Here is a 63,724-nt window from a genome sequence, read left to right on the forward strand (position 1 = left end):
TAACAAAAGCACAACTTATAAAAAATCGTTTGTTATCGATATTAACTGCATATGCGTTATAAACTAATAAACCGTATGGTTACGTTTTATTTCAATAATACGCATATTCGCAGTGAGTCAGGTAAAACTGTAGAATGTCAAAAATGTTGTTCAAATGTTATGAACACGTCCGCCATTATGGCTCGTAAAAAGCTGGATACAGTAAAGATTCGTTAATTGGTGGTTCGTTAATTGGGCGGTTCGTTAGTTGAGTGTTCGCTAATTGGGCTATGTGGCAGCTTGAATGTCAAAATTGTATGGAATTTTCAAGTTTAGAAATTTCTAACAACTGTCAGTCGGCCCAATTAGCGAATTCCGGCTGTATTTATTTTAGTTTTAGGATCGTAGCCCGGTGTCCCTACGCACGTGAATGCAGCGATGACCACGCGCACGTGGTGACAGCGGTGTTGCAACGACACGACCAAGCCTTAGCCGTTCCGGTCGTTCAGTCGGTGGCTAAGTGAAAGATATTTTCCCTTGCGATTGACGTATGTAATAAACATAAACCTGCACAGTTTGAAAAATCAAATGGAAATGCTTATTTGTTAGTGAATGATAAGTGAAATAAAGTTTTTCATTTATCAAAATGGCGTCCAAGTAAAAGGAGTAGAGTATCAAAATTTTGCTCGCGCAGCACCAAACTCCGAACTACTACTGTGTTACCTGACTCACTGCGAATATGCGTTGTGTTCGCGGGATCGTGTTTGTTCGAAAGGTTTCGAAAAATATCGCCCTTGTATCGAAAATATCGATAATTTTGATCACTAAAAATAACGTTCTTAAACGTTATATTTCATGTGCCAGTAGTACGCAATAATTGTATTGTGAAACTGAATTGTTATTTATGCAACTTTTTGCAAATTAAATGCAATAACAAAAGCACAACTTGTAAAAAGTCGTTTGTTATCTATATTAACTGCATATGCGTTAAAAACGAATAAAACGTATGGTTACGTTTTATTTCAATAATACGCATATTCGCGGTGAGTCAGGTAAAACCACCCCATTGGCAGGCAACCATGTTTTCGCCGCCAACATCTCGCGTGTGCGAAAATGAGGCAGCATGTCAGCACTGCGTTTCACTCAACTGCTAGCAGTCTGATTTGAGCCCGCTGTCAAATTTTGAGCCCAGGACATGCTGTCGCTGACGTTCACTGCAGCTCGATATACAGATGTCGATGGGGTGGGTAAAACAGTAGCACGTAAAGCAAAGCAAAGCCTGGGTGCTAATCGCGTTATCGAAATTTAACCTTCTGTTTTCACATGACAGACTTCGCAACCAGCTGTTAGAATTCAGGACAATGCGGGGTCAGTGTTACGATCCTATTGACTCTAACAGCCTCTCCAAGCCGAGATTCGAGCATACGACGACTAGCTTATTAGAACTACTAGCATATCGAGCTAGTGAAATCGTTAAAAGAGGTCCAATCAACTGTCAATAACCTAATAGAAGTGTTCCAAAACGTTTGTTGACAGCCGAAAGCCTGGATGAGGGGGGGACGCACACGACGCCAAAAAGAGTCAGCAGCGTTTTCAGGTTTAACCCCAACAACTGCATCCGCGGTGTCGCAAACAAGTACGGAGTGTTATCTACAACCGTACATCAAGCTTAAAAACAAACCAGACTATCGACCTATCCAGTTTTCTACGAGCCAGAATGGCGAAAGGCATAATCCGTGTTCGTATTATTTTAACAGCCTTTTTGACATTTCTGTTTACATTTTTTTCTTTCCGCTCGTTCCTTTAGTTTTGCCATGAGAACGAGGGGAAGGAAATGTGCGATATATACCAATATGTCAAAAATGCTGTTCAAATATCCAGCTTTTTACGAGCCATAATGGCGAACATGTTCGTAATATTTGAACGGCATTTTTGACATTTCCTTAATACATCGCACGTATTCTTTCCGATCAATTTCACTAGCTCGATGTGCTAGTAGTTCTAATAAGCTAGTCGTCGTATGTTCGAATCTCGGCTGGGAGAGGCTGTTAGAGTCAATAGGATCGTAACACTGACCCCGCATTGTCCTGAATTCTAACAGCTGGTTGCGAAGTCTGTCATGTGAAAACAGAAGGTTAAATTTCGATAACGCGATTACTGTTTTACCTGACTCACTGCGAATATGCGTGTTATTGAAATAAAACGTCACCATGCGTTTTATTCGTTTATAACGCATATGCAGCTAATATCGATAACAACCGATTTTTTATAAGTTGTGCTTTTGTTATTGCATTTAACTTGTAAAAAATTGCATAAATAACAATTCAGTTTCACAATACAATTATTGCGTACTACTAGCACTTGCAATATTACGTTTAAGTACGTTATTTTTAGTGATCAAAATCAACGATATTTTCGATACAAGGGCGATATTTTTCGAAACCTTTCGAACCAACTCGATACCGCGAATACAACGCTATGCGCAGTGAGTCAGGTAACACAGTAGCACCCAGGCTTTGCTTTACTAACTGGATTACGAACACGGATTACTGTCCGCCATTATGGCTCGTAAAAAACTGGATGCATCGCACATTTCCTTTCCCCAATTTCTCAAGAAAAATCTAACAAGACGTGTGGAAAGAAAATATGCCATGTTAACAGAACTGTCCAAAAGGCTGTCAAAATCTGAGAGACAGGAGCCAGCTGGGATTGTTTTTGTGCATCGAACTGCCTGGTGAAACCGAGTAAAAACTGTCAGTGTGAACCGGGCTATTGATTGAATAAAACAAGGGAAGTATTTATTTGCAATAAAATTAGCTCGTAGAAAACGAGCTAATATATACGAGTGAATAAAAGGCTACTGTTTTACCTGACTCACTGCGAATATGCGTATTATTGAAATAAAACGTATCCATACGCTTTATTCGTTTATAACGCATATGCAGTTAATATCGATAACAAACGAATTTTTATAAGTTGCGCTTTTGTTATTGCATTTAATTTGTAAAAACTTGCATAAATAACAATTCAGTTTCACAATCCAGCTTTTTACGAGCCATAATGGCGAACGTGTTCGTAATATTTAAACAGCATTTTTGACATTTCCTTAATAAATCGCACGTGTTCTTTCCGCACGTTCACGGTAAAACTAGAGTGACTATATACAGAGTGGCGACAATGTCAAAATTGGAATGATAATTATCTGTCAGTGTCATTCCAATCGAGCAGACGACCTATCCAACGCGTATGCAGGAAAGAGAAAGAAAAACCTTGGAAAAGCCGCATTGCATACATTTGGGATGACTTGTCGCCACTCTGTATATAGTCACTCTAGGTAAAACTAAAGGAATGTACGGAAAGAAGGCGTGCGATGTATTAGGGAAATGTCAAAAATGCTGTTCAAATATTACGAACACGTCCGCCATTATGGTTCGTAAAAAGCTGTATACAATTATTGCGTACTACTGGCACATGAAATATAACGCTTAAGTACGTTATTTTTAGTGATCAAAACTAACGATATTTTCAATAAAAGGGTGATATTTTTCGAAACCTTTCAAACCAACACGATCCCGCGAACACAACGCATATTCACAGTGAGTCAGGTAACACAGTAGTAACTCCAAATCATGACGACAAACAAAGCCAAATGGACAAAATAGTATCCCGGAAGTTTTACATGATGATTCTGACGAATTTCGAGTGCATCGTCAAGACAGACTTCAAACATTTTACTCAGTTGGAGTTCTATCCAGCTTTTTACTACCCAAAATAGCCGACGGCCTAATCCGTATTTGTTATAATTCCGCCATTATGGCTTGTCAAAAGCGAAAAGAAAATATGACAGATTTTTTCAAGCATTTGAAACTGTCGAAAGTCGCTTGAAAATATCTGGTTTAACTAGAAATACTCACAGTAAGAGATACGCGGAAACTAAAGCCAACGATTTGGCATCAGTGTACAAAAACTTGCCAGCACTTGCTGCGGAGCAAAATGCTGTAGCAGTGTGATTTGATTATTTTCAACATGGTCCGCTTCTGTTTTGTTTACATCAATTTTGCACAATTGACCGATATATCTTTCAACTTAATTAGTGTAAAATGCATTGCAAAGTTTTATATACACTATGTCCGAGCATAATATTCAAGGTGCGTGACAATAGCTTAAGTAGATTTCACTAATTGTTAATCAAACATTTAAGCAAAGAGTATGCGTGTTCGATTGGCTCCCTTTTGACAACTCTCGCTGATCGATTGGCTCCCAAGAAGGCTGCTTCCGCGCATCTCTCACCTCTGAGTAAATATTTCTAGTTTAACAGGGTGTCTATAGGGGAAGGGCGGTAAAGACGGACACTGCGGGAAAGACGGACACTTGTCATATTTCATAAACAATAATTTTTTGAAGCAAATCAATGATGGGAAATGTTTCAATCTATAGAAATTAACACTTTTGAACTAAACTGCCGATTTTCAGCAGTGTAGCTGACAAATTTATAAGCAAAACAAAGAAAAAATGCGTATATACGCTAACCGATGTAATTTTGTGCGTGAAGAAAATAGCTGGTAAATCGTTAAAAAACAACATATTCATGCTTGCTAAACCGACGACATTGCGTTAGTTTGATCTTTCACTGAATATCCATTGGAAACCTAGTGAATTTTTGAATATTCAGTAAAAAGTTATTGAAGTTTGAAAAAATGGTATCCAAGTCGGGAAAGACGGACACCCAACGGTAGGGTAAGACGGACACACAGATTTTGAACCCATTTTGCCCAACAACGATTTAACATTGCAAATACTTACATATTATATATGTAAAAGTAACCAGAAGTCATATAGCAGTTGCAATGAGTCAACTTTTAGAAACGATTAATTCGTCACCAATTAAAATATTGAAGGGAACCATACTATTTTCTCGCTCAAAGGGGGGATCGGGAAGGGGGTTTTCCCAGACCAATTCTTTCCTAAATACATGATGAAATATATTAATTTTTCTTAATACTGTTAATTCAATGACGCGTGACACCTTTTTGCGAGTGTCCGTCTTTCCCATATCAAGTGTCCGTCTTTCCCGCCCATGCACAGAAACTCTGATTTATACATGATGTTTATAATATTAAAAAAACCATAAATTTTGGAAGAAATTTTCCAGCACACGTTGTAACTTTATTAGACAGAGACTTAAAGGTTCAGTTTATACGAAAATTGGGATCAATACAGTTATATTTGAGTAGATATTGAGTCTTTACCTTAAGGTGTCCGTCTTTACCGCCCTTCCCCTATCTGTAGCTTGAAAAGCGACATCTTCTTCGTAGCCGGGATCGTAAATCAGGGGATTTAGGTGAATCTGTAAAAATGTCTGCTGCCGTTTTTGAAGCCACACAATTGTTCCGTGCTGTTTTAGTCAGATTTGAAACAAATGAAATGGAGAAATATGCCTTACTGAAATGTCAAAAATACCGGTCAAATATTACGAACACGTCTGCCATTATGGCTCGTAAAAAGCTGGATAGACCTATTTGAATTGGGATTGCTTTAGTAGTATTTTATCGAAATTACCAAGGTGTAAAACTAAACCTATTCGTAGGTATATGATTATGTGGTCGAACATAATTATAACTCACCTAAATTGTTGCAGAAGTCCATATTGCTGAACCACTGTACGCCATTTAGTTTGCTTCGAAATGACAGTTCACTATTGCCACTACGTCACCACGAATAACCACACCACTATACTACCGCTCGGCGGTTCATCACAAGGGCACTGAATTGACAGGTACCGCAATGTCAGAAGCAACACCTCGCGGGAGTCACGCGCGCTTAACCAGTTGCCAGTTGCTTACTGTAGTAACCATTTTTCCAACAGCGACTCGCAAGCTTCACAATTTGTTCTTCTACAGTTCTAGATATTATTTTTCCCCCGTGAAGGGCTGTTCGAACCATCCGGAGCTACCTGCATAATTAAACCGAACGTAATCATAAGCACAATAATCCGTCCATGCGAAGGTTGTGATTATTATTATTCAGAGGGTATTGTGTATTTATATTTAAGTAGGAACAGGGTTATACACCCTCGGCAAAATATATTGCCAAGCCAGACGAAACCGCCACAGGGATGCCATAAAGACGCTATTTGCCTGCTACTTTGCCGCTCAAGGTCAAGAGGCAGCATAAGTATGTATGTAAATATGAAACTTGACCCAAATTTGGTACAGGTTTTTGGCCGCTTACCAGGTACCTATTGATTAAATCAACGGATGTTTCTGATTTTCCATCAGTTAGAACTAATAGTACAGTGCGAAAACTTGTTTCAACGATGTTATTGATGTTATGCGTAAATAGGTACATAAAGTAATATATCAATAAGCGAATTAATATTGACCAAATCGCTTCGAGTAGGAAACAAAATGTCAAATTTACCTGCTGAAGGCCCGCAATAAGAGTTGGATATTGATATTTGGTAAAATAAGAAACCCTTCCAACCCAAGGCAAAAGAAAAGCAGCTTGTTAGTAGCTAACAATGTTGAGAGCTGCCGAGCAACATAAATAAAATAAGTAGTAAAATTCATTAAATCCAGCTTTTTACGAGCCATAATGGCGGATGGCATTATCTGTGTTCGTAATATTTGAACAGCATTTTTGACATTTGAGTAATACATCGCACGTTTTCTTTCCGCATGTTCACAGCAAAACTAAAGGAACGTGCAGGAAGAGAATGTGCAATGTACAGAGGCTGCTGACATTTACCGCACGCACACTTCACACCGTGTCCGGCTTTTTACGAGCCATCATTTTTGACATTTTAGTAATACATCGCACGTTTTGTTTCCGCACGTTCACCGTAAAACCAAAAGAACGTACGGAAAGAAAACGGGTGAAGTATCCAGCTTTTTTCGAGCCATAATGGCGGACGTCTTCGTAATATTTGAACATCATTTTCGACATTGCAGTAATACATCCCATGTTTGCTTTCTGCAAGTTACTTTGGTTTTGACGTGAACGTGCGGAAACAAAACGCGCGTTGTATTAGGGAAATGTCAGAAATGCTGTTCAAATATTACGAATATGTCCGCCATTATGGCTCGTAAAAAGCTGAATTGCGAAAATGTCAAATATTATGACTCGTAAAAAGTTGGATATAGAAAATTTCAAAAATGCTGTTCAAAAATCAGGAACACGGATTATGCTGTCCGCCATTATGACTTCTAAAAAGCTGGATAAAGGATTATTTGTCTGTGATATAATCCTTAGGAGTGTAATGTTGAGATTTGTCGACCAACATTTGAAAAGGGCGCATAAGCCCAATGTAAAACAGAACGAGTGAGAGCTCATTTTCCTATGCTGCTCCAGCAAAAAATAACTCTCACACGGTCTGTTTGACGTGTAGCATAATCGCCCCTTTTCTAATGTTGGTCGACATTTGACTAAATAAACCGGGACAATTTCGATTTTTACAATCAATCCACAAACAAAAGAGAGTGAAATAAGTAAGCCGCCAACGCTGCGAAAATATTTAACTGCTATTTTTAGGGATGCTAGGAACCGACAGGTTAAAGCCAGCTTCACTTAAAAATGTTTTAATACAACCTAAAGAATATTAAATCGTTATCTTAATTCGAAGAAAGAAGTTTGAAGGAGGAAATTCAATGCTATTCCCAGTTGTGAGCAACGTCGAATATTGCGTGCCACCTACCCGTTCGGAATGTTGTACTAAATCAAGGCTCTGATGTCAGAACAAGGCAAAACTCCAGCTGAGCGTGGAACCGGTAAGCAGAATCGATTGGGGTAGTGTGTCCAATAATTAAATGCATTAATTAGAGGATTTTTTGTCGCTTTCACACGTTTTCATTTCGTTGGTCCGACCGAGAGTACCCAGTGAAGCGGTTTAGAGCGCAGGACTAGTGTTTGGTACAGTTCGCAACATTTATTGCAAAAATTTCGTTACTATATTGCTTTTTTGAGAATCTGTTGAGAGGAGTGTAGTAAAAATATTCAAAGATTTTTTTCCTTTAGCCAAATAAATGATTTATTTCTAAGATTTATTGATCTGTATCCAGCTTTTTACGAGCGTGTTCGTATTATTTTAACAACCTTTTTGACATTTCTGAATACATCACACATTTTCTTTCCGTGCGTTCCTTTAGTTTTGCCGTGTGAACGTGGGAAAAGGAAATGTGCGATGTATGCAGAAATGCCAAAAAGGCCGTTAAAATACTCAAGTAACCATAAGCATTAACCCAAAACCGTATATTGGAAATAATTCTGCATCCCTAGTGCCAAACTTTTGTATATCAGTAATCTTAATGCTTATAAAACGTGTATTAACATTGTTGATGCATAGAAGAATTAACGTAAATCAGTATCCAGCTTTTTATGAGCCGTAATGGCGGACAGCATAGTCCGTATTCGTAATACAGCCTGAATTCGTTAATTGGGTCACGACTGCACTTCAGCTGATATGCTAATTGGGCCGACTAACAATTGTTAGAAATGTCCAAACGCGGAAATTCCATACAATTCTGGCTTTAGTTTTTAGAAGGTCGCATAATGCATGCAAAAGGGTTGATTATGCGACGTTTTGAAAACGCCCAATTAGCGAACACCCAATTAACGAACCGCCCAATTAACGAACCACCAATTAACGAATCTTTGCTGTATTTGAACAGTATTTTAAACATCGCACGTTTTCTTTCCTCACGTGCACGGTAAAACTCACCCCATCGACATCTCTATATCGAGCTGCAGTAAACGTCAGCGACAGCATGTCCGGGGCTCAAAATTTGACAGCGGGCCCAAATCAGACTGCTGGCAGTTGAGTGAAACGCAGTGCTGAATTGCTATCTCATTTTCGCACACACGAGATGTTGGCGGCGAGAACATGGTTGTCTGCCATGGGCTTGGTAAAACTAAAGAAACGTGCGATGTATTTGGATAATATCTAATAGCGAATTTGTTTACACAATCCGGGTTGGAACTGAATAAATTTTTTGTGTTCATTTGCTCCTACTTGACTAAATTTTACGAACACCGTCCGCCATTATGGCTCGTAAAAAGCTGGAAAGAAACGCAAGTTTTGGATTCGCAACAGCTTGCTTCTGGTGCTACTGTATGCAGCCTTTTACGTGCCATAATGCGAACCGCATGATCCGTGTTCGTATAATACTTGAACAGCAGGTGTAACATTACTGTTTATGTCAACGTGTCCTTTAATTTTCCCCTGAAAACGAGCAGGAAGAAAAAGATTGACATTAATAAAAATGTCAGAAATACTGTGAAACGGGATTGGGATGCAACTAATTAGTCCTTGAATGTGCAGATTGAGAATCGAAAGCCGATTCTTTATTATAAACATTATCATTCAGGATGCTAACAAATATGAACTGCACGCGCAGTTGGACCGTGAAATCGGTTAGTATACCAACAGAAATCGGTCTATCCAGCTTTTACGCGCCATAATGGCAAAAAGCATTCAGTTTTTTACGAGCCATAATAGCGGATGTGTTCGTAATATTTAAACAGAATTTTGACATTTCCCTAATACATCGCACGTTTTCTTTCCGCACGTTCACGGTAAAACTAAAGGAATGTACGGAAAGAAAACGTGCGATGTATTACTGAAATGTCAAAAATACTGTTAAAATATTACGAACACGTCCGCCATTATGGCTCGAAAAAAGCTGGATACTTCACACGTTTTCTTTCCGTACGTTCCTCTGGTATGTATTAGGTAATTGGCAGAAATGCTGTTCAAATATTACGAACACGTTCGCCATTATAACGCATAAAAAACTGAATAGTCTTTGTACGAACGCCGTCCCCAGTATGACTCGTAAAAAGCTGTATTTTTCGGGTTGTTCCTCCAGAATCAGCTGTTCTCCAACATGAGGCAAACATCATGTATATACACGCGTGTTTCGTGTTCGCTAGTGTGGGTGCTTGAGTTGTCAGAAACACCCCATCGGCAGGCAACCATGTTTTCGCTGCCAACATCTCGTGTGTGCGAAAATGAGATAGCATGTCAGCACTGCGTTCCACTCAACTGCCAGCAGTCTGATTTGGGCCCGCTGTCAAATTTTGAGCCCAGACATGCTGTCGCTGACGTTCACTGCAGCTCGTTATCCAGCTTTTAACGAGCCATTATGGCGGACGGCGTTCGTAATATTTGAACAGCATTTTTGACATTTCCTAAACACATCGCACGTTTTCTTTCGTTCACGGTTAAACTAAAGGAACGTGCGGAAAGCAAACGTGCGATGTATTTAGGATATGTCAAAAATGCTGTTTAAATATTACGAATGCCGTCCACCATTATGGCTCGTAAAAAGCTGGATAGAGATGTCGATGGGGTGGTCAGAAAGCTTTATGTGAATAACACGTTTGCTTACAACATTCTGGCAGCAGTTCTAGTGCGGTGTTTGCTTCAAGCACGGTGTTTCCTTTAGACCGCTTTTAACTTTTGGCAAAGTTCCCGTTTAAGTTTTGGCAAGGTTTTACCGTGAACGTGCGGAAACACGACATGCGATGTATTACTGAAATGTCCAAATTGCCATTCAAATATTACGAACACATCCGCCATTATGGCTCGTAAAAAGCTGGATAATCCGTGTCGTATGGTATGGGTATTCAGGTATGGAATCCCAAATCCCAAAACGATCATTGGCTTTACAAACCATGTAGTACCGAATTGGGGCACAGGATTACAACTATCCCGTTCAACTCCATCAATGGGTATGAGCGGTGCGTAAACTGTGTACAGCAATCGGGGCCTGCCACAAAAGACGATCATTAAGACTGTCGCAGCAGCCTTTTAACCCAATACCCTTCTGGCATACAAAAAATCCATGTAGTAATGTTTGAGCAGCATTTCTGGCATTTCTGTTTTCATCGCACATTTTCTTTTCGCACGTTCCTTTAGTTTTGCCACGAGAACTGTCCGCCATTATGGCTCGTAAAAAGCTGGATAGGAGAGTTCATCCCCTTGCCGCAACCCCCTACGCGATTCGAAGGGACTCGAGAGCGCTCCCAAAATACGCACGTAGCACAACACTCGCTCCAGGGCCGCGTCAATTTATCCGGAAAATAGTTCTCGTGCATTATCTACCATCAGTAGTGGGCACCGCTAATTGAAAATTTAGTAGTGACGCTAATCCGCTAACCGAAAAAGATAGCTCGATGATCGCTAAACGCTAATCTATAATTTCAGTTTAGTTGAACTTTCCCTTAGAGTGACTATATACAGAGTGGCGACAAGTCATCCCGAATGTACACTCTTAAATGATTCTACCTGTAAATAGGTCGGATTTAGTTAAAGCCAGGTTGAAACTACTCAAAATGCCCTTAAAGTGTACAAACTCAAACTTTGGGTAAAAATTTCAACCAATTTTGGCTACTTGCTACCGATAATTGAATTATTCTCTATGACAAATAACGCAATTTTAAGTTCCTACTACCAATTTTTTGGTTGAAAAACTACTCAAAATCTGAGTTTGTACACTTTAAGGGCATTTTGAGTAGTTTCAACCTAACTTTAACTAAATCCGACCAATTTACAGGTAGAATTATTTAAGAGTGTATGCAATGCGGGTTTTCCAAGGTTTTTCTTTCTCTTTCCTGCATGCGCGTTGGATAGGTCGTCTGCTCGATTGGAATGACACTGACAGATAATTATCATTCCAATTTTGACATTGTCGCCACTCTGTATATAGTCACTCTACTTTCCCTAATCGCCAATAGCTAAATATAAATTACACAAATATTATTACATTTTTGATTGAACATATACCACAGACAAACAGACATAACACTCGTTTTCCATTCTTCGTACCGATTAAACCGTCATCTCAAATTTGGGCTTAGTTGGGAATTTCTCCGTTTTGGTCAAATTGGCGCTTTTTGACGGAAGAAGGGGAATTCCCCATAAAAAATACTTGCTACTTCGAGGAATACCCGTGTTGCCTTTTGATATTTGGGAATGTCGATCATAGATGGTGCTAGTGTTCAGGCTAAATGTGAGGTACGATAATTTTTGTTGATTTTTCTTCCAAGAGTTATGTCTGTTTGTCTGTGCATATACCATATAGCGCAAAAACTGATTTCCCACACAAAGTCCTTCTATAACTGACGATCGAGAAGGGAATGTCCAAACCGCTGTTCTTTCCGTTGGGACGGTGAACGGGGAGATATGCAGATGCTGCATGAAGGGCTTGCTGGAAATTGCCGCCTAAAGGATATGGTTTTTTGGCCGTCCTGGCCTCGGCCCTAACGGTTTGGCTAACGAACTCCAAATTTAGCGAAAACGCTAACTCGCTAATCAGAATTTAGCGTCGCTAATTAGCGAATTAGCGAAATTGTGCCCAACACTGTCTACCATTATCGTCCATGCTCGACTATATCATACACTGCCCTGAAATCCACGATAATTCGGTGGGCGCACGTTGTTTTTCCGACATTTCTGGAGGATTTGTCGGAGAGTGAAAATGGATCCATAGTAGCACGGGCCCCCATAAAGCCTGTCTAATACCGATCTATGAATTCTCTTGATATTGAGGATAGACTTTTTCCTCCTCAGGATCGTGGTCAACTCATTCCACGCTCGTCGATACTTGACGAAATTCATCCTCCCGACAATGTTTAGATAGTTTTTCTCCCTATCGGTTGATTACATTCCCCGTCAAACCAATAATTTCGTGCACTCGAGGTTTCTTCACCTAGCATCGCGGGCAAAAGCGAATATTTGATTCTATCAGTGCAAACCTCACCTTACATTTAAATTTATTGCAGCCTGTTCTTGTTACTTTGGATGAATAACCGTATCATGTCTTCGAAATGGGAAAATTAATAAATTGGTCAATGTTTTTTTCATTTATTATACCTGGTAAAACCCAGCGTAGAATGAATTCATAATAAAAGCTAACTGAGCTTCAATTTACTTAGATTAAATCATCATCCGGTTTCATTTTCACCGTGTCATTACCGATGTAACAATATCATACGATATGAATCACTGTCATAAGAGTTGATCGTTGAACAGCAAAAAATGCTCTATATTTCAATTGCATATTCATGCTTCATACATCATTGATACTGCGACGAATATGGCAGAAAAGATTTTGTTGGGATTACTCTCGATCCTAATATATTTTTTCAATTTTTGCTTCTCAGTAGTAACCGTTGGCAACATTAACAGGGAAAATCTCGATTTTCTGAAGAAAGAATGTGATGCCAATGCACCGATGGCAGTTCCAAACTTTAAGGTAGGATATTTTATTTCTCGTTAACAAATTCTCAGACTCTTTGGTTTGAAAACGAGCAGGCCAACTGGTTCAAAGCAACCGAGTACTGTCACTATTTGGGACGAAACCTGGTGACTGTCACGTCTGCCGAGAAGCAGGCGATTGTGAATAAAATATTGGAAGAGACGGACAAGTACGGAGATAATTCCTTTTGGATCGGTGGTAGCGATCTGGCCGACCTGGGCAATTTTCACTGGCATTCGACTGGCACTCGGATCGTTTGGCACAACTGGAATGAGTTGCTGGCTCTACCAACAGCCGAAGATGCCCGGAAAGATGATCGATGCGTGCTGCTAGCCAATCAGACCGATAAGCGTGGCTTTAAATGGGTGGTAGCTAACTGTTGGGATGAATACTATTTTGTATGCGAACAAAAAATAGGAGTAGGTTCTCCAATAACGTTTCCGAGTTGAAATTAAATGGTTTACACAAATTTTCCTTGATTCCCCTTTCCTTGAGTACGTACAAAGTCAATTTAGCAGCCCATATATTATTGATTTAGTTACTATTGGTTAGAAGCTTAAAAAAATACTGGATTAAACATACATGTACTCTGTAAGGTAATTCTCAACCGGATCCAGGAGAAGATCGACGCTACTCTCCGGCAGCAGCAACCTGGATTCCGTGCTGGCCGATCATGTGTAGACCATATCATAACGCCCCGCATTATATAGGAGCAAATCAACGAATTCCAGGACTCTCTTCTGCTGGTCCCAAGTAACCAAAAGTTCCGATAAAAGGGGATTTTTTGGCTTAATCAGCCAACGAAATGATCATGAATAGAACTCTATTCAACTTCATTTTTAAGTAATTAACCGTACTTTCAAGTTCGTATTTAATGTTTAAACTTCGAAGGGAATACAAAGTAACTTCTACCAGAACTAGAAAGTTCGCAAAAAGTTCACTTAAGTCACTATATAGAACACTGTTCAGCCCAAAAAGAAACTTAAATAATTTTCAAAATAAAAAAAATTGGGGGAATATTTTCCCACTTCTTCCTGTTTTGCAGATTCATGACATTTCTCATTAACTAAGGTATTTAATTTCGGTTAATTATCGACTGTTTTTTTATAAATATTAATTTATTGTAACTTACCACACACCTCCAACATAAACCTCGGGGATTTGAACTCGAGTACTTCTTTTCGGTGACTTAGACGCATACCACTGCTCCGCTGCTGGAATATGCGATTTGCATCGTTTTTACTCGATGTGCTAATTTCTCATTTATCACAGCCCCGAAACGAACTTACACTTAAGAACAACTCATCGGCAAAATTCATGTCACTAGCGGCGTCAGAGATGGCGCAATGCATCAGGATAGGCATGCAACGAGGAACGCTCGGGTTCAAATCCAGTAGCGGTCGGTGTTAGTTAGGCTTTTTTTAAATGGTCTATCTTAATCGCATGAACCGACTTTACAAAAGTTAGGAAGGAGGCAGAGGTAGAAAATGGAAAAGTATAAGAATAGAACAACAAGTGCTGTTTTATAAACTTTTGCCAAAGTTTCTTCAGAAGCTGCTTAGCGCTCTACGCAGCGAACTCAATGCAACTTTGAAGTTCGGTCAATTACAGGTAAAGCTGCTTAGCAAGCTATAGCTTCATAGACATAAAGCTTGTTAACCTTCCTTAGACACCATTATCCGAACTCTAAGTTACTTTCAAGTTGTATGTTGAACTTTCAAGCTGCATGTTGGACTTTCAAGTTGCTACAGATATTAACGGTATTTTAATGAGAATGAAGTTCGGTTTACAAATGTAGTGTCTGGTTGTTCAGCAAGAAAGTTCTGCGGAACTAGATTTGAACCAAATATGAACTTTCAAGTTTGTTCCTTAAGCGAAATTCGAACTTTTGGTTGCTTGGGGTGTTCGTTGACTTCGAAAAGGCGTTCGACCGACTCAACCACGAAAACATCTTGTTACGGTTCGCGTTCGGAGGTGACCGATAAGAATATAGAACACGACCCGTTCATTAACAAATTATTTATATATCTATACCTATAAAGAAGGATTTCTGTCTGTCTGTCTGTCTGTCCGTATGTTCCTTATAGAATCGAAAACTACTGAAACTCATACAAATGAAACACAAATTTCTGCATAACTCGACAACTAATCAAGCAAATAGAACAAAATTTGGCATGTGGGTGTTTTCGGTGACAAGAATTCATTCTATGGTAAATTGAGACCCATCCCCTCTTTATAAGGGGAATTATAACTCCTCTTCTCTTTAAAAGGGGGGGCTTCCATACAAATTTCCTCATAACTCGAGAACTAATCAAGCAAATGGAATTAAATTTGGCATGTGAAGGTTTTCGAGGGCAAGAATATTTCCTATAGTAAATTAGGACCCCTCCCCACGTTCAGAGGGGGGGCTCCTGTACCGAAGAAACACAATTTTCCTCATAACTCGAGAAGTAATTAAGCAAATGGAACCAAATTTGGCATGTGGGTGTTTTTGGAGACAAAAATTTTTTCTATGATGAATTGGGACCCCAAGCAACCAAAAGTTCGAATTTCGCTTAAGGAACAAACTTGAAAGTTCATATTTGGTTCAAATCTAGTTCCGCAGAACTTTCTTGCTGAACAACCAGACACTACATTTGTAAACCGAACTTCATTCTCATTAAAATACCGTTAATATCTGTAGCAACTTGAAAGTCCAACATGCAGCTTGAAAGTTCAACATACAACTTGAAAGTAACTTAGAGTTCGGATAATGGTGTCTAAGGAAGGTTAACAAGCTTTATGTCTATGAAGCTATAGCTTGCTAAGCAGCTTTACCTGTAATTAACCGAACTTCAAAGTTGCATTGAGTTTGCTGCGTAGAGCGCTAAGCAGCTTCTGAAGAAACTTTGGCAAAAGTCTATAAAACAGCACTTGTTGTTCTATTTTTATACTTTTCCATTTTCTACCTCCGCCTCCTTCCTAACTTTTGTAAAGTCGGTTCATGCGATTAAGATAGACCATTTAAAAAAAGCCTAACTAACACCGACCGCTACTGGATTTGAACCCGAGCGTTCCTCGTTGCATGCCTATCCTGATGCATTGCGCCATCTCTGACGCCGCTAGTGACATGAATTTTGCCGATGAGTTGTTCTTAAGTGTAAGTTCGTTTCGGGGCTGTGATAAATGAGAAATTAGCACATCGAGTAAAAACGATGCAAATCGCATATTCCAGCAGCGGAGCAGTGGTATGCGTCTAAGTCACCGAAAAGAAGTACTCGAGTTCAAATCCCCGAGGTTTATGTTGGAGGTGTGTGGTAAGTTACAATAAATTAATATTTATAAAAAAACAGTCGATAATTAACCGAAATTAAATACCTTAGTTAATGAGAAATGTCATGAATCTGCAAAACAGGAAGAAGTGGGAAAATATTCCCCCAATTTTTTTTATTTTGAAAATTATTTAAGTTTCTTTTTGGGCTGAACAGTGTTCTATATAGTGACTTAAGTGAACTTTTTGCGAACCTTCTAGTTCTGGTAGAAGTTACTTTGTATTCCCTTCGAAGTTTAAACATTAAATACGAACTTGAAAGTACGGTTAATTACTTAAAAATGAAGTTGAATAGAGTTCTATTCATGATCATTTCGTTGGCTGATTAAGCCAAAAAATCCCCTTTTATCGGAACTTTTGGTTACTTGGGACCCCTCACCGTTTTAGGAGGGGGGATCCTATACACATGAAATACAAATTTCCTCATAACTGAAGAACTAATCAAGCAAATGGAACAAAATTTGGCATGTGAAAGTTTTAGAGGGCAAGAATATTTTCTATGGTGAATAAGGACCCCTCCCCACTTTAAGAGGGGGGGGGCATCTAAACAAACGAAATACAACTTTCCTCATAACTCGAGAACTAATCAAGCAAATGGAACAAAATTTGGCACGTGGGTGTTTTCGGAGACAAAATTTTTTTCTATGATGAATTGGGACCCCTCCCCACTTTAAGAGGGGGGCTCCTATACAAATGAAATGCAAATTTCCTCATAACTCAAGAATTAATCAAGCAAATGGAACCAAATTTGGCATGTGAAAGTTTTCTAGGGCATGAATATTTACTATGGTGAATTAAAACCCCTCCCCACTTTCAGAGGGGGGGCTCCTATACAAACGAAATACAAATTTCCTCATAACTCGAGAACTAATCAAGCAAATGGAACCAAATTTGGCACGTGGGTGTTTTTTGAGACAAAATTTTTTTCTATGACGAATTGGGACCCCTACCCACTTTAGGAGGGGGGGCTCCTATACAAATGAAATTCAAATTTCCTCATAGCTCGAGAACTTATCAAGCAAATAGAACCAAATTTGGCATGTGGAGGTTTCTGGAGGCAAAAATATTTTCTATGGTGAATTAGGACCCCTCCCAACTTTAAGAGGGGGTGCTTCTACACAAATGAAATACAAATTTCCTCATAATTCGAGAACTAATCAAGCAAATGGAACCAAATTTGGCATGTGGGAGTTTTAGATGGCAGAAATTTTTTCTATGGTGAATTACGACCCCTTCCCCTTTTAAGAGGGGAGCTCCCATACAAATGAAATTCAAATTTCCTTATAACTTGAGAACTAATCAAACAAATGGAACCAAATTTGGCATGTGGGAGATTTTGGAGTCTTGAATTTATTTTACGATAGTTAGAGACCTCTCACCCCTGCACGCTATGTTCGAAGGTACTCATTATTTAACTTACATGCACCTCAGATTTCTATTCACAGGATGTTAGTATTGGTCAAAACAAATAATTTAAAGAAGGTCTTAAAATATTCTATCTTGGGTTTTTTACGAAATTCAATTTTCAAGGTTATTTAGGGGTGAACCCCTCTCAAGTGATCATATCCGTTGTAATCGACCATCTCCGATTTCAACCAAATTTGGTATAATTGCTCATTCCGACCCCACATTCAATGTCCCAAAGTTTTGTACGGATTGATCAATCCCCCTTGCAGTGACTTGCAGTGAAAAACGAGTTTTTTCCCAAATTTGAGAAAAATGTTGAAGTGTCACTGCTAGGGGGATTGATCAATCCATACAAAACTTTGGGAAATACATATACATATACAGTGGAACCCCGTTCGTTTGAACGATTCCTCATGCAAACTAACGGGGTTACTTTTTAATTTGAATAACTGGTAACCCGAAATATGCTGAAACCTGTGTGAACTGGCCGCCCTGCTCTTTGTTATTGTTTTAGTGGTTTGTTTTAGTTGGCAGTTGCAAGTGCGAATATTGCATTTTCTGATCGGATTTCTATCTTAACCGTTAGGAAAACGAAATGTGAAACCGAATAAACACGCTAGGTCAGTACAAACAAATCGTGTTTATGTGCATTGTCTGCATAAACAAATGATGTCATGTTGAGAATGACGTTTGAACCATTTTTAATTTGCACGTCGTGCAAACCAACGGGGTTCAAATTAAAAAGTGTTCAGATTAAAAATGGTCAAACGGACGGGGGTCCACGGTATATAAATATAGAAACAAATGACATCCACATCGTGCTTGGCGATTATAATCAATCAAATTTATCTTGGATCAGATGCCCGAGTGGATTTGCTTTCCCAGATCCCGCTTCGTCTGCATTTTCCCCTGCAAGTGCAGCCCTCATCGATGGGTTTGCCTTAATTGGTATGAAACAAATGAACACGGTTGTCAATAGCAGTAATCGTACGCTGGATTTGGTGTTTATGAACGATGAAGCTAAAGACGTGTGTAGCTTATCCGAGGCAGTCGAACCGATAATTACAGCTGATCGATTCCACCCCCCGCTTCTCGTTACGTTGCGCATTACGCTCCCCGTATCACTCGAACCGGTTGCGGGTACGAGTGTATTCAATTTTCGCAAGGCTGATTACGTCGCATTGAACTGTTCATTACAGAATGCGAATTGGGCAGAATTTTACGACATTGAAAACGTGGACCATGCCGTCGACCATTTTAACGATATGTTAAAAAGCTTGTTTTATCTTCATGTTCCTGCACCTCGGCCGTGTATGAAGCCACCGTGGTTCAACCGCAGACTGCGGTTTTTAAAATGGCAAAGATCGATTGCTTTGAGAAGGTATACTAACAAGCGTAATCCCGTGACGAAGCGCGCTTTCAACCTGGTAAGCAGTGAGTATAGGGCTTATAACCGACATCGGTATTCATGCTTTGTAAAGCGTACCCAGGACGACTTAAGAAAAAATCCAAAGCGATTCTGGTCGTTTGTCAATGATAAGCAAAAACAAAATGGACTCCCATCTAGTATGTTCCTCGGGGATTCGGTGTCTGATAACCTTCAAACCACATGCGACATGTTTGCTAGACACTTATCCAGCGTGTTTTGCTCAACTTCAGCTCCTTTTTCTCAAATTGACGAAGCAATGTGTAATGTTCCGGAAAATATTTTAGATTTTGGACCTCTCCAGTTTTATATAGGTGACATAGAGGCTGGCCTTTCGAAACTGAAAACAGGTTTTAGCGTCGGTCCTGATGGAATTCCATCAGCTGTTCTCAAAAAATGCGCTGAAGCACTATGCAAACCACTGCAGAAGATTCGCAATATGTCACTTGAACAAAACAAGTTTCCGGAGTCCTGGAAAAGGTCCTATATTTTTCCAATATATAAAAAAGGGGATAAGCGCAACATAGCAAACTACCGAGGTATCATTTCTTTATGTGCAGGATCGAAACTGTTGGAAATCATCGTTGGTGAGATGCTGTTCAGCAAAGTCAAATTCTATATCTCAACGGAGCAACATGGCTTTTTTCCCAAAAGGTCAATTATTACAAACCTGCTGCAGTTTTGTTCGTTCTGCATTCGCCAGATAGAAGACGCAGCGCAAGTAGACACAGTATATACTGATCTTAAAGCTGCTTTTGACCGCATTGACCACCAAGTTTTGCTTCGGAAACTGAAACGTTTAGGAGCTTCCAATGACTTTGTCTGCTGGCTTCAGACGTACCTAACAAATCGACAAGTCTCAGTTAAATTAGGTTCTAATTTATTTCCTACTTTGTAATCAATCCGGAGTGCCACAAGGAAGCAACCTAGGACCATTGCTATTTACTATATTTTTTAATGACGTTTGCTCTGTGATCCCTCCGGGTTGCAAGCTACTGTACGCTGATGATCTAAAGATATTGCTCTCTGTACGGTCTGTTGAGGACTGTAAGCTACTGCAGTGCTATATTGACCAATTTACAAAGTGGTGTTGCCTAAATAACCTGACCATCAGTATTTCCAAGTACACTGTCATCACCTTCACTCGAAGCAAAACACCTATTGTATATAATTATAAAATCGACGAGTCTAGTCTTGAACGGGTCAGCGTTGTTAAGGACCTAGGAGTCGACCTGGATACTAAAATGACTTTCAACAACCATTACTCAAACATCATTTCAAAAGCGAATCGCAATCTGGGTTTTATCATGCGCATGGCCAAGGACTTCCGTGATCCATATTGTTTGCGAACTCTCTACTTTTCGTTGGTGCGCTCTATTCTCGAGACGGCTTCCGTGGTATGGAGTCTATTCACTCATATTTGGTCAGCAAGAATCGAAGCCGTGCAACGGAGATTTATTAGACACGCGTTAAGACATCTCCCGTGGTCCGACTATCAAAATTTCCCACCTTATGAGAACCGCTGTAAACTGCTAAATATGGAAACCCTACGTAAAAGGAGGAACGTATCCAGAGCCGTTTTTGTAGCTCAACTTCTGAAATGGGAGATAGATGCACCTGAACCAATTCAGGCAATGTGCTGTTTATTTAATGGCGCATATGATCAATTTGACTTTCCAATATCGACGAGTACATTTAAGAATAGGATAAGGGCTAATGCATTTTAATGTGAAATTTATGTTTTATGTTTATTTAAGTTTGTGCTTATGTATGTTACTATTTTAACCTAAAAGATAATGGGTAAAATCTCAACTCAAATCGGCTTTTCCCATTCATATTTGAAATCTTCATTTAGACTCTAGATCCGATGGAGAAAACAATAAATAAACAACAATATATATATATATATATATATATATATATATATATATATATATATATATATATATATATATATATATATATATATATATATATATATATTCAACACTAGCGAGCATCAACTAGTGACAACTGTCACTGTGACCAGAGAGCTTCAGCGGCCGTAACGATGTTAGGGTTGTCCACGTCTCCAACACAGGGAAAATTAATAATGAGACCGTACCAGTTTGCGATGGTTTGTCCTAACATTGTACATTACGCCACCGATGCGTTCCAAAATTTTACCTGGGGCCCAGTGCCATTGGTTTTTAATAAAGATTTTGGTGTACACATAATCACCTCTGCTAAACTGACGTTACTGGTTCTGATTGGACGACCAAGCATCATTTCTGCAGGTGATCGTTTTTCTGGAGTGGAACTGTTAGGCGTGCTACGGTAGGTTAACAGGAAAGTACTGAGTGCATCACACATTGTTTCTCTCCCCGCTTTGATTTTTCTTACCGAGCGCTTGAATGTATCCACAAAACACTCAGCTTGCCCATTGCCATTGGATTGTGGATGGAATGGTGCTATTGTAAGATGTTCTATACCATTATCCACGCAAAAATCCTTGAACTGTGCACTGGTAAACTTGGGACCATTATCACTCACCAGTGTTTCGGGCATACCAAACCGGGAAAATAAATCTTTAAGAATTCTCAATGTGGCAGTAGTGGTAATACTACGGGTTGGTACAATTTCTGGCCACTTTGAGCATGCATCTATCACAAGCAAATAATATTCACCATCAATTGACCCGGTGTAATCAACATGGACTCGTTGCCATGGTCTATCTGACTTAGGCTACGGTTCGCATTCGGAGGTGACCGATAAGAATATAAAACACGACCCGTACATAAACAAATTAAAACCTAATTTTATTAGACGTTGACGTGGTACAAATGTGTCTCATTATTCGTAAAACGGAACTGGAATACTATCAGAGATGCCATATTTTCTTAAAAAATGTCTGCAACTGCTCGAAAGCCGAAAAAATCGAGCAGTTTTCCGACTACTCGAATTTTCTGGTTTAAAAATAATCTGCGAAAATCTGCACACTTGTTTAGGAAGTCTGTGAAAGTTTAAAGAGCTTCGAACAAAAATCTGCACCAAAACAATAAAAGTCAGAAAAACTGCAAATATCTGCAAATTTATAATGATCTGCAAGACCGTTCCAAAAATCTGGAATTTGCAGACAAATCTGCAAGTCTGGTATCCCTGAATACTATATATATTCAGCACTAGCGAGCATCAACTAGTGACAGCTGTCACTGTGATCAGAGAGCTTCAGCGGCCGTAACGATGTTAGGGTTGTCCAGGTCTCCAACACAGGGAAAATTAATAAAATTGAAAGAGTGCAACGTTGTTTCATACGTTTTGCCCTGCGTCGTTTGCCTTGGCAGGACCCTATACGCCTTCCGGCTTACGAAAATCGTTGTCAGTTGAAAAAACTTAGTACGCTTGCCCAAAGAAGACGAACGTCTCAGAGATTGCTTGTTTACGATCTGCTAATGGGAATTATCGATAATAGTTATCTCTTAGAAGAAATAAATATGCACGTGCCTCGTCGAATTCTTCCAAATCGAACGTTTCTCTGGACTCCAGCTCATCGAACCCAATATGGCCAGAAAAATCCTTTACATTATTGCTGTAAATTATTTAACGAGGTAAATCATGTGTTCGATTTTAATGTTAGCAAAACTAGATTTAAAAGTTTGACTGAAAATGTAAATTAGTTTTAAGATATAATTAGTCTGTACTGCCTTGTGCCGAAGACAATATTTATTGTAGAACAATAAATTAAAAATATCCAGGTCATACCAACGGGGGTACACGGTAGTTTAGGCCGACCTCATAACTGAGTTAAATTTACTCGTAATTTGTGTAAGTACCGTGGACACCCGTTCGTTTGACCGTTTTTAATCTGAACACTTTTTTAATTTGAACCCCGCTGGTTTGCACGACGTGCAAATTAAAAATGGTTTAAATGTCATTGTCAACATGGCATCATTTGCTTTTGCAGACAATGCACATAAACACGATTTGTTTGTACTGATCTAGCGTGTTTAATCAGTTCCACAGTTCGTTTCCCAACGATTACGATAGAAATCCGATCGGAGAATAAAATATTCGCTGCTTGCAACTGCCAACTAAATCAAACCACCAAAACAATAACAAAGAGCAGAGCGGGCAGTTCATGCAAATTCCAGTATATTTAGGGTTGCTAGTTGTTCAAATCAAAAAACTAACCCCGTGAGTTTGCATGAGGAATCGTTCAAGCGAACGGGGGTCCTCTGTACTACTCAATTTTGCGTGAAATGGCACGCATTTTTGAGTAAATCTGGCTTTAGTTTTCAAAAGGTCGCATAATCAACCCTTTTGCATGCATTATGCGACCTTCTGAAAACTAAAGCCAGAAATATTGCTCATTAATGAGCTTCTGCGTTGAACTCATACAAGGAGTAAGAGTTACTCAAAATAGTATGTAATAAACACGCATGTTTTGAGCTGTTCCACTTTTTCTGAAAGCGGTTCAAATTTTTTAAGCGTGCAGGTTTTAATCCCTGTCAAATAAATAATCTAAAAAAATGATCCTTTTTATTTATGTGAGCTTAAAAATATTGCTGATTACATGAAAAATTCTGTACAATCGAAGTGCGCAATCACTCATAAAAGTGCTATTTTACATTGCATCATTCCGGTATCTTCACACTTAATTTTTTTCGCCGAAATCGGCAAAAAAAATGCCGAGAATTCAACAGCTGAGCTCTCGGTAACCTTCTCGGCAAAAGTTACGTTTACTGATCACTCGGTAAACGCAAATGATATCGAATTGTCAAAATATACTGAGAACTTCGGCAAAATATGCTGACTCATTCGGCAGTTTTTCAACGAGATCTGGCAAACTTTACCTACGCGTTCGGTAGTTTTTTGACGAGATCTGGTAAAACATGCCGACACACTCGGTAGCTTTTTACCGAGATCCGTTGTATTTTTAAATTGAGTTTGCCGATTTTGTCAGTTAATTTTGCTGAATGATCAGTATTATTTACTGCCGATATTCGGAAAAAACTAAAACCCAAGGGGTCGGTCACTCGGCACAACCGTTTTTATGTTAGGCGACTTGAAACGAACCGAACTGTGCCGATGCTGTACCGAAAGTGCCGAACTGCAAGATTTGTTAAATTCGTTTAAATCTGATAGATATGGCAACCGTGCGAGATGATTTTGACAACTGGCAGTGCTCCCATTTCATATGTAAAATTGAACCGGGGGTGTGTAAAGCCCTATAAATGTTATTTTTATAAGGCTTTAGAGGTGTGCCGTTTGATATCTCAGCAGTGCCAGGGCACTATGTGCTGAGTGCCCGACCCCTTGCTAAAACCACTTTTTTGAAAATAGCAAAAAACCTCAACGCATGTAATAATAACGGAATAAATATTATCGCTTAGCCGCTAACCTCGAACGATGCGACCGATGTCTTCGACGCCAGCTCCGGATCGGTGTCCTCTCGCTTCATTTGCGAGTGCAGCTCGGCCTGCCGCATGGCATCCGTTTCCGACAGGATGTCGAACCCGTTCAACCGGACCGGCTTGAAAACGAACTTTTTCGCCCGAATATCCGAGATGGTACGAAGCAGGGTATCGAAACAGCGCGGCATTATGCCGCGGTACTGAATAACCCCGGTCATGGTATACGTTTTCCCATTGCCTGTTACTCCATAGGTGAAGACTTCATACGGATCAGCGCTTCAATCAACGGTTGAGCCACCGTCGAGTACAGTTCGTGCTGCGTTGCGCCCGATTCGAATGCGTTGCCGGAACAGGTACATATTAGGGTGGGTATGAAATCTTATAGTTGATCACAATTTCGGGCGGTGTTAAGACAACCATATTGTGAGCGGCCTCCCGCAGATAGAAAAGATCAGATTCGCACGGTAATGGAAATAGATCAGATTCACACGGTGCTGGTTTTCAAATATTCTGAAAAAAGTCTATTACAATAAGTACAAAAAACTTAATATACTTCCAAATTTCTTACGCACCTTCACACGGCGAAATCGCTAGCGAAATGCCAAACAAAAATATTGAAATGCGCTGGCTGACGAAGTGACGAACGAAAAAAACGTTTGACATTTCTCGCTGTCATGTTGCCGCCAAAAAAACTGGTGGAACAAAAAAATATCCCATGCATTTGCCGATTTATGGTTAAGCAAGATGCTGTTTTACCGAGAAATGGTATTTGATATTGTTGATTCCGGTAAAATAAAGTAAACCGCAATATTCGTCACATTTTATTAACGATTATCGGCATTTTGAAAATAATTACTGAAGTACGTGAAACCAAATTGCCGCGATGATGTAAAATGTTATTTTTTTTAACAAGATATCGTTAAAAATAATTTTTACCGTTGAATTCGGCATGAAATTTTACCGAGAGCAAAAATCAAAATTAAGTGTGTTTGCCGCACTTTTTCATTATAGACCTTTCCAGTTATGTGTATATTGGTGCTTGAAAATGAGGCAAACAACAACAGTAAACAAAAGAGATGCATTCCTTTGTCACCAAGGTACAGAATGAATTTCGTCTTCCGCTGGCTTAAATACCAGCAAATTTTCAAAATATGTGCTTGAATTTAGAACAGGATGAAAGATTTGAGCGAAATATGTGCTCTGCAGTGTGGCAAACGGAGTAACACAACTATACGTATACGCGGTTTGTTTGCATCTTCAAATTTTTTTTCGCTGCGAAAAATTTTTTACGATGCACACAAATCACTAATACAGTTGAACATTAGCAAGCCTTATATTCCAAGCAATAAGGGCGTTAAAAAGACATCGAAGCATTTTAACACACAGTCAAATTTTCCTTGCAATCAGCAATATTTAAAAAGTTTTTGAAAATAAAAGCTGAAATACAACAATCTGGCATCCCTGGGCAAGAGGTGTGAAGCTTGGTGTGAAGCGCAAAGCGAAGATATTTTCATATTCTTCGCAGTGGGGCACACGAGAAAGAAAAATGTCAAAACTATCAAATTGGAATTGCGAAACAGCCGAATCCGCAGCAGCATCGCGACAATAAATTTTTTATATATTTTCCAAACTTGACAGCATAAACTTCGATGATCCTGTCGCTGTCGCAGACGTCGCTTGTTTATCGGGAAATACGCGAGTTCACAGTCGGTGTGTTGTGGTTGTGGCAATTGTTTTTCCTCTCCCCAGCCTCGTCCTAAACCGTCGTGTACAGTGTAGTTCTTATACAGCAGTGACAAGTTTACTGTACTGTGTGTGATGTGATGTGTCTGTGAGAATTTTTCTCGGAGTGATAGCAGTGATAAGAAATTTCTACTTCCGTTCCGTGGAAAGGATTTGTCCGCTTCGAAAATAGTTTCAACCACGCGCTGAAATGCAGCCGCAAATTGGCCGTACCAATCTGGGCCCAAGCTTACGTTGACGGTAAGTTTTTCACGGTGTTCCACTTTCATTTTGTCGGTTGAGTCAGGTCGCCAGCCGTTCGGCTGCGGAGAGGATGATAAATTATTGATTTTTCCTCAAGACTTTTAGAAAGATGGAAAATATCGTTCCAAATATAGAAATTACTTTTTACGCTATTTAGGGAAGGTCGCTGCAGTATAGTGTTAAGAGGCCAAGCTCGTCGTGGCGTATGACCGCAGACCAGAAAAGTTGTTTCAGCCAGCAGGAATCAGGAAAGTTACAATTGCGATTGAACTTTGGGGAGGGAAGGTTGAATCATTGAATCATCAACCTCTATGCTGGTCAGAGATTGTCATAGCTGTAGTGAGTGAAGATTTAATAGATTTGTAATTATTTAAATTAGCTACACCTGGCATTAGATCATATGGGGCAAGTTGTTCTATCGCAGTTGTTTGACTAATCATTCCAAAGTGTTTATCTTTTTATGTGCCTCCAGATAGACGTGCAGAATAATCGATTTCCGAGCGGAATACCGCTCATGAATTCTGATCACGTTTTATTCAATTCGTAGTTATGTCTCCTTTTTATCTGCTTTCGGGCATATTTTAAGAGCGAATGTTAAGTATTTTATGTTGACCACAAAAAATCAGTCAGACCAAAATATCTACATCCATTTTTGATTCATTTAAAAAAATTTAGTTTCCTTAAATCATTGAAATTTTATTTATTTGCATTTGCAATTGCACTATTATTTTAAATCATTGGGAGTTTTTATCCCCTGCCGTCAACACGGCACTTTGTTAGAGATAATATGAATATATAATGGATTTGTATGTTCACAAATTTTCTGTTAGCTATTTATTTTGCTCGAATGCAGTGGTCAATTGAACGACTGACCAATAAAAATTTGATAAAAGAATTTAACGTTTTGCTCACACAAAAACTTATTGAAAGTTGTTAGTTTTGTCAGAAAAGAACTTGCAGTTGCTTCGGAATTAATTCAAGAATCTAGGTACAGTCATAGGTATCCTGAACTAGTGTACATTATGAATAAATAATTATATGGGTGCCGTTCGGATGAATGCGTAACCAGTTCAGTGGTTAAGTTTCTTGTGATGCCGTGATTCATCTAATTACGACCTTTGTTTTGAAACACAATTTGAGAAATATTTGTAATGGTTCTATTTCACGTTACATATAGGTAATGTCAAATGCCAATCAATAATGCTATATCAGAAAATAGCGTCGCTGATGCTAGTTTGAAGGTGGGTTTATTAGGCATTTCGATTCGCCGAACTTCAGTGGTTAGTATGTTTCTAATTATTTTCGCTCGTTATTTTCGTTTACGATCATCGAGCCAAATTCTAGTCGAACTATCGAAAATGATACTAGGAAATTTCTGACTATCAGATTTTAACACAAATTCAAGGTACGATGCTGGCCTAACAAGCCAGTGTTCGTATGTTCGATTCTCGGCTAGGTTTTGCTAGAGTCACTAGTTAGTAGTCAGTAGGATTCTGGCACTAGTCCTGTAACTGTCCTGTACTCTAATTAACCGGTTGTGAAGTCTGTCGATAATTTGGAAAGGGTCAAGTCTAAGAAAGACGTCTAAGCCCAAGACTTTGCTTTAATTCCAAAGCATCGACTTTTTTTGCAAAAAGGTTGGAGTATCGTCAGCCACAGCCTTTATGTTCTTCTGTAGTAGCTTAGAGCCTGGGTGCCGTATCAAGAACTCGCTTCCATTTCACTCTGTCCTGGGTTATTCATCACTAATTTTTTGAGCCTGGTTGTGCCATCCCGCATATCGCGCACCGAATACCTAGTAACTGGTGGATTAATTGAACTGCACTGGGCGGGAAAGCACTTCGTAGTAATTCTATGGGCGGCCATTGTTGTTTGGGGTCCTGATTGGCTGCAGCATCGAGAGGCCCATCACTGTGGGGATACTGTCATATCATATAGGAGACACAGAGCTGGTAATGATTAGGTAAACTTCTGCACGCGACATTCCACAGGAGCCAGATGGCTCGTTTCTATCATTTGCTCGTTAACGGTTTCATCTGCCTTCTCTGAATTAGTTGTTATCAGGACAACGTTGACTCTTTCAGATCGTTATAGATCGAATCTACAATCACTGTTAGCTCATGTCCTACTAGGAAATGCCCTGAACTCAAGGTTTGATTGTCCTCGCTGTGCTGAATTATTGGGTGCAAATTGGAAATTACCTCAATTTGGTATAATGACGTACATATTTTTTCATTCATCAGATACGATTTATTGAGAACCTTACCCAAGTGATTCTTCACGGACTCAACTCCGGCCTCCCAGAGACCTCCTTGATGGGAAGCCCGAGATGATATAAATTTCCAATTGATACTACGACACTGGTAGAAAAATGCACCTTGTTCTCCTTCTTCTGCAATCCAAACAAGCTTCTCAATTCCTTTAATCATCCCCTGCAATCCTGGTGCCGTTGTCTGATTGTTTCTCAGCCACATTACCTCTGCGACTGACAAAACGATGCAACGCTCCTTTAAAAATCCATACTTAGTCAAAGAACCTACCAGCTCAAGGTTGTGACCAGCGATGGTCACAAGCACACAAAAACACATACAAACGCCTTCTTAGGTGCATTGAAGCGGTATTCCTTAAGAAGGATTGTGCGCCTTGTGTTCACAAGCCAAAACTGTTGTCAAACCTTCGCAAACAAACCGTTTAACCCGATACTCTCGATGAATCGTATCAATCTGCAAGTCAGTGAAATGATTCTTCTCTGGCAGGACCAACCTTGTCTCCGCGGATTTCAAAAACATAGGGCACTTTTCATTAATTCTACTAGTTGAAAGCCTGAGGACACAAGGCCTCCGAGATTGTCTTTCGTGCCGATATGCATCCATTTAACGTCCGATTGCGATTTTTAAATCTTCTCAATACGGTTACGCACAAACACCGGTAAATTAGAGTTCGGATTATTCAGCCATAGCGGTCCTTAGCCCCTCGTCCAGCAACTCCTATCCCTACCTCCTCGTGGTGGTGACAGCCGGAATACAAGCAACTTTAGCAAAGGTCGGGTAACCACTCCCGGTGGAAACTAAGTTTGTATAGCGACAGAAAAGGTTGTCTCTGCGCTATAAGATGACAGCCCTATCTCGAGACTCGGCATCGCCCTAGGCGACGAAACAAGGACAAAGAATAGATACTCGGTACTTGAAACTGAGCAGATCGCTAAACTTCGCTAAAGAGATTTGTTCGCACTTATACGAAAACCCATTGTCAAAACTTGCGTGAAAAAAAAGCAAACATACTTCCTTCACTTTTTTCTCACGCAAAAACCAAACAAATATTAGCAACTTCGTAGTCGCAAATGTGGATACAATCTGGCAAAAGGAAAGGATTACTGCTCACTTTTCTGTGACATTTCACCTTCAGGACATCAATTTGGACCAGATTTAGTGTTTAAAAATAAACTAGATTGAAAGGACGGGGTGGTTTTATGCTTTAACAAAATTGTTTACTTTCAGGACTTCACACTGGACTAGGTTTGTCGCAGTCCTAAGAAATTTTGTTAGGACGAGAGGCTTTATCATTCTTTCTGGCATACTTCCCAAGCACAGATATCAAATTGGTATAAGTCTAAGCGTCGCAAACAATCTTCGACCTATTGGGACGAGGGGAAAAAAATAATTTGTAGGATATGAGTTAATTTTTTTTTTTCTTCATAAAATCAATTGTCTGGGTTCTACAGCCTGAAAAACTTGAAAAATGAGTGTACGAGTTGAGTTAATGCCTGTAGCACGAAACAGAAATGAAAATTCGAACAACGAAAATCGCCCGAAAAATTTTTCTTTCGTTTTTGTCTTTTTTCGTAGATTTTTGCATGGAAAATAATAACGTATATATTAAAAGCAAGAATAGATTTGGTTTTCAAGTTTAAAACTTCAAGTAAAAATGCCTCAAATCAATATTTTTTTTGCTCGATTAAAAAAATCTTTGTTTTTTGTTTAACCTCACCCCCCCCCCCCCCCCCCCCCTATCAGTGGCCCAAGCGGAAGGACAAAAACTTTATAAAATATTTGTAATGACCTTAGTGATACATCTTTTATGAGTCGATCGATATCTAAACCATGAAAATCTATTCATAATTGGCAGAGCATTTAGCGTTCAAAATCTTTCATTCTTTCGTGACGCTGGGTTGAATCCAAATTTTAAATTGACACCCTGCGGTCAGACGTAGTTCTACGTCAAAAGCCCTACACCACGTCAAGGTGCAGTTTTACCGTAGGTATTAGTAAAATCAGACATCTCGGTGATAAATTTATCTGTAGAGTGCCCAGTAAACGGTTTCGAAATATATGATATATATCCGTAGAGAGTTATACCTATCATTATTTTGGTGGTGCTCGTAACTATAAGCATTTTAATAACTTTATCTTTGACTCCAGGTTTCTCTGTGAATACTTCAAAACAATCCGGTAAGACAGTAGCAGGATTCGCAAATATAGTGCGATATTTTGTTGTAATATTCGGCTCAAGTATATCTCTTGGTGGAAAACGTATTAATTAACCCTTTCAGTTGCATGCACAGCAAGAAAAGACATGAGTAAAAATATTTACAAACCGTTGCAACACACCGTTGTTCCTTGTTAATAACCTGCGAGTAAGTATAAATTCCATTTTCAACAAAACTATACACGCTAACTCCCAGGTAACCAATAAGCATTAAAAGAAGCAGTAAATCAATCGTTTATTAGCATCCCTGGCGTTTTATACTGCAGGTTGCTTTTTATCAGCCTTTTGACTGCATAACTGTTGTAAATTGGCATCCACAATTCTATTCAAATTCTTCTTGTCGGTAACTAGCTGCTAATAAGCATTGTCAGCACTATAAGGCTAGCAGTAAACTGACCGTCTATTTTGCCAAAATAGCATTTAAGGCAACTTAAATGCTTATTGGCTTGTATTTAAATTGCATTGGAAATGCTTATTGGGCTAATAGTGAATAGAAAGGCAAACCAGTTAATAATTTTACTTTAGTATCATCATGTACGAATGGTTTCAGATCATATCGGAAACCAGTTATCACTTCATCTTGTTGTGACACAAAGTGCTTAAGAAATCTTATTTCCTCTCTGTTGTTATTTAACGACCTTCATAACTTTTCGATAAATTCCTGTTCAGAGTGGTTTGTTCACACCGCTCTGTCATTGCTAGAATGTATATTTTCTTGATCATGTACTTGCTCATTCATTGGTTGGGACGTTGCTTGAGCTGTTGCTTTCATCCTCTTCGAAATGTTCCTCCAACCATTCCTCATCAGTAAATTCAATACTAAATGTCGACGTATTTGTTATGTAATAACTCTAAAATAAACAAAATATATCTCAAAATTAATTGTCGTGTACTGCTACAGTTTTACAACACCAATGAAAATGTCCTTACCGTATCATACTCGATGTTTTCCAAGTTCTTTTTCGCGTTGCTAATTGCTATCGTCCACCAAAGTCGATTGGTTTGGGTGTTCGATAATACCGGTCAAGCCAGTTTTTCGTTTTACACACGACCTTAAATTTTGTTCGACCAAAAAATATAGAAAATTTTATTATTACAGTTTAATAATCGAATAAACTATACTTACCCACGGTTTACGTTTTTTGCTGAAAATGTATGTTCATTTTCCAGTGCAGCTCGGCGTGTTTGAGTCGCTGAAACACTTGCATCATCTGCGTTGTTAAAAAATAATGTAGGTATTCAGTTTATTTGACGGATAGCGCAAGGCGGAGCTGGCTTTCCTTTGAAGTTCATTCTTTTTTTAAGTTTTATTTTATTTTTTGTCTAAAAGAAACAGCTACAAAATGACGTCCGCACACAAAACTGCGGTTAATACATTGCACGTTGCTCGAAACAGCTTTCCTCGGCAGCTCTCGTCGCAATGAATCGCGATACGTGGTAATTGGCCTTGCCAGCGTTGCTGATATTGTTCAGGGTTTTGCGTGAGAAAAAAAGAAAGGGAAGTATTTTTGCTTTTGTCAACACTCACGCGTTGACAGTTCGGCACGAGATTTCCTGTAAGTGCGAGCAGCCTACGAAATCTCTTTCAACGCTGGCAAGGCCAATTGCTGGAAAGCGATGAAAACTAGTTTTCACTTCACCGTACCTTGCACCACATATTTTAACACAGCACTTAGCAGGCATATCTTGAAATATGCGAAATTTCTACAAGATCACTGCTTACCAAGTGTTTTGCTGCTAGCGCTAGGTTGAAAGTATCTGACGTATTACAGGGGCTTTGTGATGGCTCCATGTTTATGTCGCCAACATCTTAGCACACGCGAAAAAGAAACGGCAAGTCAGCACCAACCCCCGGGCATCTACTATGTTTGCTGAAACCGCCACAAAATGAGGGGGCGCTACAGGCGTTTTGCTTTTAGTACGCAGCATTCACACGGCAGTGAAGTGATGCGATCAAGCCAACAAAACATAATCAAGTAGAAGTGAAGAATTTTACATGAATCTCAATAACAATTCATCGATAAAAATAATTTACTTTCAACTAACAGAAAACGTTGCCTTTAGGACACGAAATAAATGATAATGTAGCGAAAATTACGTCTGACGCTGCAGAAATATCGTGTAAATCGTTCTTTTACACGCACACTAGTGATCCGATACGTATAAAAGTGATCCAGTGATCCAGCTATGTTGGCTTCACCTGTTTTGTTCGCAAACGTCAAAGTTGCCACCGGGGTGGTCACCACGTACGTTTCTCTCGACAATGTTGGCAGCAAATTTATATGTCGGGCGAGGGCTTTTTCTGAAATAGCGCCTTTCGTTAAGTCGACTGTCAAATGCCGTTCGTTAAAATAGGGATAGCACCGATAACACTCCTCTGCTAACGTATTTATGACTTATTATTTTTTAGAAACGGTTGTTCTACAATTGATGGAGGGACGGTAAGGGAAAGTAATGATAATCAGAAGAGTTGTGTACAAGACACAACCGCATATATAGGTGACGCAGGACTACGTAAGTCTCTTTGTAGTAATAGTAGCATGTATCCATGCGTGTAATCATTCGATTCTTCATGTATACATGCTATATGCAAGATATATACATGCTACATGCGTTGCATGTAACATTTATCAAAGTAGTACCATTGCATACGTTCAATTCTCAAAAGATTAGGCATTTGAAAACAATTTAACAAAATCAAGAACACAAACTATTGCTTTCCTGTTACCTTACAGAAATTAAAGATTGTTTTTATTACCCATGGTTCCCCACGTTGAAGGGATTTTACCAATTCAATCCTATTTTATCAACAGCACATCTTTTCACTACACTTCTAATGAAATGGCAAGCATGCGTATGAAACAGAGTCATATTATAACCGAACACTCAAATTGGATTAGGTTTAATCGCGCTCGTAAAAAATCTGTTGGCACGAGGGGACTTTGTCACTCTCTCTGGCGTACTTCCCAAGCAAGGACATCAAAATGGTCTAGGTTTAATCGCGGTGTTAAGAAATCTTGTTGAAATGAGGAAACTTTGTCACTTGTTTTGGCTTACTTCCCAAGCACAGATATCTAATTGGTATAGGTTTAGATCATCGTTAAGAATCTTCCAACCAATCACGAAGCGAGAATTCTGGTAAAACATAGATTCATTATTTTCAATTTTTCAATAGTTCAACATCAAGAATCCATACTTTTCTGCATTTGGGGCAATTCTTAGAAGATTTTCCAATCGATTGGTGTTCGGGAAACCGCTACGCTATTAGCGTTCAAAACCTGACCACTTTTCGAGAAAGATTTTGACGTAGGACTACGTCTTACGGCAAGTTTTGAGATAGAGTGTCATTCCAAAAAATCGAAAAATGCGAGCGTCACGAAAAATGAAAGGTTTTGCGCGCTAATAGCTCAGCGGTTTTCCGATCGGTATTCAATATTCTTACACCAATCGATCGGAAAATCTTCTAAGAATTGACCCAAATGAAGAAAAGTATGGATTCTTGATGTTGAACTATTGAAAAATCGAAAATAATGAATCTATGTTTCACCAGAATTCTCGCTTCGTGATTGGTTGGAAGAATCTTTACGATGTCTAAACCTATACCAATTTGATATCTGTGCTTGGGAAGTAAGCCAAAACAAGTGACAAAGTTTCCTCATTTCAACAATATTTCTTAACACCGCGATTAAATGTAGTCCAATTTAATGTCTGTGTTAGGGAAGTGTGCCAGAAACAATGACAGAAGTACGTTGCCCCAACAGATCGCAAATTCTTTACTGCGAGACGAATAAACCTCGGCGAATTTGATATCTGTGTTGGAAAAATGTGCTACAACTGTAGTGTTTGGTTATAATGCGACTCTGTATGAATATGCATGCTTGCCGTTTCATTAGAAGTGTAGTGAAAAGCTGTGCTGTTAATAAAATAGGATTGAATTGGTGAAATCCCTTCAACGTGGGGAACCAAGGGTAATAAAAACAATCTTTAATTTCAGTAAGGTAGCAGGAAAGCAATAGTTTGTGTTCTTGATTTTGTTAAATTGTTTTCAAATGCACAATCTTTTGAGAATTGAACGTATGCAATGTTACTACTTTGATAAATGTTACATACAACGCATGTAGCATGTATATATGTTGCATTTAGCACGTATTTATAAAGAATCGAATGATTACAAGCATGAATACAGTGGACCCCCGTTCGTTTGAACGATTCCTCATGCAAACTAACGGGGTTCGTTTTTAATTTGAACAACTAGCAACCCTAAATATGCTGAAACTTGTATGAACTGGCCGCCCTGCTCTTTGTTATTGTTTTGGTGGTTTGATTTAGTCTCGTTTAGTTGGTAGTTGCAAGCAGCGAATATGTTATTCTCCGATCGGATTTCTATCGTAATCGTTGGGAAACGAAATGTGAAACTGATTTACCTAGGATTAAACACGTTAGATCAGTACAAACAAATCGTGTTTATGTGCATTATCTGCGAAGGCAAATGATGCCTCTACCCCATACGCATCTTTGGAGTGGGAGGGACGTTTATCTCTTGGGTATTTAAATATAGTTATTTCACATATTGTTGCTTATCTATTTATCAGCCATACTACTTGTTGCATCACTCTCCCGCGTATGTCCATCACAATACTATTAAATTCTGATAATCGTATTTTCTATGATTTCATATAGATTGGCCTACCATTACTTTTCACCTGTCTCACCTTCGCAAGCAACAGAACCATTACTATTTCACCTGTCTCGCCTTCGCAAGCAACAGGATATTCCCTAGTAAAAAACGGTTCTGCCTTAGCAGACTATAGAGTGAATGACTCGACAAGTTCACAATAATCGTTGATTTAAAATTGGCTTTTCACTGTTTCGCTTTGGCTTCCTGTGGCAAACTATTGTATATTTGAAGTCCTTTATAGAAAAGCGACCTCTGAGTCGTCTGTTTCAAAAAACGAGGTAGTCTAAAGTCAGAAGCACCTCTAGTGTTGTGTCTGTGTATATCTCTACCAAACTGTATTTCTTGTGTAAGATATTCAGGCAATATACCAATTTTCATTTTATGTATAAACATCAAGCTGTTATATATTATTCTTTGTTTCACTGACATCCATTGGAGCATATCTAACATAAGATTCGTTGATGTTAACCGTCCACATCTGAGCAATAGTCTCATTATCTTATTTTGCAACCTTTGAAGCCTTTGCACTTGCGTATCTGACGCCAATATAACTGATCTTACATATGTTAGCTTGGACCAAAACGTTAGATATCTGTTTATCCGACACAGTACTCCATACTTTATGGCAATCTTTTTTATAACGTAATCCACGTGTTCAGAGAAATTAAGCTTTTCGTCCACTTGTACTCCTAGATACTTAGAAACAGTCACTCTTTCTATTACCTCTTCGTCTATTTTGAGTTCAACATTCTGAGCAAATTTTTTATTTCCTATAATCATCCACTTTGTTTTCGAAACATTCAAGCTTAGTTTTTTCCGTTTCAAATGCTCTGCGATCTGCTTGAGGTCAATTTCAGCTTCTCGAATTGCCGTATCTAAGTTGTCACTGGCCCAATAAATTGTAGCATCATCTGCAAAGAGTTTCAGGTTTCCATGTCTCAAACAAGTTTTTAGGTCATTGATGTATAAAATAAAAATTAAGGGTCCTAATACGCTTCCCTGTGGTACTCCCAAATCATTCCTACGCGAAATTCGAAACTTTTCGCCATTATGGCTCGAAAAAAACTGGATACAAGGGGTCGGTCACTCGGCACAGCCGTTTTTATGTTAAGCGACTTGAAACGAGCCGAACTGTGGAGATGCTGTACCCAAAGTGCCGAGCTGCAAGATTTGTTAAATTCGTTATAATCTGATAGATCTGGCAACCGTGCGAGATGATACAACTGGCAGTGCTCTTATTTCATATGTAAAATTGAACCGGAGATGCCCTCCCATGGGTAGGTGGTTTGACGCGTACTTCGGCCAAACGACCTAAAAATTCTTAGTTCCGCATGTAGAATGTTTATAGTTTAAGTTGGATATATGTGTAGTATGTAGTATTGCATAATTTAGCTTTATGTGTAGCATGTGTCTCGTAAAGCGGAATGGAGCGAAATCGAACGGATTTGATTTTAAATTCAATCCGTTTGGGCCGAAGCACCGGGAGGGCTTACTCGGTTCCCTAGATGAATTGCTGGTATGCACAGAAATTTCTCTAGAAAACTGAAACCAAATCCTACCCACCATTCATGAGATTTTGACTTACTCATGAAAATTAAAATGTATCGCTAGTTAGAACGAACGAGTGTTCAAAAATGATGTGATGTCTTTATTTGCGTAATCGAGACATTTTCTATGAGATTGCCATAGAATTTGTGGCTGTTATGCGATTATGGACAGCACAGCACTGAAAAATATACACACACGTACATGTATACATGTGTATGCATGTATGAGTGTGCATGGGTGTATAGGTACGAATGAATATATGTTTGAGTGTTCTATGATGAGTCGGAAATTCTTCTTATACCTATGCTGCCAAATTACAATTATTAATGGGCAGGAAGTTATAGTCAGTAGCTGTGTTTCCTGTATCAGTTTCCTATGCTATTACTATTATTACTAATATTGCTATCGTTGCTGTTACTATCACCTCTATTGTATTGTTTTGGATTATAAATTTTTTTTTTTTTTTTTTTTTTTTTTTTTTTTATTTCCCTCCTGTATTAGAATGATTTGCATGTCTTGTGACTAACCGCGTTAACGGTATTCAACTAACAACATAAAATGATCATGTATGACGCTGTTTGTCTCCCAAGGGCCTTCCTAATGCTGATGAGCCTCTGTCGGAGAGTCCATCAAGTCGAACGGTGGCAACTCACCGGCGGCCTGCTCCTCTCCATTCTTGCGGCTGTCGTCGCGGTCGGACTTAGTGGATCACTCGAAAAGATTTATAGCCTCGATATATATCTTGTTCTGTCCATTGCCCAATGCTGGCAGACTTCAACTAAAATTCCATTTCTAACTAAATCTTTTTAGAGTTAAAACTTCTTCAAGTAAAAACAGGTATTCGATTCTCTGGCTGATTCAAGCGATAGCGAAGGGCTGTCCTCAATCATTTCCACTTCCTAAAATGGGGTCATAGTACATAATATATGGCCGTGGTATGAGGATTTATTTTTCGATTCAATACCATCCTCACAGAATTATCAACGTCGTTAACATCTTATTAAGTCTTGCTTTAGTGACAGCTTGCACTTAAGACCTAACACGGCATATATACATATCTCCAAGTGAAGTTCTTTTTGATCCACCTCATCCCTTCTTAGTTACAGAATCATTTCAATTGACCACGGTCTGAAGAGCATACCGACAAATCGGTTGACTACCGCTACAAATATGCAATTAATGCCACCGGGAATAATACGAGCGAGTACCATTCCCCATTATATCGCATCTGCTCTATTTTTCGGAAGTTCAAGTAGTTTTTCGATAGTTCTGAGCGATAATATTGCTCTTGAATAATATTCCGCACAAAATATTCGAAAATTTACGCCATCAGCTACAATACTGCAAAGATGGTAGATAAAGAGGCGGCTGTGGCTTTTAATGAGCATAGGTTGTGGAACAGCGCTGGGTCAATCGTGATGACATGGGTATTTGGGAGATGAGTAGCGTCCAGCCTAGCGAGTAGTTAGTCGGTAGTAGCATAGGTGATGGACAGACATAGAATTCTCGTGATATTACTAACTTGAAAATTGCAATCAACATGTTGACTAAAAAATTCCTCTTTTCTTTTCTTTTCTTTTCTGCCTGATCTCTATCGCTTCTTCTCACGGCAACAATAATGTTGCCGTGAGGGGAGGCAAGAGACCAGCCACAGATGACCACACTGGTGACAACGATGGAGAGGACGGCCGGCGTGGAGCCTGCTTCAGGTTTAATCAAGATTGACTACGAACAAGACGAGGAAACAAACAAAGGAAGGAGAAAACAAGATAAGTACAAGCTATCTTATGCTATATTGACCAAGCACACAATTATATCAAGCCAAGTTCTGTCACTCTTCTTCCGCCCATTAATCCATAATCACCAATACATTATGGAGCTAGCGTAATCCGCACGGATTCTTTTAACATTATCACAACCACCTTATCTCAGCCCTGGACAGACTTGGCTCTAACTGCCCCACCTTGTGCTGCAAACAGAAACAGAAAATTGAACCGGAGATGTTCCGCTTGATATCTCTGGAGTGCCGCGGCACAATGTGCTGAGTGTCCGACCCCTTGGTTGGATATCATTTAGCGCTCTTTATTATTTAGCGCTTTCAACCGCAGGCCGGTTCACCCCTAAGCAACATGTGAAATGTAACAAGTGTGTACCCAGTGGCGACTTGTTGGGGTTTAGCTTACCTGTTCAACCAGCGAAAAATACAATTTAATACGCAGCTTTTTATTATCGCATTTTTATATTTTAATCAGGGATGGTCCGATCAATTTGATTCAATTTTGATTCAACTGACAGTACCGTCTCAGCCGAGCGAAATTGGACAAAGTCATATATGAGACATTTGCAGAACTAGTTATTATCTACAATTTTGCTGAATCTTTTGTTGTATCTTTTGTAGTTACGGAGTTACAATGCTAGTACCTCATTAGTAACTAAATGAGCGTTCACTTAGTTGATAATAAGGTACTAGCATTGTAGCTCCGTAACCACAAAAGACAGCAAGGCTTTATTCAGCAAAATTGTAGATAATTACTAATTATATAAATTTCCCATACATAACTTTGTCAAACTTTGCTTTACTGAGACGGTACTGTCAAATGAATCATAATTGAGTCAAAGTGATCGGACCATCCCTGATTTAAATCATAAAACAAACAGAGGTATTCACGTAGCGCTTGCTATGTTGCGTAAGCGGTGTATTTCGTGTACATTTTTTTGGATATTATCACTACGACCAGCATTTTGATCTATTGTGATCATTTCGTGTACATACTGCCACAATTCACATTACAGTTCCGCTTCCTATGTAACAACGGAATACGACGGTTTACTTTACTAGCAAACTCGTCTCAGAATTTTACCAACCAAATTCAAGAATAACCACCTCACTGCGAAGTTGTTCAATGCTAAAGATGAACGAGTTAATGAGAAAACTTTGCGGATAATGCATGTCAACCGCGCTCCATTTTCAAATCCCCTTCGTACCAACACCTTCGTTCCTGGTGCTAATCTCTAAAGCAACGTTCAAACGTCGTGTTGAACGTTTTCCTTATTAGCTTCGCAACTAAATAAAATGGAATCAAAGCGCAGGCCATAGGGATATGTGGTAGTAAGTTGTTCAATGCTGAAGATGAACGAGTTAAGGAGACAATAATGCGCCCGCGCTTTCGGGTTGAAGCTTTTTCATATTCTCTTTTTATCTCCTTCGTACCAACACATTGTTCCTGGTGCTAATTCAGTATCAAGAATCAACAGCAGGAACAAGGTGTTGGTATGCTTGTGCATTGAGATCTCTAAAGCAACATTCAAACGTCGTGTTGAACGTTCTGCTCATCAGCTTCGTAACTAAACTAAATTCGTATTGCATTGAATATGCGTCGGTGCAAACAAAATCATGAACGAGTGATGAAAACAATTTTGTCGGGCTGAATTTTGTTGCCTGTCCTATGAACAGGTTGAACATGCGGACGAGCCGCCACTGTGTGTACCTTTTAATATGTATCATGTAGCTTTCAACGTGAAACATGTAACTTTTAAATGTTAATATTGTTATTATTAACATGACGCATATTAAAAGTTGCATGACGCCTGTTAAAATTTACATGACGCATTTTAAAATTTATATGATGCATGTTCAAAGTTACATGACGCATGTTTAATCACAGACAAACAGACATAATCCGAAGCATATTCTTTATCTAAAACTGCAAATAATTGAAGTTTGCATGGAATCCATCATGAACTTCATATACTATTTTTTCTATTTTTTCTTTTCTCACCAATGCATGAAAATAACCGCGAATACATTACCTTGCTTTTAACGTACTTTGCGTTTGCATATTACGAACACAATTTATAGCGTCCGCCATTATAGCGCGTAAAAAACTGGATAACTGAAGTATTGTCAATTTCCCACTCGCGTACTCATCGCGTACGAAAGAATTATAACCGTCGCGGGCGAAACCGTCGCCAGAATCGTCGCGGGGGCAAATATCGTTTATTTTGTCAAGTAAGTCAATATTGTGCTTTTACTAGATCGATGGATTCCGATTCCGAGTTCAGGTACTGTTTCAAACGTTCCAAACGTGAAAAAAATGATTAAATTGGCAACACAGTTTGTAATGTTTTATCGCTATAACTGACAACACAGGCTCATTGATCGTGACTTCGTGTTAATCAAACAAAAGCATTAAAAAAATTGCTTTCGAATACGAACGTTATTGTTTGTTTGGATAATCTATACCTATAAAGAAGGATTTCTGTCTGTCTGTCCTGTGTTCCTTATAGAATCAAAAACTACTGAACCAATCGGCGTGAAAATTTGCATGTAGAGGTTTTTGGGGCCAGGAAAGGTTTTAGTGATGGTTAGAGACCCCTCCCCCCACTAAGAGGGGGGGGCTCCCATACAAATGAAACACAAATTTCTGCATAACTCGAGAACTAATCAAGCAAATAGAACCAAATTTGGAATGTGGGTGTTTTCGGTGACAAGAATTTATTCTAGGGTAATTTGAGACCCCTCCCCTCTTTATAAGGGGAATTATAACTCCTCTCCCCTTTAAGAGGGGGGTTTCCATACAAATTTCCTCATAACTCGAGAACTAATCAAGCAAATGGAACCAAATTTGGCATGTGAAAGTTTTCGAGGGCAAGAAAATTTTCTATGTTGAATTAGGACCCCTCCTCACTTTAAGAGGGGGGGCTCCTGTACAAATGAAATACCAATTTCCTCATAACTCGAGAACTAATCAAGCAAATGGAACCAAATTTGGCATGTGTGTGTTTTTGGAGACAAAATTTTTTTCTTTGATGAATTGGGACCCCTCCCCACTTTAAGTGGGGGGGGGGGCTCCTATACAAACGAAATACAAATTTCCTTATAACTCGAGAGCTAATCCAGCAAATAGAACCAAATTTGGCATGTAGGTGTTTTTGGAGGCAAGAATTTTTTTTATGATGAATAAGAACCTCTCCCCACTTTAGGAGGGGGGGCTCCTATACAAATGAAATACAAATTTCCTCATAACTCGAGAACTAATCAAGCAAATAGAACCAAATTTGGCATGTGGGTGTTTTCGGTGACAAGAATTTATTCTATGATAAATTGAGACCCCTCCCTCTTTATAAGGGGAATTGTAACTCCTCTCCCCTTTAAGAGGGGGGGCTTCCATACAAATTTCCTCATAACTCGAGAACTAATCAAGCAAATGTAACAACATTTGGCTTGTGGGTGTTTTTTTTGGTGACAAGAATTTATTCTATGGTGAATTGAGACCTCTCCCCTCTTTATAAGAGGAATTATAACTCCTCTCCCCTTTAAGAGGGGGGGGCTTCCATACAAATTTCCTCATAACTCGAGAACTAATCAAGCAAATGCAACCAAATTTGGCATGTGAAGGTTTTCGAGAGCAAGAAAATTTTCTATGGTGAATTAGGACCCCTCCCCACTTTAAGAGGAGGGGCTCCTGTACAAATGAAATACAAATTTCCTCATAACTCGAGAACTAATCAAGCGAATTGAACCAAATTTGGCATATGTGTGTTTTTGGAGACAATTTTTTTTTTCAATGATGAATTGGGACCCCTCCCCACTTTAGGAGGGGGGTCCTATACAAACGAAATACAAATTTCCTCATAACTCGAGAACTAATCCAGCAAATGGAACCAAATTTGGCGTGTAGGTGTTTTTGGAGGCAAGAATTTTTTCTGTGATGAATTAGGACCTCTTCCCACATTAGGAGGGGGGGCTCCAATACAAATGAAATACAAATTTCCCCATAACTCGAGAACTAATCAAGCAAATAGAACCAAATTCGGCATGTGGAGGTTTTTGGAGGCAAAAATATTTTCTACGGTGAATTAGGATCCTTCCACACTTCAAGAGGGGGGGCTTCTACACAAATGAAATACAAATTTCCTCATAATTCGAGAACTAATCAAGCAAATGGAACCGTATTTGACATGTGGGTGTTTTTGGAGGCAACCATTTTTCCCATTATGAATTAGGACTTCTTACCTTTTTAGGAGGGGGGGGGGCTCCCATTCAAACGAAATACAAATTTGCTCATAACTTTAGAACTAATCAAGCAAATGGAACCAAATTTGGCATGTGAGAGTTTTAGATGGCAGAATTTTTTTTCTGTGGTGTTTTACGACCCCTTTCCCTTTTAAGAGGGTGGGCTCCCATACAAACGAAATACAAATTTCCTTATAATTTGAGTACTAATCAAGCAAATGGAACCAAATTTAGCATGTAGGAGATTTTTGAGTCTTGAATTTATTTTATGATAGTTAGAGACCTCTCACCCCTGTGGTAGGGGGATGTGGACTCTCATACAAATAAAACAGAAATTTTTGCGAAACTCAAAAACTAATCCAACTCGAGAAATTCGAGACTCTTCCATAAAACATTAATCAATAACAAGACCACAAAAACTATCTATAGTAACACTAGATCATTCAGGACGAGCCGGTCGCGAGTGTTGCCGGTGACCCGCCGTCGGAAGCGCCGCCCACTGGGGGGCTTGCAAAACTCGAGATAGTGACAAAGATCATCCGAGATTCATGATTTATGTACAACACAGGTTAATTTGTGGCAATACGAAGTTTGTCGGGTCAGCTAGTAAAGGATAAACTACGTTTTATTCACTACTAGCTGACCCGACAAACTTCGTATTGTCACAAATTAACCTGTGTTGTACATAAATCATGAATCTCGGATGATCTTTGTCACAATCTCGAGTTTTGCAAGTTCCTGAGGAGTTCAACCTTAGATGATTCATTTTGGCAGTTACGTAACTATGAAAGCATCGCAGGTAAACAAAAAGCATCACCAATGCTATTCAAATGTAGGCCAATAAGCATTTAAGTCGCCTTAAATGCTACTTTCAATTCTTTTTTGGCAAAATATACAGCTACTTTACTAATAACCTTCTTGTAGTGCTGACAATGCTAATTTACAGCTAATTACCGACACGAAGAATTTGAATACAATTTTGGCTGCCAATTTACAACACCTATGCAGTCAAACAGCTAATATACAACAACGTGCAGTATAAAATGCCAGGTACGCTGATTTCCTGCTTATGTTAATGCTTATTAGTTACCTGGAATGGGTAGTTTAATATACAAATTTGCAATGTTTCCTCACAGTAAAGTAGAAAACAACTCCCCTGTCCCCTCATTGCATAGCCAGAAAGCGGATAGTAATATTCGCTATGATTGTACAACATTTCGCCGGATATCATTTTGCGAAAAACCTTAACCATTTCACGGAAACTTTTTTGTGGAAAGTACCATTTCGCGATCCTCTCCTTACTTGCTGTCGCTCGTTCCAGGAAACCCAGGTAGACCTAGGAAAACAAATAAACCTAGACGGTAGTGATTTCTGCGGGGAGTTGCCTCCCCTCAGTGGGCGGCGCTTCCCACGGCGGGTCGCCGGCAACACTCGCGACCGTCTCGTCCTGAATGATCTTGTGTTACTATAGATAGTTTTTGTGGTCTTGTTATTGACTAATGTTTTATGGAAGAGTCTCGAATTTCTCGAGTCCGATTAGTTTTTCAGTTTCGCAAAAACTTGTGTTTTATTTGTATGAGAGTCCATATCCCCCTACCACAGGGGTGAGAAGTCTCTAACTATCATAAAATAAATTCAAGACTCCAAAATCTCCCACATGCCAAATTTGGTTCCATTTGCTTGATTAGTTCTCAAGTTATAAGGAAATTTGTATTTCATTTGTATGGGAGCCCCCCATCCTAAACAGGGGAGGGGTTTTAATTCATCATAGAAAAAATTTCTGCTCCCTAAAAGCCCCACATGCCAAATTTGGTTCCATTTGCTTGATTAGTACTCAAATTATAAGGAAATTTGTATTTCATTTGTATGGGAGCCCCCCCTCTTAAAAGGGGAAGGGGTCGGTGAATTACTTTCTGCCGTCTAAAACTCCCACATGCCAAATTTGGCTTGATTAGTTCTCGAGATAAGAGGAAATTTGCATTTCATTTGTATGGAAGCCCACCATCTTAAAAGGGAGATGGGTCATAACTCGCTTTCTAAACTGAAGTGGGGTCTCAATTCACCATAGAAAAAAATCTTGCCTCCAAAACCACTTACATGTCAAATTTGGTTCCATTTGCTTGATTAGTTCTCGAGTTATGAGGAAATTTGTATTTCTTTTGTATAGGAGACCCCCTCCTAAAGTGGGGAGGGGTCCTAATTCATCATAGAAAAAAAATTGTCTCCAAAAACACCTACGTGCCAAATTTTGTTCCATTTGCTTGATTAGTTCTCGAGTTATGAGGAAATTTGTATCTCATTTGTATAGGAGCCTCCCCTCCTAAAGTAGGGAGGGGTTCCAATTCATCATAGAAAATTTTCTTGCCCTTGAAAACCTTCACATGCCCAATTTGGTTCTATTTGCTTGATTAGTTCTCGAGTTATGAGGAAATTTGTATTTCATTTGTACAGGAGCCTCCCCTCTCAAAGTGGGGAGGGGTCCCAATTCATCATAGAACAAAATTGTCTCCAAAAACACCCACGTGCCAAATTTGGTTCCATTTGCTTGATTAGTTCTCGAGTTATGAGGAAATTTGTATTTCATTTGTACAGGAGCCCCTTCTCTTAAAGTGCGGAGGGGTCCTAATTCACCATAGAAAATTTTCTTGCCCTCGAAAACCTTCACATGCCCAATTTGGTTCTATGTGCTTGATTAGTTCTTGAGTTATGAGAAAATTTGTATTTCATTTGTATAGGAGCCCCCCTCCTAAAGTGTGGAGGGGTCCCAATTCATCATAGAAAAAATTTTTGTCTCCAAAAACTGTTTCAACCGTCGTGTCCAGTAAGGGAATGCGCACACAATAGCTTACGTGCTAGACAAGCATAATATATCTAGCTTTTTATGAGCCATAATGGCGAACGTGTTCGTAATATTTGAACAGCATTTTTGACATTTCTCTAATACATCGCACGTTTTCTTTCCGTGCGTTCAGGGTAAAACTAAAGGAATGTACGGAAAGAAAACGTGCGATGTATTAGGAAAATGTCAAAAATGCTGTTCAAATATTACGAACACGTGCGCCATTATAGCACAGAGAACAGACTCCCAGGTAATCCACAAAAAGTGTGTAAAAGGTTTTTATGTAATACGAGTGATCCTTCTATAGAGCACCCATCGAGCAGTAAGTGGCAACTAAATCTTGATGCCGCTGCCATCGCTGCTATGTAACTCCAACACAAAGAAATATTGATAAAGGATATTTTTTGATGCGTTTGGCAAACTATTTCTGGAGGGCGCCACCGACAGATTTTACAACACAAAAAATCGATTACTTCCTTCGAGCCTGTTAATCTGTTCTCTGTGATTATAGCTCGTTAAAAGCTGGATACTTACATACAGCCAGTATTGGCGTAGCTACGAAATTTCCCTGGAGGGGGCCTAGGGGTGCCTTCCAGAAAAATTTCATTATAATCCTGTCACCGATAGCACAGGGTTTTGTAGGGAATTACCAAGCGGGATTCATGGGGACCTACGTAACTACGGATCAGATGTTCACCATCGGACAGATCTTACAGAAATGTCGGGAGTACAACGTGCCCATGCATCACATCTTTATTGATTTCAAAGCAGTATAAGATACAGTCGATCAAGACCAGCTATGGCAGACACGGACACGGTTTTCCGGATGAACTGACGCGATTGATCGGAGCTACATTAGATCGATTGATGTGTTTCGTGCGTATCTCGGAGACTTTCGAGTACCTTTGAGTCGCGGTGAAGGTTGAGACAAGGGAACGGTTTATGATGCATGTTATTCAACATCGCTCTTGAGGGGGCTATCCGATGAAAATGGAGTCTAGGAGGATTGAGGTAAAAATAAATGTGTTGAAGACCAAATACATGAAAGAAGGAGGCTCAAAGGAAACAAACGCGTGCCTCTCACGACGGTAACAGTTGACGGTAGATCCGAAATCGGATGTACTTTGACTTTCGCAGAACGCTACGATAAAGAAGCGTACGCCGCCGTACGAAGAATAGTGGTTCTTTATGAACTTGTAGCCGTGTCACTGCTCACGGAGGACATACGCGCCCTTGACGTATTCGAGCAGAAGGTGCTACGGATGATATTTGGCGGAGTACAAACGGAAAGCGAAGAGTGGTGGACAGGTGAATCACGAGATACATGCACTATTTGGAGAGATTCCTATCGAGCATTTGGCGAAAGTCAGTACGCTACGGTGGGCCGGATGCCGTAAGCGTATGACATCGTAAGGATGCCGGACGACAGTGCGACGAAAATAGTTCCCTTCAAGAACTGCACTTGCACCAGGAACAGGGGAGCTCAACGTGCAAGATGCCTGGACCAGGTCGAAAGTGATTTCCGACTTCTGAGACGACTGGGAAATTGGCGACGAGAAGCCTAATTCGAATGGAGACGAATGCTTCCAATGGGGAAATTTTCTAGAGGGGGCCTGCAAAATTCTGGAGGGGGCCTGGTCCCCCAGGCACCCCCTCTAGCTACGCCAATGATCTGCCAGGCAGATTCTTTCTGCGACGATTTCAAGCTATCAAAAAAGTAAGCAGCGCGTTTTGTTACCAAAGAAACGGGCAATACATGAAGGTATCAACAATTTAGTACGGGCGGTGACGGTGATAGTGAAGAACTACTAGCGGAGAGGTTTGTCGTGGAGTGAGCACGATTTCTGTTTTACCGATCGAAGATAATAAAGTTAATTGTCAGCCGTGTCAACGAGGAGGAGGATGTTAAGAAGCTTGGTGTGCTCCTCGAGTTATTTTATATTTTGCCTAGATATTCCTTTTTATATTTATCGTTACCAACATTGTCATGAACCAGAATAAAGATTTGCATCACATGTACTTGTTCAACAACTTTACTCCCCTCTGACACTCTGTCAAATCAACTCTGTTAACGGGCAGGGTCAGTACGCCCTCTACGGATTACGGTGGTAGCTTTTAAGTTGTAAATGTTCGATCATTCTAGCATCACAACCTTACTGACATCATTGTATGATATCGTACATCAACATCACACGCATACATTCTTTCAGATGACTGTGATCACTAACACTTATAAGCAGTAGACAGCTGGGAAAAGATATGGCGTTACTGGTATCACCCTTTGCTGAGTATAAGGGGTATAAGGGTTGCTAGTGTGTGACTGTATTAATGGTTTGTGTGCATAGGGTGTTTGCAGAGTGCATATGTATTGGAGATCTGTTGGGCAGGCAAAAGTGACAGCTCCATATAAAACACACGGGCTTGGAAGAGTAAAAATTTTTAAATGATTTATTTTCTTTATTTAAAACAGAAATTACAAATTGCTTCATACATATGGCAAGGTAATATATTTGTTTACTGAATAAAAAAATTATTTTCAACAAATAAGCTAAGACGCGGTAGCAATGATCAAAAATGTAACTATGACCTATGTTAGCGGGATAAAATTAAACAAATATCAATAGCCAGCAGTTGCTTTCGGTTAAGAAAGCAATTTATTATGCTAAAACCAATTTTATATTCCGTTACTTTCAACTTGGCCTATGCCGTATATTGCTTCAAAAAACAGTATATTTGGGACACCGATTTAACGCGAATTCACCGAAACCCTAGTTACTAAAAGTCAGCATATATTTCAGGGAACATTTGTCGGTTACTTTGACTATTAGTTGCTTTAAAATGATAAATAATTTTAGAAAAAATGATAATTTTATCCAGCATGTTTTTGCTGCATCGAATAGGAAAATATGCAATGTGTGCCCAACAGATGTCTTGCATGTGTGTGTAGCAAAAGCCCTATGCTCAGTCTTGAGTTCTAGAGTCTTCGCTTTAACGCAACCGACGTCAATGACGTTCTGTTGACAATAAAAACAGTGATTGTTTTAGACTCTAATCTTTAATACAATCTCATATTTCTTTTCAGCATCAACCGTTTCTCTACTGCAAGCAATATGAATCACCTATCGCAACAACGTTTCTACCAAATCTCCAAGAATACCGCCACGTTGTTACTCTGCAGCAAATAAGCAAGACTGAATTACATTTTACCAAATAAGAACGAACAACCAATTTTCGGGTCCACCCGAGACCAACGACCGGCGTGCACCAGTTGAAGTCGCTTCAGCAGCCCAGTGCAATTTCGCTCAACTAACAACAGCAATTTCTCAGATGTCCTACACGAACGGTACCCAGTTGAAACCGTCCGCCGGTGCGTCCAGCACTGGCACCGGTGGCGGCGGTACTGGTCCCCCGCTTGGACCTCGACTACCACCGCCTGGACGCCCGCAAAACTATACTATCTACAACAAAGACTCCGATCGGTTGCTGTGGGAAATGCGGGCTACGCAACGGACTCCTAACACAACGCCAGCTAGTACCGTTCTGAACTCGCCCGACCTAACGGATTTGGACACCAAACTGCGCTACCAGCACAGCTCGTTGATGCACCATCATCAAATCAAGGTCGGACGCAGTCCAGTCGGTTCCGGAGGAAACAATGATAGCAATAACTCCACGAATCCCTCTAGTCCGACTCAGTTGAGTGCCGGACTGGGAGCAGCCATCCAAAGCGCTGCCGGCCAACAGCAATTTTCGTCCTTTTCGATGCTGTCCGATGGAGAAATGGTTGTATTTGACGACATAGAAAGTGGGACTGGTGGCGGTCGCTGGAGGATGAGTGACGATCGAAACATCCTCGGTAGTTCACCGGTGCCTTCGGAGAATGAAGACAGCTGCGGATCTGGTGAAGGGCGTCCCGATCGGGCCGGAAACGGTGATGCTGTCGATGTTGAGAAAAATTACTACGACGTAGATAGTTCGAAGATCCAACGAATTATCGGCGGTTTAACGATAGCGGAATATGAGGGCTCACCGAGGAGGTTCGGCAATATTGATCGCTATGAAGGTGATGCCGGAAGTGCAGTAAGTAAGCCATCAGGAATGGCTAGACCGGGTTTTCCAAAGGTAGGATAGTTTTCGTAGTCGTAGCAAAATAACTGTTTAATTCTTCTGTGTTTTGCTTTTAGCGAGTAATTTCTCCGTGTTCTTCGGAGATCTATCAACAGCGACCCAAGGTAGGCGATTCAAATTCGGAATTGATCAATCTCAATGATGAGGAGGACTCTCGACTCGGTAGGAAAGCAGACGATAGTAAGTTTAACCTCTCTTATGCGGAATATTTCGCTTCTAACAATGATCTGGACGAGGGTGACCGTAGCAACCCGACTCCGACTAACCTACTAACCGGTATCGAGAACGATGGTGGCGGAGTGGATGACTATTTTTTCGCTTACGCTTCTACTAACCGGAACGCTCAAAATAATGCCTATGTCGGGCAACGGTTAGCTGCAAAGCAGCGTGATGGTAGTTTGGAGTGGGAAGCCGAAGCGGCTTCTCCACCAAATCCGAACGATTGCAACAATGAGCAAGATGATCGGGACTCTAATGGTACTATCGGGGCTCAACTAAGCAATAGTTATCCGTACTATCAGCGGAATAGCAACCGGCAGTACCACTACATTGACGGCGATGTTTCGCAACAAGCCGAAGCGCACAACCAGCAGCGTTACTATCATCATTCTCATAATTCCCATTATCATGGTTATGGGGTTGGTTGTGGGGAAGCACAAGACATTGAACTGTACATCGACTCTGGCAGTCGAAGTAGTGGTGGTAGGGAATCAGAAGCGGACCATCATCTGCACCAACAACAGCATCAACATCTGCAAGAGGATAGCAAGTTGAGAAATTTCACGCTCTCTCCTGAAACGACTGACTACGATTCCAACTGTGGCGATCTAGACTCAGAAGTATCACTGCGCTACATCGGCAACGAATACGGTTGGTAACACTGTTTTGTCTGCTTTGCATGTTGGCATTTGATTTGGGTCCGCTTAAGTTGGCGTTGAATAATTTAATAATTAAGCTATCGGTTACTTGCAGGGCTTTCAGGGGACCTGAATGGCTTGCCAGGGCACATCAGTGGCCATGGCGATGGTGGAACGGATTACGCCCGGTTGTACAGCAGTATGCCAATTCTGGAGGACGGTCTGTCCAGTGGGCATGCGTCCGATACGGAGAACAATATACCCCTCCCTGGGTCTGGTATTTCAATTGTAATGGATCACCAACAACAACAGCAAGCACTTGCGATTGGAACCGATGCAGTTGCTGATGTAGAACAAGATAACAGTCACTCGTTTATATCTTCCATTCAGCTGGCCTCGCAGCAACTGCAGGATGATGAGCACCAACAGCTCGATTCATGCGATGAAGTGCAAGAAGCAATCAAGGACATCAAAGCTGCTCTGCAGAAAACCAAAATTCTGCCTTCTACCGAAGGAACTTCGGTGCTGAATCCAGAATTGGACCAAATGTGCGGCAGTTCACCGGTGTGGGTTCCAAGGTTAGCATCTCCTAATGTCAAACAAAAGCACTTTATACGAATTCCGCTTTCAGATCCTACGACAAATCGCGGGAAAGTTTAGACTCGGACCTTCCGGCAAAGTTACTCAGTGCCGACGAGGAAGAAGCAGACACGGATTTGGAAACGGATCGTCTTCTCGGCCAACAGCGCCTGGATGAGCATGGTTTCGTGGACGATAAGGTAAAATTGGCACCCTCCGCGTAATGTTGTCCTGTTCTATCAATGTTCTCATCAACCCATCCGTGTTTGCGTCTTTTTCTGCCATTTTTCACTACCACAGAGTTGGACAGAACGGCCGAAAATCCGCTCAGCCCGTTCACCCACGGTACCGCTAATTAACAAAAACCATACCGCTATCCGAGCTGGTCTCGGAACGCAGCTGTCGGCCGAATCGCCGGTGAACAACGTTACGCTTACCAATGTGTACGGCAACGGCGGAAGCGTCAAGCTGGCGTCACCCTGCGATGCGGATGATCTGAAACAGCTCTCGCCCGTGGTGGAGGCTACCAGCCCGATGCATAAAAGTGTGCGTTGAATTTATCATACGTTTGCTTGGTTTTGTTGCATGCTTTAGTGAATATTGTTTTATTTCGACTGATTCAGAAGGCTGGAATCACTTTTCCTTCCAGCCTCCAGCTGCAAAATAACAGTATTTTTGTTAAACTTTGCCATTTCGTTGAAGGAAAAGGTGAATTTCACCCGAAAAATGGTTCGTTATATTATCAGTTACTTTTCAATTTGTATTTCTAGGATTCAGACAAAAAGGGAAAATCCAAAACAAAAGAGGGTGAGTTGTTTCTTTTTCGGTTTTTGCTTCTCTATGTGTTGCTGTATGTCATAATATTTGATTCGTCCAATATCGGTGCTTTTGAACGAAATACTTAAGAAACCCAAGCTTTAATATTTAGTATATAGGTATCGTTAAACACTTAAAATATATTCAAAAATCCATATTTCCTTTGCACGCCATTCCTACTATTCGTGGATGTCGTTATTCTCCGATGTTGTAAGTGTCCCCGAATTGTCCCGAAGTAATGTTTCTATCGCTTTTTGTTATGCACTTAATTGCCGCTAATTGCAGCATAGCTGCCCCATGTAACAAAATAAATGAAAGTTAGACAGTCGCACGCATCCAAACACCCGTCAAGATTTGAACAAGTAGCCGTGTTGTCCGGTCGTTTTTTGGATTTGCTCGCAGGAAGTCTTCGGATATCGCAGGAAGCGTTGTTTGATCATATATTAATTGGGATCTCAGACCATATTTCCGAACCAGTAAAACAAAATAATTATCAGAATCTTTGATTTGAAATTTAGCCATTTTGTGTTACGAAAATCCGCGAGTGACAATTTGTCGAAGGTAGTTATTAATCAATGAATATAAAAAATCGGTCTCGAAAATTTTTTGGCGGTGACCGATAAAATGTTAACATGATCTCACACGCCAGAAAATTCAAAAGCTGAATCGGGAAAAACGAAGCTGCTACCGCCGAAACATGTGGATCAGCGGAGGTAGCTTCGAAGTTCGTGTATTTAGCTGTATATTAAAATTTCTTCACGATCTGGGTCTCACAGAAGTCAAGGAAATTACTAAAATTGGTCGTTTTAGATATAAGGTCCATCGAAATAGACAGGAGAATTTCACCGTAGTACAAAACATGTGCTTAAAAGACTAATATAAAAAATTGCGGGAATTGCGTTGCGGGAATCCCAGTTGATTTTGGTGAAGAGGAAACGTTCACGAGCACGGTCTTAGAGTACGAAATCAAGCGTGTGGAAAGGATCAAACGACGAAACCAATAGGGGGGCCTTAAGAAAACTGTCAAAGGAGAAGACATCCCAAGAATGTTTAAAATTTTTGGTTGTAATTTCAAAACAGAACTTTATATTTTTCCTGTTAAGCAGTGTGCCAATTGCTGGAAGTCTAGGCATAAAATAGGTAGGGTATGTTGCTGCTTCGTCGTAATTGCCTATTCCCGTCCTATCCAACACAAATAATTAAAAATAACAGCATTTTTACAACACACAATGCTAAACTAGTTATTCCATTGGCGGAACTAGGGGGGGCTAAGCCCTCCCTAGAAAAGATTTAGCCCCCCCTAGAAAAGTTGACTAAGTTTTTTAATTTTTGAAAAACCAATAGTTAGATAACTATAGGTACGAAAAACTTCAGAGTAACGTTTATTTGCATGACTGTTATAAGATTCCAGGCATTAATGTGCATTAAATTTTAATATGCCAACGAAATAAAACGGTTGAAAAAAGTTCCGGGGGCTATAGCCCCCCTAGAAATGAGCGCTAGTTCCGCCAATGAGTTATTCCCTAATATTTTAGTTTGTTGTCTATCACATGCGATCAATCAAAGTGAGCTGAGATCTATTTAAATGCTTTTTATCATTAAAGACGTCCTACCAGCCAAATTTCCTACAAATTTTTGGTGCGACGAAGAAGGAAATGTCGAATAATCGTTTTAATTTCCGTCATTCATAAATGAAAATAACTCACGCAAGGCATTGTCGTTATTCTACAGCCGAGAAAACTTGCCTGACCTGCAGAAATTTTGCAGAATAACATTTGTCATGCCGTCCTACACAAATACATGCGCGTTAGCTTCGTAAGCATTGTTGTGATTTTTAGTTCGGACGCTGAAAAATTTTGATGGACGGATTTTAAAACGGTATGACGAATTTAAGAAATAAAGTCAGTTGCGTAATTTCAGTAATATGCTTTAATATTCGCTTCTCAGTGATTTCAAAGTTTACGGATCGGAAGGCAAGTGTGTTTTATTCAAATCAGCACAAGAACTTCTGGAGTATTCATTAAATCCATCCAACAAATGATGAAAATTAGAATAGCTTTACTTACTACGACGGGAATTAGAAATAAACCCTACCAGCAGAGGAAACCCCAAGTTTGCAAACAGAAGAAATTTTAGGACCAACAGTAACGTAAAGTTACGTTTTCCGGATTGAACCAGATCGCCGAAACATACGGAAACAATACGAAACAAAACTGCGAACAACAGAATAGAACATGAACCTGGAAATGGCGAAGGACTCCAAAATCTTGCAACACAACGTTTAGAGTTTACGCCCTACGGAGAAAAGAAAGGACTTTTATACGACAATAGTTAAAAATATCAGACATAGCCCTCCTGCACGAAATCTGGTTAAAACAAGAGGAGCAGTTCTATATGAAAGGATATAAACTGGTATCAAAAAGAAGGCAAGAACTGCACACATGCGGTAACAGGTTCGTTTTGACTATATAATGTCCGATTAAACGGAATTCAGTTGTGCGAAGAACTCTCGAGGGCGCGTTAGTACAATTGATCTTGGCTAGAATCCAAAGGGCGTCAATTGATCCACATTATTACTTTTCAACAAATACGGCACGCATATCGTTCCTCCTCTTTTCCAAGGTGTCCATGTCTAGCACCTTACACCTGTGTCCGTATGGAGGAAGTTAGACAGGATCCATCCAGGGCAGACCCCGAAGCATGTACCTGATGAACTCTTTTGATGTCGGACTACGTCGTACGGCAAGGTTTGGGATAGGGTGTCATTCCGAAAAATGTAAAAATGCGAGCGTCACGAAAAATGATAGGTTTTGTGCGCTAATAGCTTAGCGGTTTCCCGATCGATTTTAAATATTTTTGCACCATTTTTGCAATCGGAAAATCTTCTACGCATCAACCCCAATATAGAAACCTATTGATTTCAAGGTACACACTATTGAAAAATTGAAAATAATTAAGTATTGTCCAACTAGCAATCCTCGCTTCGTGATTGGTCGCAACGTATTTTTAGGAAAAAAAAAGTGACAAAATCTCCCCGTCCCAGCAGGTCGAAAATTCTTTGCGACGATTGAACCTAGACCAATTTGATATCTGTGCTTGGGAAGTACGCCAGAAAGAGTGACAAAGTCTCCACGTCCCAACAAAATTCCTTACGAACGCGATTAAACCTAGTCCAATTTGAAATCTGTGCTTGGGAAGTATGCCAGAGTGCCAAACCGCCCCTCTTCTTCAACCGGTGTTATCGTTTAAACATTAAATCTAGCCCAATTTGATGTCCTGAAGCTGAAACTTCATAGAAAGTGAGCGGAAACCTTTTCCTTTTGCTAGATGGCATCCATATACTGCAACAATTTGTTCCGAACTGTTGTCTTGCTCGGAAAGAGAGCTGAAGGGATATTTTTCTGTATGTGACGTGACGCAGTAATTCTCAAAGCGAGGAAAATCAGTAACTCTCTTATCCGAGAATAGTTTTGACCATTTCATTTGCTGCTTTACGTCAGTTAGTTCCCGGAAAAATAACCATAGCACTTAAGCATAAAAATTACGGTAACAGTAGGATACAAAATTCAGTAAAAACAAGTAAACTTATCGTCAGAAACGATAACAAAAGCATCATACTTAAGGCTCAGACATAATGCTTACGGATTTTACTACGTTGCGGCAATTTGACAAATTTTTCATGGGTTTTTGTCAAATTTCCGCAACGTAGTAAAATCCATATGCGTTGTGTCTAGGCCTTTATTGTAGTCCACCATAATTTCCTGTCCTAAAAGTGTGTCCGATCCACTTCCACCTACGTTCACGAATTTCTGTGGCTATCGGCCGTTGATGACACCGACGATGGAGTTCCTCATTGGATTCCTCAGCTATCAGGCCACCAGGCACGAATGATGTATCGCAGGCACCGGTTAATGAATACCTGCAGTTTTTGCGTTGTCTCCGCTGAGACGCACCACGTTTCGCAGGCATACAGCAGTACGGATTTAACGTTTGAATTAAAGATTCGGGTTTTCGTACGTAGAGTGATCTGGTTTGAGCGCCAAAAGGCCTTGAAAGGCACCCCTGGCCTTCCTGATCCGTGTGGCTATATCAGGCTATATTGGTACCACCATCGGGCGTTGTCTGGCTACCAAGATATTGAAAGGCGTCTACCTGCTCAACGCGTTGTCCCGCTACTGTGAAGTTGGTGGAATTGTCAGTGTTCACTACCATAGACTTAGTTTTCGCTACATTGGACTATATTTTGGCTTCAAAAAACATGTCTTCGGCTTCTGCATGTGTCAACTATGTTGGAAATACGTAATATGAAGGTAAAAAGTCTGGAAATGAATGCCATGTTGTCTTTCTAGACCTTAAAATGGCATATGACACGGTAGACATAACCTTACTCCTTTAGTGAAGGGGATCGATGCTTCCTTGACTGGTGAAGAAAGACTACAGACCAATTTAAACCACCAACAGTAGCAATAGGGTAGACCAACAAGTAGCATGCCATCTGAACTTGATGGCTTCGAAACGGCTCTGGAGTATGACCTATTCGAACGTATCCTGCTCCATCCGTATTCGAGAGTCGAAGCACCTAGCTCCACAAAGGAAGGTAGAGCTTCATCCAGCAGATGGGTGTAGTTCTCGACGACTCGCGGGTTCCAGAAAAACCTAACATCGATGTGAACGTACTGAGAAGGTCGACTTGGTTTAATGGGTGCATATCACTGTTTGATCACAGCTTTGATTATATTTGCCATAATGAATTGAACCTTCGCTTGCGTAAACCACATTTCTGGGTCTGTCTTCTAGAATTCAGGCAGTTTAACATCACAGTAGCGTTCAGCACGATTGCGTCGTTTTCCCTTTTATTTGAGGTTAAGTAGCATTAATGATATCAACTTGAGAAGTTTTTGAATGAGTTCTTGACGCTTTTCGACGGTGTGGATAGACATCATGGCTCTTGGATACGGTTGTAAAAACCACGTTTTGACTTAATATTTCAAAAATACGTGTCAAATTCTAAAGTTGAGCATTAAAGCACAAGAATATAACAAAATGTTGCATGGGACAACTATACGCCTACAAGCAGTGAATCGTATGATAAATTTTATATTTTCGTTTCTTTTTTTCAATCCAGTGCATAATGCTATCCTATCGAATAATTTTTCGAAATAATCCTTCAAACCTCTCCCTTCAGGACTACTGGACCCGGCAGTGCTCATCGAGGGTGTACTGTTCCGGGCACGCTATCTTGGCTCCACTCAGCTGGTTTGTGAAGGGCAGCCTACCAAGTCTACCCGTATGATGCAGGCCGAGGAAGCCGTTTCAAGAATCAAGGTAAATACCGAAGCACAGCAGGGTTGCTCACTCATACATTTGCAATAGATGCGCTAACCAACACAAACTCCCACCGTTTACTCTTCTTTCCAAATTGCTCGCTTGCGCTAATCGAAAACGCTGAAGGCTTTGGTAAGGAGACGCTAGAACATTTCCAGCTGCCTTACTCGCTTCCGAGAAAAACTTCATTCAATTTTCTTTTTACATTCTTCCATAGGCACCGGAAGGTGAATCTCAACCCAGCACCGAAGTAGACCTTTTTATATCGACCGAAAAAATCATGGTGCTAAACACAGATTTGAAGGAGATCATGATGGATCACGCCCTGCGCACAATCTCCTATATCGCAGACATCGGTGATTTGGTGGTATTGATGGCACGGAGACGCTTCGTTCCCCAAGATAACGGTGACACTGGTGCAGATCCGGCGGCGTCCCTTAGCAATAGCACACAGCAATCAACCATTAACAATAATACGACCGACGGTGGTGGAGGAAGCAGTCCACCACCGAAAAAGTCTATACCACGAGGCAATCGGACGCCCAAAATGATCTGCCACGTTTTCGAGAGCGACGAAGCTCAATTTATCGCGCAGTCTATCGGACAGGCCTTTCAGGTAGCCTACATGGAGTTCCTGAAGGCAAATGGAATTGAAGATCACAGCTTTATGAAGGAAATGGACTATCAAGAAGTGCTCAACAGTCAGGAAATTTTCGGCGATGAATTGGAGATTTTCGCCAAAAAAGAACTGCAGAAAGAGGTTGTGGTACCGAAATCTAAGGGCGAGATTCTGGGGGTTGTGATTGTCGAGTCCGGCTGGGGATCGATGCTACCGACGGTTGTGATTGCCAACCTTTCCTCGACCGGAGCGGCGGCACGCTGTGGGCAGCTGAACATCGGCGATCAGATCATTGCCATCAATGGGCTGAGCTTGGTAGGGCTTCCACTGTCCACCTGTCAAGGGTACATCAAGAACACTAAGAATCAAACGGCAGTGAAGTTCACGGTGGTACCGTGCGCTCCTGTCGTGGAGGTACGAATCAAGCGACCCAACACCAAATATCAGCTAGGATTTAGCGTACAGAATGGAGTGGTAAGTATACGGTTTCTGAAATTTTAAACGTAGCTTTTGTGACAGTAATCAAAGAAATAATAGAGATAGGTACCTATAAACAATTCAACTAACAAAAATGCATCCTTACTTCTTTTTTCGCAGATTTGTAGTCTGCTACGTGGAGGAATAGCCGAGCGAGGTGGCGTCCGCGTCGGTCACCGCATAATCGAAATCAATAGTCAAAGTGTAGTGGCGGTGGCACATGAAAAAATCGTTAACCTGCTGGCGACGTCCGTCGGTGAAGTAAGTATCGAGTCAATGCTTTCAACAGAAATCTCATAGTAATAACGTCTTCTCGCAGATTCACATGAAAACCATGCCCACTTCTATGTTCCGGTTGCTTACTGGCCAGGAAAATCCAGTCTACATTTAAGCAAGCATGTGATAAAGGTAACAGCATTTGAAAACGGATCGAGATGACACCATTGCCAGCGATTCGTGTTCGCGAATAATGCAGAACGAATTATATTTTAGTCTAAAATGGGTGCACATCATCGGGGTTCAAACTTTAAGCGTGTTTGGTTCGCTGTTGACCACTCCCCATTGGATGATGTAAATTGTTAAGCAAAGACGCTTTAATGTTGATACAATAGACTTTTGAGGACAAATGGCTAAAACGCTAGGTTGTTATATAAGTAAATTAAATATTCTAGAAACGAAAAACGGCAACATTGCATAATCTACCATTGTGACAAGTGGATTTCAAAATGCATACTCCTCGTTGGATCAAGATTTCAAACCGTTGCAATGATCAAACTCAGCTTGAAACAACACGTTTTGAGGCCTAAAATTGCTATACACGCGCTCTAACGCAACCACGAACAAAACTCACTGAAAGCATTTATCTTCCAAACCACATAAAAATACATATATTGCATAGTTTTGCGCCAAAAACTAATACTCTTTACAGCAAATGCCTAACTGTAGTCATCAAATTTCGGCACACAGAATAAATACTTTAGCAATCAAATTACATCTCCTATATCTTGAGCAACAGAGTAACTTTATAACAAAAAAAAAACAACAGGAAACAAAATTCACGGTAGGTCAGAACAAAATCAATCAAGAACGAAATATTTATTCTTAGCAAAGTATAATAAATACGTATGGCGCGCCGGAGTGTCTGCAATGTGCAGGAACACACTATTCAACAGGGACAAAGCAGTACGCAAGTAAGGACAGCTTCGTACTGTCCGGGTCATCTCATTTTTTCGGCGTGAGATCACCTATTCACTAGCGCAAACAGTGGACAACAAGCGAATAAAGGTATACTCTAACAGTGATGGCAATTTGAAGGAACACAGAAAGAAACTACAGTGTATGTTATACAAACAAACAAGCAAGCAAACAAACAAACAAAAACCAATGAAAAAAGCAAACTGAAAGAATAAATATTTAATGTGATAATAAACAAGTAATCATCCCAAAACAATCAGCAGCAAGAAAAAAAGGTTGTTGACAAAAAATAATATTGAACGAAAACAAATCGCTATAAAGTCGAATCACATAATTATTCTGCCACATGTTTCTGAATAGAAGAATGAAAGAAAGCTAAGAAAAAAGTAGTGGAACCCGATAAGATTGTCGGTCAGTTGGCGCACGCACAACATAACAACACGAACCCTTCGGTTAGACAGGCTTCACTTGTTTTAAATGTCTTTTATGTGTTCAGAACAAATTTTTGGACATTTTGGTATCTACATTACAACATTGTGAAGTGGAGAAGAGTAAGCGGCCAGCGGTTGGAAGTTGAACAGCAAGAGCGGGTTTCCAACCGGGTTCAACCAGTCGTACACTCTCACAGGTCATCAAAGTTGACGAATCATATGAATAGCGGAAATTAGGCAGCTTCTAGACTCGCACCTACTAGCTTTGCACAGCATTAGAAACGGAAAATCAACCAGAGATTCAGTAACAGATCCATAGCGAAATGAACAGGAGTCGTCAGATCCGCGAATCCCAAGTACCGGTGAACACTACCAGACCTGCAACATTACCAGAAGTACCACCACTTAATCAGCAGCTGTTCAAAATTTCCATTGCCTTCCATATGGATACGATACTGACCCGCAATTGCGGCACGAATTACCAAAACTGTGATATTCTCGCAAGCTGGAAAATACAACAAATATCTTCAATGAACTGGTTTTGCCATTGCATTTTGATGCTGCCTAGCACCTAGAAGATTTGCGGCTGATAGTATTTTGTGCAGCTGCGACGGCCCAGAAGCGAGATGCCCAATTACGATGGAGAACCTCAGTGGCGAAAAAGGTTGGAACAAAGAATCTCATTCTCAAACAAACGAGTTGCAATTGAAAGACTAATAGCGTAAAAAATGGCGTTTTATCGAACCGTCTTAGGCATTACAGTCTGCAAAACGTGACCAACAGGAATAAGATGTTGAGTGATAAAAATCATACTACCAGCAAATTAGCAACAAGAAGTCCGATTACAGAAGTGGTCTACCATTTCTGAAATTAATAAAATCACAAATTTTTGCGCCAATAACTGGATTAACCCAGTACTACGTCATTACTCATTACCAGAAATTAGTCACGACGGCGAACAGAATTTCTGCTACAAGAAGTTTGTCGCAGTTCGTTCCAAGATAGCCGAGTGTTTGAAACAGCTAACACGTGAGCCTCACACGTTTCCCGTGTTTGCCCCCCGAGGTACCACTTTCCTCATCCTCAAAAACAGGTAACACATCAAACCCCTCGAAGTACAGGCCAACCACATGCTTATCAACGAGCTTATAGTATACCTACTAACTATGGAGATTTATTGTTTTATAGATTTTTTTTGCAAAGTAGTTTGCAATATCTCGGTGAGACCGTTTTTTCGATATCTCAGCATTTTTTTTTTTTTTTTTCAAACAAACAAGAATTTTTTACCGAAATCACGAGAAAATAGACATGTTTCGTTAAAGTTCGGTATTTTGCTTGGAACTGGGTTTTGTTAACATTGTTAAATTTCGCTGTTATAAGTCCTTATCCCTGTCTTCTTTTTGTCATTCACTGTCATTCCTTTTCTTTCTCTCACTCATTATCTTTGTGTTACATTTGATTTACAAATTATTAAACCGTCCGCTGGTGGTGGTCGGCTCGTTCTAGCATTCGTTCTACATTTTTTCTTCGTTATTATCACAGTTCCGTCAAGTAAAATTACAACGATCACGAACATTGGTGCCGTGACCAGCATTTGGGGCTGGTCTCCAACGACACTTTACTGACGGGACATCGGGATTGTCACTCGAACTGCTATATCCTGAGTCCTGGCTAGTGTTTGATACTTGGACAGTGGAAATTTTACTAGCGGGACTTCAGGTCCACCCCTCGTGCTACCATACGCATACTGCTGCAACACGTGAGGTAGTCAGTTTAGTCAGACTTGTCATTCTAGCATTCGTTCTACATTTTTTCTTTGTGATTGTCACAGTTCCATCAAGTAAATTATGACGATCACGAACCCTTTGTTTGATTATCCACCTGTTCACCTAATAAATCCAGTGCTGCTGGTGAAGCTCGTCTTCTTCTACGGGTGCTCTCTTGTAGCTCTGCATCTTCGTTCGTATCGCGGCCCAGGTCATCGTTTCGTTCATTTACATCACTGTTATCGTTTAATACACCATAGGATGAGAAATTGCTAATTCCAACAACAGCAGCGGTAGGCCCAGCCAGGTTAACTACTCTTTCTTCAAGCGCTGTTAGTTCTATTTCGTTAGTATAGTATAGTTAGTAAGTTCTCGCTTCCAATTCGACTTCCAGTCAAACCACGTCTACGATTGTTCATATCGTTACTTACCCTTTAAATTCCATTATTCTCGGGTAATTTTTCTCAATGTACTCTCATTGTTACATACGTCCTTTTGAAAAAGTACCCGTGGATTGTGATAGAGGTATGTCTTTTTCCATCCCGCAGGATTCTTAGGGGATTCAATACTATTGGGCTCAATAGCGGTATTTTCCCAAAATGGAGTTAAATTTCTTAAAACTTTTGACTAAGTCTGGTTGGTCTTCTAAAAAATCAACTAACCTAGCATACCGGTTTTTGCTAATACTTTTGCTCTTCAACCGGTTTGCCCTGAAATTAGTTAAACTTTGCATAACCACACAGCGCTCATTTGATTTAAATTGGGTACACATTTATGACAGACTAGCTTGTTCAGTTTCATACTTACATGATTAACAGTTAAAAATTTTTACTATGTAAAGTAAATTTGTTTTAGCTTTTGAATGCCGTGATATTGCAATTTAATCACTAAAAATGAAAGTTTGCTACGTGTACTAAGTGCTTTCTACAGATTTGAAATTTAGTTTGTTTTTTTTTGCGGAGTTTCCACTAATTTAGAGTCCCACGCGAAAATTATTAGCGTGGTATGTGGTTATTTTCTGCGTTTACCACACATGTTTGCAATTGCAGGGGTTGGAAAAGGAAAGGGGTGTAAGTGACAAAATTGAAAAATAAAAATTGAGATGATGGTGGGAAACGATACTTCGAGCATGGTTTTATGCATGCTAGAAAACTCACGTCAAAATTTTACCGTTTAATTACTTTTTTAGAAACTTGCAAAAACCTGCAA

At 40.0% G+C, this 63,724-nt stretch overlaps 2 protein-coding genes across 4 annotated transcripts; both read left to right on the forward strand.

Annotated features, from left to right (window-relative positions):
* The first annotated feature begins 10,556 nt into the window (after positions 1-10,556).
* Positions 10,557-13,684, forward strand: LOC128746114 (snaclec convulxin subunit beta-like). Its single transcript, XM_053843162.1, has 3 exons — positions 10,557-10,587; positions 13,141-13,232; positions 13,292-13,684. Exons 1-3 carry the CDS (start codon positions 10,557-10,559, stop codon positions 13,682-13,684), a joined length of 516 nt encoding a protein of 171 aa, XP_053699137.1.
* A 12,735-nt stretch (positions 13,685-26,419) lies between these two features.
* Positions 26,420-60,637, forward strand: LOC128732926 (amyloid-beta A4 precursor protein-binding family A member 2-like). Of its 3 annotated transcripts, none has more exons than XM_053826392.1 (11): positions 26,420-26,754; positions 49,406-50,445; positions 50,508-51,321; positions 51,424-51,886; positions 51,940-52,087; positions 52,188-52,433; positions 52,658-52,694; positions 57,889-58,028; positions 58,246-59,121; positions 59,245-59,385; positions 59,444-60,637. In XM_053826392.1, exons 2-11 carry the CDS (start codon positions 49,651-49,653, stop codon positions 59,513-59,515), a joined length of 3,732 nt encoding a protein of 1,243 aa, XP_053682367.1. In that variant the 5' UTR covers positions 26,420-26,754; positions 49,406-49,650; the 3' UTR covers positions 59,516-60,637. The 3 variants fall into 3 exon arrangements, with proteins under 3 accessions (XP_053682367.1, XP_053682368.1, XP_053682366.1); XM_053826393.1 differs by having other exon boundaries at positions 50,508-50,631; XM_053826391.1 differs by lacking the exon at positions 52,188-52,433 and having other exon boundaries at positions 50,508-50,631.
* The last annotated feature ends 3,087 nt before the right edge of the window (positions 60,638-63,724 follow it).

The sequence above is a fragment of the Sabethes cyaneus genome, chromosome 1 (genome assembly GCF_943734655.1).
Source record: "Sabethes cyaneus chromosome 1, idSabCyanKW18_F2, whole genome shotgun sequence".
Taxonomy (NCBI): Eukaryota; Metazoa; Arthropoda; class Insecta; order Diptera; family Culicidae; genus Sabethes; species Sabethes cyaneus.

What these genes read in the sequence shown, in the direction of transcription:
- LOC128746114 (XM_053843162.1), top strand. Translation starts at nt 10,557, where the DNA reads ATGGCTCGTAAAAAGCTGGATAATCCGTGTC. An exon ending in AAAGCTGGATAATCCGTGTC is followed by an intron (nt 10,588 to 13,140) that starts GTATGGTATGGG and finishes TTTGCTTCTCAG; the next exon opens with TAGTAACCGTTGGCAACATT. An exon ending in TGGCAGTTCCAAACTTTAAG is followed by an intron (nt 13,233 to 13,291) that starts GTAGGATATTTT and finishes GAAAACGAGCAG; the next exon opens with GCCAACTGGTTCAAAGCAAC.
- LOC128732926 (XM_053826392.1), top strand. Translation starts at nt 49,651, where the DNA reads ATGTCCTACACGAACGGTACCCAGTTGAAACCGTCCGCCGGTGCGTCC. An exon ending in CTACATCGGCAACGAATACG is followed by an intron (nt 51,322 to 51,423) that starts GTTGGTAACACT and finishes GGTTACTTGCAG; the next exon opens with GGCTTTCAGGGGACCTGAAT. An exon ending in ATGGTTTCGTGGACGATAAG is followed by an intron (nt 52,088 to 52,187) that starts GTAAAATTGGCA and finishes TCACTACCACAG; the next exon opens with AGTTGGACAGAACGGCCGAA.